This window comes from Papaver somniferum, chromosome 2 (genome assembly GCF_003573695.1).
Source record: "Papaver somniferum cultivar HN1 chromosome 2, ASM357369v1, whole genome shotgun sequence".
Lineage (NCBI taxonomy): Eukaryota > Viridiplantae > Streptophyta > Magnoliopsida > Ranunculales > Papaveraceae > Papaver > Papaver somniferum.
The window spans coordinates 32,020-104,108 of NC_039359.1; the positions used below are offsets into that span (position 1 = coordinate 32,020).

General features: G+C 36.9%; 4 protein-coding genes across 26 annotated transcripts; 2 read left to right on the forward strand and 2 right to left on the reverse strand.

The window, feature by feature from the left end:
* The first annotated feature begins 8,470 nt into the window (after nucleotides 1-8,470).
* LOC113346615 (rab escort protein 1-like) lies at nucleotides 8,471-13,031 on the forward strand. Of its 23 annotated transcripts, none has more exons than XR_003358566.1 (8): nucleotides 8,472-8,664; nucleotides 10,165-10,287; nucleotides 10,459-10,651; nucleotides 10,782-11,440; nucleotides 11,821-11,833; nucleotides 11,925-12,022; nucleotides 12,270-12,780; nucleotides 12,877-13,031. XR_003358566.1 is itself a non-coding variant. In XM_026590081.1 (7 exons), the coding sequence occupies exons 1-5, from the start codon at nucleotides 8,594-8,596 to the stop codon at nucleotides 11,004-11,006; spliced, it is 330 nt and encodes a 109-aa protein (XP_026445866.1). In that variant the 5' UTR covers nucleotides 8,473-8,593; the 3' UTR covers nucleotides 11,007-11,440; nucleotides 11,821-12,780; nucleotides 12,877-13,031. The 23 variants fall into 23 exon arrangements, 2 of the variants coding, with proteins under 2 accessions (XP_026445866.1, XP_026445865.1); XR_003358565.1 differs by having other exon boundaries at nucleotides 11,939-12,022; XR_003358555.1 differs by having other exon boundaries at nucleotides 8,473-8,664; nucleotides 11,821-12,022; nucleotides 12,270-12,345; nucleotides 12,426-12,780.
* A 3,914-nt stretch (nucleotides 13,032-16,945) lies between these two features.
* LOC113350575 (pentatricopeptide repeat-containing protein At1g62670, mitochondrial-like) lies at nucleotides 16,946-17,470 on the forward strand. The gene has a single exon (XM_026594721.1). It carries the CDS (start codon nucleotides 16,946-16,948, stop codon nucleotides 17,468-17,470), a length of 525 nt encoding a protein of 174 aa, XP_026450506.1.
* Nucleotides 17,471-24,865: 7,395 nt separating this feature from the next.
* Nucleotides 24,866-25,393, reverse strand: LOC113350576 (pentatricopeptide repeat-containing protein At1g62670, mitochondrial-like). The gene has a single exon (XM_026594722.1). It carries the CDS (start codon nucleotides 25,391-25,393, stop codon nucleotides 24,866-24,868), a length of 528 nt encoding a protein of 175 aa, XP_026450507.1.
* Nucleotides 25,394-29,415: 4,022 nt separating this feature from the next.
* Nucleotides 29,416-37,804, reverse strand: LOC113350577 (rab escort protein 1-like). The gene is made up of 6 exons (XM_026594723.1): nucleotides 37,795-37,804; nucleotides 37,648-37,670; nucleotides 30,338-30,516; nucleotides 29,868-30,017; nucleotides 29,518-29,584; nucleotides 29,416-29,421 (listed from the first exon to the last, which is right to left on the reverse strand). The coding sequence occupies exons 1-6, from the start codon at nucleotides 37,802-37,804 to the stop codon at nucleotides 29,416-29,418; spliced, it is 435 nt and encodes a 144-aa protein (XP_026450508.1).
* Nucleotides 37,805-72,089: the final 34,285 nt, after the last annotated feature.

Sequence of the window (72,089 nt, forward strand, 5' to 3'; positions counted from 1 at the left end):
TTGTCTTTCATAGAAAAATTTGATCTAGCGTGAAATACCTGCATTGGTCACAACTTTGACCCGTCTTCTTAATGGATTGGTAAGATTTATGTTGACGCACACCTTGACAGGAGTACTTCCAATTGGAATAGCATCTTTAGGCTCAATAGCAATGACTTGACCCATTAGTTCGCTAATCTTAGTTATAGTTGCTATATTCATATGCTAAGGAAATAAGTAATTGAGGTCCATCCAGAAGTGCTGAAAACCTCGGTGCTTTTCTGTATAAACCATGCTTGGAATGTAGTCAGGAACCACTAGGAGATTTTTATTGATACTCCAAGGCATTTCATGAATAACTTTGTTCAAAAGAGACCAATTGCTGAAGTTGAAAATCATTATATTTGGATCAGCTTCGACAATTCTAATATCTTCAAAGGACATGAAAGGCCATGTGAATCCAATATACTTCTCCACCGCCTCAGCTTTCATCTACCTTCAACAATAATCTTCCCAATAACGCTAGCTTCCCATTTTGTGTCTCCATCTCCTTCCTTGCATGCTTCTTGAGAAAAATCAATGATTTCAGAGGTATCACCTAGATCCAAAGCGGCTTGCTTGAATCTGTTAACTAAATCTCCCACTTGAGTTGAGCTTTCTCCTTCCATGGTTATACTTCGACAAGTCTTTGTGCTTTAGTTTGAAGGATGAAATAGAATTGATAAATAAGTATTAGGAATACAAGAATATATTTGTTGGTTATATGATAGACACATTTTTGTGTCTAAATTGTACTCAATGTCTCTATTGTTAGTGCTCGATTTTTGTACTAATTTTGATGCTTTGTGTGTTTGTAGGTGTTTTTGGAGAAATACACTTGTGTGGAAAAAGTTGCTCAAAAAGTGCTATTTGGACTCCCGAAGAAAAGTACTAAAGGCACCCTCGATTTGGATAAGGGGCATCTCAGTTGGGCACCTGCTATTCGCACCCCAAGTTTGGTTAAGGGGACACCATCTTCAACATTTCAAAAATTCGTTTTGCCGGGAAAATTTTATTCTCAACTGTGTAACTTTCGATCGATTCTTGAAGGAGTTCTGGGTAGACTAAAGGGCTGACACTTAATGGGTAGTTGTGTTATGTCCTAACAAAGCTAGTATGAGTGTTTGTTTCGATCAAATTTGTCTGGATAACTTGGTTTAATCCAAACAGGGAGTTGGAGGAGAAACATGAGCTTACACGAGTTGTGGTGAATCTAAACGTGTACTGCACGTGTTTGGAAGCCTTAATCAACACTTTGGAACGTGAAGAAGATTTATAAGGAATATCCCGAGTAAAAGAAGATTATTTGGGATAAATGGAGGAGATTCAACGCGTGTTTTTTCTTTAAATAGATTCCCTGGGAGTCCTAGAGAGGGTGGACAGTTTGGGGAAGTTTTGGAGGCTACAGAATGAAGAAATCACGAGTTGCAGAACTGCCATTTTTCTGCTGCTGCTGCTGATGAAGAACACCAAGAACATAAGACCCACATTGAGCAGTCTTATTTTGGTACAGTTTCAGCGACTGTCACCCGACAGTCTTATTTGTTAGAGTGACAGTCTTATTTGTTATTGTCGCAGGACAGTCTTATTTGCCGAGGGTCGTAGTTCTCTGGTTTGTAACAAATATAATTGTTACAAACCCGATTTTGAATTATTTCTCCCTTTTCATCATCTGTAAACACCCTTTGAGCAATAATAATGATTTTTGAGCGTATTTCCAACATGATGAGCGACTAATTCTCCCAGAACCAAGGAAATGAGGAAGCTATTTACGCATGAATAGTTGGTAACTATTTTATTTTCTCTAATATTTAATTATAATTCACTCAATCATTGCTTTTGCAGAGTTTTAAATTGTTTGCGTAATTTTCCTAATCAGTTGTGATTCAATTAGATAGGTTATGCTTTGTTTAGATAATCTATGCTTAAGGGATACAATTGATGTTTGAGAATTTGCTTGATTATTAGTGAGTTAAGATATAAAGGACTTAAAAGATAATTATAGTTTTGGATTATTTACCATCATTAATTCATGTGTAATAGTGGAATCAGTATCTTGGTTGTTTTCTCATACCTCTCGCCCACTTTGTTAATATTTTTGTATATAATTTTATTAAATCTTTAAATTTAATCTTCACAAGTCCGAGAGTTTGAACCTCATTACTACATCAGCATTCAAAAAATTAATAATCATTATAGAACCGTATATTTTGGCTATTCTCATTGAAACAAATTGGGTGAGGATCTTTCTGCATAAGGAAAGTTATGCAGCTGGCAATTGACCAGAGTAAAATTAGGTAACTGAATTTAGGAAAAAATTTCCTTTTTCTGAATTCAAAAAGTTTGAATTGAGGGAGACGCGGGACTCATTACTATTTTGAATCGCCGAGTTGATACTGATTTTGTTCTTCTTCCACTTATCTCCATTAAGTTCCACACAGATTCCCAGATTTATCAAACGAAAGACAGCAAGATCGCAAACGCAATGATCACAACCCATAAGAAGGCAAACGCCATGAGAGACAACTCAATCTGTAAACAAATATTAGAGAAAAAAGTAAATGATTACTTACACATATTATTCGAAGAAAACAAGAAAAACAGATTCAAAACTTGCAATAAGTCTTAAGAAGTAATCAAAAGGTATTATAAGTTAACATAAAAAAGAAGGAGTTAAAGGAAGAGATTAAACAGTAAACATATATAGAAAAGGAAGATGATCAAAAAACCAAGAAAAGCAACAAAAATAATCAAAAATCAAACCGAGTTAACTCAGTTTTTTGCTCGATTTACAGAGCTTTAAACTAGGAGGATTACGAAATTATGAGAATGATGTTGAATTAGATGATAGTACTGTCATACCAAATATGTCGTCAAAAGAGGCATTTCAAGCAGTAGTCATCATAAAACAGTTTTTGCTACAACACAAGCAAAATATCTTAGAAGTTATACATGTCTTACAAAAAAAAAGGATGGGAAGCATCTTAGTTTAGGAGGAAAGAAATAACAATCAACTTTAGATGCATTTTTTTTAGAATAACTTACTTCTTATAAGAACATTGTTGATTGGATGAAGTATTTTGGTTTGTTTATATATATTTGTATATGAAATTTAGTTATTATTCATTTAAATTCATGTATGGCCTTTAAAGACTAATTTATTTTTATTAGCGAGGTTATTTATTTACCCCCTTTGCCAAAGTCGGGATCGAAAAAAATTAAGTTCCATGTTTATCATTATCAGTGGTCCATTCCATGTTTCATTCAAATTCACATATGGCCTCTCGCATTTGAAATGACGAATTCTCCACACATGATGTGGCTTCGTCTTATTATCCCAAGCCATATCTAAGTTTTAGTTTCGTATTAGGTCACTTTCGTAGCCGTTTGATCTTACCGAATCTTAGGATGTAATAAAACGTGTACACTTGATTAACAGGTTTCCACTTCTTAGAACATCTCCAACAGTAGGTCAAAAAAACTGTATGTGAATTCTATTTTTAGACTTCCATTTATTGGGGTTTTCAAACATAACCCAAATAAAATCCTTTTCCTAAAATTCATCTCCAACAGTCAAGGTTATGTTATGTGTTTTTAATTTGGATAAACATAAAAGGATTTTTTCTAGCATGATTTTATATTAAAAATCATTTTTTGAAAATAAAATTGATGACATGGAATTAGTTAGGGGTCATTCTGAAGTGTAGTTAAGACTTTTTTAATACATTCATATTTAGTATTTCATCTCTCCTAATTTGTAGGACCTAACTATTGGAGATGCATTTATACTAAATGAGGGTCTAAAATCCTATGTGTCACTGAAAAATATATTTTCACCTTCTATTGGTGATGCTCTAATTATCCTATATTTCAGTCTTTGTAACTTTTTAATATGAAAAGGGTGCTGCATTTTGGATAATAAAGAAGAATAAGGAGATGAATGCAGGTATTACTATTTAAATGCAAAAGACTAGTGCTGATAATAAAGAGATTTATATATCATATATGCTACATTAGCTATATATAGATCTTACATTTGATTTACCTTCATTATAAGTTTTGATCTAAATAGGTTTCTTGAAATTTGTCATAGAGGTCTGCATATCAAAGGTCCGGCTGAAGTTCCTTCCTTTTGGGTCAAAGCAATCATGGGAGATGTCTTCATAAAGAAAATGATAAAGTTATTTCTTGTTAGAAAATCGGCTCATAAACATTCGGTTTTGCTAAATTAAATGAGGGTTTATGATAAAATATCTTAAAGATATCAATTGTTGCAAGATAGGACATGATTTCACGCTAAAATTCACTTTTGATCTATTTCAAGAATTCTACTCTTAAAAGAACATATCACATGGCCAGTGGTGCTGAGACTGAGACGACTGTTAAAGGAGTCAAATGGTAAGATTCGTATAAACTTTAATGTGTTTTTCATTTGTATTTGTATGTAACTTGCGTTAACCTAGATGTGTATCTATATATGTATATAGGTCAAAGATCAAGTGGCTTGATCCGGAGAAAATTTAACAAGAAAAGTAGTATATGGAGATATGGTAACGGTGGTTGGCTCCGTTAAGAAAATTGTTACTTGTGAAAGCTTTTTCGATATGTTACTCTAAAGTGGATTAGGATTGAATCTGAAGTTCTTAGTTTATGTTGTCCTTGACTTTATTAGTTAGAATAGTTTTATGTTGTTACTAGGTATCTTCGGGGCCCTCTCTTTTCAATTTATTTTTATACTATGTATTATCTTCAAAGAAGATAGGTGGTAAAAGGATTGATACTAACAAAATAATATGGCAACAATGCGAGCAACTAACCAGCAAAATAAATCATTAAGTAATATGATTATATATAAAAATTTGTAGAAACTCATTAACAAAATTGCAGACGAAAAAAATTAACTCTTATCAAAGAGTAAATCAAAAATTCCAAATAAAAATATAATTAAAAGACCTAGATAAATACATATTCATACCTATTGTAGTCTTCATTGGTACATATATCACGTTTAACCAAAATAAAAAAGCAGTAATATATGTTGATTAGAAAACGACATGAAAACAACCATAAAGTTTAACGTAAAACGTAGCATGACATTACCTTTTAATCCTATTTGAATCTATATGTCTTTGAATTTCGATCGAATTCCCACATTCATTCTTTAGTTTTATATACCGCAAGACCTTCTTTGGATATTTTCTTTCTTTCATGATCTCAGATTTTATCCATGTTTATACTGTATTTTTGTTAAATGTTCTTTAAATGTTCACAACATATGTTTTTTTTTCTTTTACTTTCGTTCATCTTTGTAATAATATTTGGATCCATGGTTCGGAAAAAGACCATATTATCATGCTATATATATATATTTATATATATCTGTTTTGTTACTTATTTTCCTAGGAATGAAACCACTTCTCCGTCTATTTCTTTTAGTATTTTCTTCTTCAAAACAATATCTGGAAAACAAAAATTGTCTATTTTTTTAACGCTGCAAAGATGTCTATGTAGTTCTTTTGCATCTGACCCCTCATTAGGCTATGAATCTTCTTTGAAAGTTTTCTCCGATAAATAAGCTTCAAATAGTTTTCTTTCACATGAGAGTAGATCAGTTGTAGCATTCTTCCCTGCATTGTTGATTTCGCCAGTATCACCTAATCCAAAAAATTGTCTAGATGCGATGTCATCCCAGTCTTTTGTCTAATTTTTGATATTGTTTCAACTTTTTCAGCCCGTGTTCTTGTCTTATCTCAGGTAGTGTCATATCTCATGTAGTCTTAGGTGTTAAACACAGAGTTTTTATCTGGGCATGTTCCATGAAAATTCGTTAAAATATCATTAATATGCTTCTATTATTCAGGTATGCTCATAGATACAATACGGTTTCTTTTATCCAATATATCACTAATGATGATTTTCTTATTTTTTTCCTTGGTACATTTTTTACTTTTTGATTCTTAAATAAGTAAATTGTAATAATTTATATTTGGACGTGAACATCACTCATGCAATCTGACGGCTGAAGACGGGTATGGATATTGGAAATGGGTTTGGGTGAGGGGTTTGGGCCTTGGGTATGCCAAGCCCATATCTTCTTTAAGAACAATTCCCTCCTTGTTGAGCCCATTTCTAGCCTTTTGGTCTTGCGCACAACATTCTTCACAGCTTCCTTGCGTAATTCTTCTCGGCTTCCACCACTTTTCTGCTCTTTTCGCTCCGTAATTCCATCCAAACTTTATTTAGTACCTAAAAATGCAAAATTAATTAATAAAAATATTTATTCTTGAAAACAAAGAAAATACAGAATATGGGATAAAATGTATAATTAATGCACAAAAGATGAGTTAATTGCCAAGAAAAATATATAGAAATATGCACTTTTTAGCACTCATCAACACTCGAAACTGCTCTAAGTAGAAAATTCGTGTTTATGAGGCCTAGGCTTCAAAACTTGGCTAAAATATCAAGATCATGTGGGTCTATAAACCAACATGTCCTGATAATTAGCATGTTTCCAATCAAAATAGACACCTCTTGAGATAAATTATAACGTTCGAGTCTTTTCGAGTGTGTATTTTTCGAATGTACACTCGAAACTTCTCTAAGTAGACAAATCTTGTTTATGAGGCCTAGACTTCAAAATTTAGCTAAAATATCAAGATCATCTGGGTCTATAGACCAACATGTTCTGATCATTAGCATGTTTCCAATAAAAATAGACACCGGTTGAGCTAAATTAGAGTGTTCGAGTCTTTTCGAGTGTGTATTATTTGAATGTACACTCGAAACTGCTCTAAGTAGAAAATTCGTGTTTATGAGGCCTAGCCTTCAAAACTTGGCTAACATATCAAGATCATGTGGGTCTATAGACCAACATGTCCTGATCAATAGCATGTTTTCAATCAAAATAGACACCTCTTGAGATAAATTATAGCGTTCGAGTCTTTTCGAGTGTGTATTTTTCGAATGTACACTCGAAACTGCTCTAAGTAGACAAATCTTGTTTATGAGGCCTAGATTTCAAAATTTTGCTAAAATATCAAGATCATCTGGGTCTATAGACCAACATGTCCTGATCATTAGCAGGTTTCCAATAAAAATAGAAACCTGTTGAGCTAAATTATAGCGTTCGAGTCTTTTCGAGTGTGTATTATTCGAATGTACACTCGAAACTGCCCTAAGTAGAAAATTCGTGTTTATGAGGCCTAGGCTTCAAAATTTAAGGAGTGTAGGCTTGGTTTCCTTCCATGCCACAATTCATAAGGAGTGTTAAGGGTTTTAGACCGTAAATGCACACGGTTGATCAAATAGCATGCTGTGAAAACAGCTTCTCCCCAAAATCTTAAAGGTAAGTTTTTGCTATGGAGCATTACCCTGGCCATTTCCTGAATATTCCTATTATTTCTTTCAGCAACTCTATTAGCTTGAGGAGTGATAGGTGGTGAGTATTGTTGAATGATCCCCAGTTCGTCATAGAATTCAAATACCTTGGTGTCTTTGAATTCAGTTCCACGATCGCTTCTAATTTTCTTTAGGTTGGGACCTTGTTCGTTCTGGATCCTTTTAACAATAATCTTGAATTCACCAAGAATTTCATTCTTATGAGATAAGAATGCAACCCAAGTGAATCTGGTGTAATCATCTACCATTACTAAAGCATACTTCTTACCAGCAATAGTGGGTTGTTGAATTGGTCCGAAGAGATCCATGTGAATTAAATCAAGTGGAGCTTTAGTGAGAATATCTCGAGATGATTTATGGTGAACTTTCGTTTGCTTACCCTTTTGACAGGCACCACATACACCTTCAACCTTTGCGTTGATTTTGAGAATGCCTCTAACAAGTTCTTTGTTAATGATCTTAGTTAGAAGACGATAATTGATGTGACCAAAACGCTCATGCCAAAGATGTTTAGATTCCACCTTAGTCAAATTGCAACGGTTGCTAAACAGAGTATCAAGAAGACAACACTTGTTTTTACCATGAGTTCCTTAAAAAATTACTTTCCCAGTTTTGTCCACAATGTCACATTCATTTGCATTGAAGACAACCTGATGGCCTTTGTCACAAATTTGACTAATAGAAAGAAGATTTGCAGTCATACCTTTAAAGTATACTAATACATCATGAATTTGTGGAACACCGAGAAGTTTGATCGTTCCCTTCTTGCTGACGTAGCAACAACTCTTTTATCTCATATGAAACGATACCCTCGCTTCCGGTGCCCCCATTAGCAGCGTTTGATTTCCAGACCTCCACCATGCGTGTCAGAAATCCTTTATGAGCTCCCAAAGTCAAAACAAAATTACTTGCTGCGCAGTAAACTGAAGTTTGCACCCCAAAATGTGGCATTGCATCTAATCGACTAATCCGAGCAGTCCATTTCGGGTCCACGATAGAATGCAAATGACACGCGTAACATCTCCATCGAACGATAAGTCACAAAGATAACAGGATAGAGAAGAACTGAAGGGTTTTCGACCCTACTCAAAACCACTCACAACTCAGAACTTCACAAACCATATTGAAGAGACGGAAGAATCGGCTGAGAATCAGATGGAAGAGGTGGAGAGGAATGGATTGGATCATCAACTCACTGCAAATGATAATCATACAATCAACATGCTTGGGGTTGCAGCAAATTGGGTCAGTCTTCTGAATCTTTATATCCCAATTTCAAATTTTAGGGTTTCCAAAAATTCTAATTTGCACTATTTATCTGTTTCAGTCTTGATTTTCTGTGATTTAACTAAACCTGATACTCTTATTACTACTGCTAAGACTATCATCCCTGTGTTAATTTCAATTTCGCCCAATTATTGTTTGATAACACCCCACATAGCCTGTGCTGACATTATATTGAATCTATTATTCTTGTGATTAGTGGAATTACTGATTATTTGGTTCAGTACTGTTATATACCCCTGTTAGCTGGAATGTCTTGAATTGCTTGCTTTGGGTCTCTTATTATAGAGCTAGTTCCCATTGTGTGCATAGTCTTAATAATTGCTCTAACTATAGTATTCTTCTGTTAAGAGTTGTAGATTGGTTTGGTGTTAAAATTGAGCAACATTCTGCTCATCCTCTGTGTCTTACAATGAGGATTTTGTCGTGGAACTGCCAGGGATTTGGCAACCCAAATACCAGAACTAGTCTATCAAACCTTATTAAAAGTCAAAATCCTGACATTATTTTTTTTTATGTGAAACTAAAAATGATTTCCCAAAAATGAAACAATACATGAGAAGATACAGCTACCCTAATAATTGGGTCTATCCATCAACTGGTATCTCAGGTGGAATTGCTCCCTTGGGGAAATCTGGTTTTAATTTTGAAATTCTTCAAAATACTGATAAAATGGTCAATGCTATGGTTGTCTGCTGACCCTAGTAAACCTGAGTTCTTAGTAACCTTTCTATATGGTTCCACATACCGTGATGAGAAAGGTTACAACAGTGGAACTACATTGGAGAAATTGGTAGTAGGGCTAACACCCCATGGTTGCTCAATGGGGATCTAAGTATCACTATGAATGATTATGAAACATCCACATATCCAACCCTACCACTACGGAATTTCCAGGGATACAACAATTGTCTGACTTAGGGTTTGTTGGATCTAAATATACATGGTCTAATAGGCAGTCTGGTAATGATTTGATTCAAGCCAGACTGGATAGATAGAGCTTTAGTAAATGGCTTATGGTTACAACACTATGAGCATTCTAAGCTTATCCATATAAATACTATCGGTTCAGACCATATACCTATTATCTTGCACTGATTCTAATAGTCATCAAGGTAAAAGGCCTTGCAGATATTTCAAATGCTGGTTCAGGGATCCTACCTCTCATGAGGTCATAAAGAATCCTATTAAACTAACATTAGAGGTTCACATGCTTTTCAATTCACTAATAGCTTAAGGAATGTTAAATTTGCTCTTTGTGATTGGAATGCCACTCATTTTGGTAATATTGAAATCAATTACAAATTTTGAATAGTCAATGTACTACTATTCAAAATTTGGAGTCTATCAGACAAGTTGAAAAAGATCTTGAACACTGGAAGAAATAGTTCCTTGCACGTGATTGCCTACCTTAATTTTCTTTGATTTGGAAACTAAAATTCATCATGACCACCGTTTCAGGATGATTCTATGTGCGATAGCAATGGCGGCTTATGATCAGGAGAAACCGGAGCTTTGTAAGAACCTCATCAAGACTAAAGATGGAATAGCGAGTTTAGCTCTTTTCCACTCGTTGGTTGGCAGGTCAGCTATACAGTTTCCTGATTAGATGCCCAAAATTTTTCTGCACAATACCTTTACCTTCCCACAAATGTGTTATTTTAAATTGTTCACTGGGAATTTTTTTTTTTCAAAAGCATCTATTTGGCCTTGGTGATTTATATTATCTAACCTCTTCTGTTATCCAATCTACAGCCAGGGCGAACTTCCACAAGCTTTTCACCGTTGTGCAGCAGTTAAAGGTGCTCTTTATGTAGGGTTTTCTGACCCCTTGTCTTCCAAATAGTATGCTGTGCACAAAAGAGATACCTTGTACAAGAACATGTTTATTAAGTGTTATCTTACATGTTCTTGTACCTTGTACAAACTACGATGCAGGTGAACTGAGGTTGTTGTTTGAATGCTGAGAACACCTGCCCTAGTTTCGTTGCTATTTAGAGTCTCGTTTTTAGTTCAACAAACTATAAGGGAACTTTGCCATGCTCGTGTTTATAACCGTTTACACTTTTTTTGTACAGTTCATGGAAATGGAGCTGAGGAAGCTAGAAGACGTGGTCAGATCAGTTCATGACGAAATGATTCATCTCCGTGAACGATATACAATCCATAGGATTTATTTTCCTAGGGATAGAATGAACTACTTTGTTTTGCTTTAGTTGTTTCATTACATTCTGAGACCCATTTACTTTTGCGTGTTTCAGGGAGGAAGAAATGCAAGGCATCAATCGAGCAATCAATTCTAAAATGGCGTGGTTAGGTTTCTTGTCACTGTTGGTCTGCTTATCAGTAGCAGGCTTGCAGGTATGGCATTTGAAGAACTTCTTTGAGAGGAAGAAGTTCCTGTAGTTTTGTCCCGATTTGTTAGTTTTGTCCCCGGAGAAGGGTTTTTGACAAGAGATAATAGTTTTGACTGTAGAATCCAATCGTTTTTTATAGTTCAAACGGAGGTTCCGTAGCCATCATTTTTCATGTTCTTCATAATACATTCGAGAACTTTGTAAATGGCATTACATTTAGGATGCTTCTTATCTTGGACAACAAATTCATGCACTTCACAGTCAACCTCTATGGAACTGCAACCAGGATTCCTTCGTTGCTTGACCCGGTCTCTCGCTGCCATCTTCTCATCCCACATCCCTGCGGCAGCAAAAGTATTGGATATTGTCACACCAGTAAGGTATTATTGAATTTCATTTATAATAACTAGTATAGCATGCATGCGCGATGCGCCTGCTGACTTGCCGTTTCGTTACGAAATTTATGCTCCATAGGAGTAATAAACCGACGTAGTCTAGACGCAAGTGTGATCCGCTTGCCGTTCGGTTCTCAAAAAAATTGACTTTTGGTAAAATGCTATACCACTGGTAACTGGTAAAGAATTAACATCGAGAAATTCTTTTGATGAAAAAGAATTATATTTCAGGTATAAACCAATTGAAGCAAACTGAATTGGACCTTTTAGACTCTTGTGTGCCCATGTTGCAATTTGCAGTAAGCATCAATAAATACACTGGGACGTGTCTACCGAAGGATTCACTATTTACATTGTTTCTGCAGGGAACAATCCGCCGTGAGTGATTGTATTACTTGGCAACCTGCGCTTTCTGTCAAACGAGTACAAATTGATGGGTTCTGGTGCCTTCCTGACTTTGAGAGTTCAGTTTCAATATTGCAGGCTTTATCAGGAGGAGGCATCACCTCTTGCCCCACGCCAGACGGGAATTTGGATTACAGGAATATCTTAGAATCAAGTGACAAGGTATGTTTCTTCTAGAGTCTACTCAGCCATTGAACAATGCTTCCTTGGTTTTTGTATTGTTGGTTCAACATGTACATATTGTAGAATAATTAAGCTCCCTTCTTTGACATGGAGTATTTTGATTAAGCCCTTGATCCAGTCCCTCACAGCTTTTTGTTCTTTAGATGTATGTAAGCTTTTCTCCCTCTGTATTATATTTGTTATCATGCTGAGATGAAGTTAATCATTTACGTATGTCTCTTTCCAGCTCTGTGTTCTGAACAGGTGTCTTCAATTAGAGGTCTCCAGTTAGGTAGCGGTTTATCTGTTTGCCCATCAGGCATGTAAGTTTTTACCTATCCCTCTCCATTAAGATTTTATAGTCATTGCTATGTAGTAGGGAATTTAAGCTTGAATTCCGTAGTGTTGCTACATAGGTCCGTTTTGTATCTTTCAACTTTATGCGACAATGTCATCCTAGGAAAGAAGTCACTACATGCAGCAATGAATTTTCTCGTTGCACCTCCTCTTTCTGAAAACCCTCAAGATACCTCCTCCATACAAAGTGAGAGCGTAGGAGATGCCAAGCCCACTTTATTGTGGAAGGCGACGTTCATTCAAGAGCTGGGTAAGGTAAAGATGTTGCCGCAGAGGTTTTCTTTTCTGTACTGTGTTCTGCAATTTGCATCTCAGCTTTTAAAATATGATGAGTTCTGGTGCCTTGCCGCACGCCAGACTGGAATTTGGATTACAGGAATATCTTAGAATCAAGTGAGAAGGTATATATGTTTCTTTTATAGTCTACTCAGCCATTGAACAATGCTTCCTTCCTTTTTTTGTGTTCTTAATTATGATTCTTTTCTTTGTATTTGCAGGCTTAGGGTGTGTAGAGAAGATTAGTTACAGGTTTAGAAGTATCAATTAATGGAATTTCTTTAATTTTTTTCCTGTAAAGAATGCAAATGTCTGTCTCGGATCATGATTCTTTTCAAGTTTAAAATTCAATATCATCTAAATTTCTTTCAGACTACTCAGTGAGACATAGCTGCATGTCTGGCTTAATGAAAATTTCATCCAACAGTGAAAAAAGTAACACTGAAAATTTCTCAGACAGTAATATAAGATTCAACACCAAGGCAGGTCCATACTGGAAAATAACAAATTACTTAATACTAGAGTACCCAATAACCCTAAACAGACTTTAATTACATTACGTAGCAAATTACTTAATACTAGTAATAACTAATTAACGATGATTAACATCTCTTCTTCTTCTTCTTCTTCATCAATCTTCAAAACAGATCCCAGATGTCTTCCTAATCATTTTCTCCACCTCAGTACCGGGATGGATCCTCTCCACCCGAGAGCTAGGACCATCAAACCCGGGAATCACGACATCGGGCATCCTGATGTGCCCCTGTGCGACCAACTCCTGACAACGCTCCTCGTGCTTTCTCAACCAAACCTTATGCGGATGCTCCCAGTACCCAGTTTCTGGGATCCCCATCGTCATCTCTTCACGCGCCTTTTTGATACTCTCCTCCATCTGCTGGTCAAACTCTTCCCTCCTCCTCTTCAACGCCTCTATTACCCTCTTACGCGTCTCAACCTTTCTTGCTTCAGCTTCTTTCAAACGATTCTCCCTCTGTTCCGGTGTCTCGTGCTGAAAGATAATTGCCTCCATCTGCGATCTCATCATCTTTGTGATTTCTTCAACCAAACTCTGTGAATTCCAAAACAGACAGACAGACAGACTATTAGGGTTCTTCTGAGACTATTCCCAAATTGCAGCCAGGAGAGAGAGGATTAGAATGAGATGATTTACAGTAGAAATCGAAACCCTAGATGTTGCAACAACTATTCAGTGTAAAGCGGTCTAGCATGTGGGGATATTTCACAAACAGACTAGGGACATCTGTCATCATCCTTGACCGACCGATTAGACTTCCAATATTGTATACCGACATCTATTGTATGGTTGGCCTCGGCTCTAGATCCCCGTCCCCTTCTTCTCTATCCCTCCATGTCCCCCAATGATATATCGACGCGTGTCCTCTTCCAGCTTCCCATATTCCATCCGGTTAGAGGATCCGACAATTTTGAGTAATAGTAAGGCGACAGATAATCAACAACGATCACCTTAAATAGATCCACCGGGATGAAAATCCCGTGGAATTGACCGGGGGACACAAAAAATGTGGACACATGTCCTCCAATAATATGTCGACACGTGTCCCCTGGGCCCACAGAAAATAGAAACCCCACCCCCTCACGGTGAAATTTCTCACGGTATGTCTAGCAAAGCCGAAAGATAATTGCTTTCCTTTAATGGAATTAAAGGAGGTCCAAACCTAATCTCTCCTTATTAATCAAGAACGTTCTTCCATTGAAGGGAGAACATCAACACAATTCTTAAACGATTAAGATACAAACTACATCAATAGATTAAAATCTTGATATAGCTAACAAGACTTTTTACTCTTCAGCATATATCATCGTCTTTGAATTGGGATGCAGTGTTCGTTTTTGCGCTGCAACCGGTTGCAATCACTTTGTTTTGGCCTGCAATCTTGATTGTTTACGACTTATGAGAATATGGTACTGTAACCTAGTTTGTGTCCAATTTAATTGTTTACGACTTATGAGAAAATGGTACCATAACCTTGTTTGTGTCTAACTGCTGCAGTATTTGTATTTTGGTCCATAGACTCAGTAAGTCATTGTCTTTGGGAATTTGGTTTTGCAGGGTTTGTAACCTGTACTTGATTGTTTTTTTACTTAATATAAACTCTCTTTAGGAAAAAAACAACAACAAGGTTTTAAGTTTTCAAAAGAGTAAAATGGAAGATTTAACCATTTTGTGGTGAAATGATTCGTGCACCATTTATACTGTAATGCAATGTCTGTGACGATGAATATCTATAATTTGGATTGGATGGACTTGAAGTGGTTTTGGTTGGATATTTCCATGTGGATGCATTAGAGCTCCGCCTACAATGGATAGATAGATAAGAGCTTCTCCAATGGTGGTTGTGTGTGTTTCCTAGGTGGCAACCCAAAAAAGACATTTTCATTCCGGTTTTTCCTTAAGTTTAGGAAGAAAAAATAGTTCATCTCCAACGGTGTTGTTTGTGATGTTTTATGAATTAATTTTAGATTCTATTTTAGTACTTTTTAAACTTTATTATAATTCAAAATGGTTATTTAATATATTAAAATTAATTTAGGTAAGCAAAAGCTTATTAGGATAGCTTGACATTGTCAAGGTGAATGTCTAAAACTTGACATTCACCTTGATAATGTCTCACAAAAATTAAGCCACATCATATTCACATTGATTTAAGAGGTTGGGGTTGGAGAAGAATTTTAATAAAAATGAATTTCTATCCTACATGGACTTAAACATTTATCTTCACATACATTCCATTGGCGAAGCTCTAAGCTTACAGAAAGCGCTTAATTAAAAGTATAATGTCAAGTAAGTGTTAATTCACACTAAAAGACTACAAAATCATTAAGAACTGTCAAAAGGCCATACCAGTTGTTGAGGGGAAAAAAATCAGAAAATCTACTTCATTAAAGTTGATTAGATTTCACTATCCATTTTAAGAAGAAAAAAATATATGAGAATAAATGTTGTTCCGGAATTAGGTTCGAACCTAGCTTAATTGGGAGTGCGAATTTCGTGCACACTCCTTAACGAGTGTATATTTTAAATTTCAATCTCTACCCTTGATTTAATTTAGGGAGTTAGGTGATGAGGGTCGTGATTCTAAACATGGAGGGTAATGGGACCATCAGTTAAATAATCACCCAATCAGAAAAATATACACTCGTTAGAGGAATGTAAACAAATTTGGACTCAGATTAAAGGAAAGCGATTATCTTCAGCCTATTATTACTCAAGATATCCAGATCCTCTAAACCGTATGGAAATAAGGTAATTTGGACTCAGATTACGATAGCTTGACATTGTCAAGGTGAATGTCTAAAACTTGACATTCACCTTGATAATGTCTCACAAAAATTAAGCCACATAATATTCACATTGATTTAAGAGGTTGGGGTTGGAGAAGAATTTTAAACGAGAGGGACGCTATTTATACGGAAGGAAGACAACACAATGTTGGGCCACCGAGAAAACAAATGTTGGCCCAGCAGACGGCCATTTTGCGGCTCGGCCAATACCGTAAATTTATTTTAATTTTTGAACGAAAAGAAAAAAAGAAAAGAAAAGTGCCACACACACTAGTGAGATTTGGTCAGCAACTGAGAAAAACAAAATTGGGTCCATCCAACACTAGTGCAGCTTCATACAAGACCAAAATCTTCAGTTATTATCATTCAAATTTCCGCATCATCATATAATTCTGAGAAATTATCATAGTTACATTTAATCATGTATTGGGATCATTAACGAAGATTAAATGCTCTTCAGATGTGATTAAAGGGTTGTATATCAAGGATGAAATTGAACCACCCTTTCAAATGTTTGCTAAAATGACTCACACGGGTATTCAACCTACTGCCGTTACGTGTAATACTCTTGTACAAGGTCTTTGTAGAATTGGTAAAGTGGGTCGTGCATCCCAACTGTTGTTTCATATTGTTCAATTACAGATACTCTTTGTAGAGGAGGTCTACTTGATCAAGCTTTGATTTTTCTTCTCCTAAAAGCATAGTGATTCAAATGTTGTACTCAACACAATGTAGTCGTTTACACTTCTTTGATCAATGGAAGTTGCAATTCAGGCTGGCTGAATGATGCAAAGAGAGTCTTTAACGAGATGGTTAGTAGAGGCATCTCTGCCAATGTAACTACATATAATTGTATGATTCACGGTTATTTGAACTGATGGGAGATGGGATGACAGAAGATGCTTGGGGTTATTTGAACTTTTGGAAGAGATAAATATAATACCTGATCAGATTACTTAAATCTCAATGATCAACGGTCTATGTTTGGATGGTGGGTTGAAAGAAGCTGTTAAATTGTTTGACTCCATGGTGGATAGAGGCCTTGAGCCAAATGAAATCACCTACAATGTGTTAATCGATGGGCATTGCAGGAACCGTAAGCTGGGTGAAGCTGTGCAGCTATTCAAGAAACGAAATGGATTGAAACCCGCAATAGTTGATATTCTATTAAGGGAACTATACCGGGATGGAAGAATGAAGACTGCACAGAGGTTTCGTAATGAGATGCAAACTTCTGGTCAATCTCCAGATGAAGTGACATACACTACCATGATGGACGGTTTCTGCAGGAATGGAAAAATAAAGAATCCATGGAGGTTACAGGAATCTCAGATAGTAATTACATGTACAGCTAGCATTCTTATTCATGGTTTGTGTCAAGCTGCCCAGTTGGAAGATGCGAGAAAGGTTGCCTTCTGTCGTTTGCTTTTGTGCAGGATACCTTGTATTTACAGCATGGAAAGCACTATCCGAAAGAAATACAACAAATAATAATAATAATTACAAAAAAAAATGGAAAGTCTCCTAGAAAAAAATAAAAATAATAATTCTCTCTCTCTTTTTTCTTTATTTTTTTGCTTTGTCTTTTTTCCTTCTCTTTTAACTTTAAGCTTTAATTCCAAGGTCTTTAGTATCCAGTTTCAAACCTGTAATACAAAGACACAACCAAAGAGTCGTAAAAAGAACAAATGGAATAATAAAAACCTAAAAATTCTACCTAAGCACAAATCCGCGTCGGCGGCGCCAAAATGATTTTGCCAAGATAGATTCTTATAACATTGATTGTAAGTCCTAAGCATGATGTATCAAAACAACTAAGCTAAGCATACATCATCAAATTAAATAACAACCAATTAATTCAAATCATATTTCAATTTTAGATTAATGTAAAAGTCATAAAAAAATAAAATAAATTACCCCAAGGATGAAATTCAGCCTCCTCCGTCGTCCCAGTGTTGGGTTTAGCTCATCATGATAAAAACACGCTCAAAATATTTATTTATTGCTCAAATGGTGTTTTACAATGAAGAGAAATACAAGAAAATGATATAAAACAGGATTCTGCGACTCACAGAAGGCGTCCAGAATCAACGATAGAGATGAAGTGCTTCTGTCCTTGGAAAACTACGACCCACAAACGACAGTCTTTGTCTTTGTTGGTAAACGACTGCCTTTGGTAGTTTGTTCTTCCTCTTCTTCTTCCTCCTCGAGCAGCAGCAGCAGCAGAACCAGAATCTCCGCAACTTCAATTTTCTTGCTCTGTAGTGCTCTAAACCTCCCCAAATTCTCTCGACAACCCTTCTAGGACACCCAGGGAACTTATTTATACCCAACAGCGACAAGAAATCACGCTCATTAACTCTCCATGATCCTCCATTATTCGGTGTTAAAAGAAAATATTTTCCGAATATTTTCTTCCCTGAAATGATTCTCCACGCGTAAACAACTTATGATACTCCCTTATTTAGCTTCTACACGCATCTTCAATGACTAAGTGTCATCCAAACACGAGCAGCACACATCAAACTTGCTGAAAATTCGTGAATATCATTTTCAAACCCGTGTTGCCCTAATTTCTTCCACGTGATTATCCAGCCAAATTCAGTCGAAACAATCACCCATACCAGCTCTGTTATGATATATTACATCTTTCCACAAAGTTCAGCGATTGAATCGCACAAAATCACGTCCAAATGCAATCGAGAAAATCTGCCAGTGAAGAGCAAATATTTTCCCGCCAAAATATTTTTTGAATTTGTGAAGAAGGCCACCCCTTATCCAGTGGTCGCCCCTTATCCGTTGTTGGAATCCGAATAACACATGTCCCTTGGGGTGCCTTTAGTAATTTTTCTGGGGTGTTTCCAACACTTTTTCTGGGTTCCTCCTGCATTTCTGGGGTGTCTTTAGTACTCTATCCTAGGGTGTAAAACACCACTTTTCGAGCCAATTTCGCCGCAAGAGCTTATTTTTCCAAAAACATCTACAAAAACATAAAATAACACAATAAGTATTTAACCGAGTCTAACAATACAGAACATTAAGAACAAAATAGACACATAAATGCGTCTATCACCTAGCACTATCAGTTGGTTCCAAACAAAAAGATTTATAAAATCCTATAGTTTTATTTTACATTTTCTACATTTTAAAATAAATCAATGTGTTAGCTATGTAAAATTGTGTTACTACTAAAAATGACAAAGAGTTATAAAGATAGGGTGGATTTTTGTATACATGGATTTTGGGTAGGAATATTAGAAATAGTGATTTAGTGTAAAATGTGTTAGGGATGTATAACTAATGATCTCACACTTTCAATAGTTATTTAGTTTTTATGAATTAATTCCAAATTATGGTAACTATTTCTTAATTTGCTAACCCTTTATATGAGTTACTAGATTTATAATGGATCATTTGAGTTACCAAATAAAATTTAGTTAAGAATCCTATTGTTACAAAAACCCAAATTTGGTGTAGTGTATGGCATACTGGTGTATATCTATGTCCATTGCTAAAGAAATCTACAAAGGCATACTGGTGTATATCTATGTCAATCAGGTGTACTAGTATGTACACATCATTAATTATCTATATATGACATTTTTTATTGGTTTTTTGAGAAACTTACACATGCGTTAGGACTCATAATTTCACATCTCATGTACTTTTGATGATCTGGATGACGGATGATGTCTCTGACCATTGCATTGCAACGTCGATGGACGTAGAACTGCAGTACCGATTGATCCAGATACTTGTTGAACATCAGTTCACAAAGTACTTTTCCCACAACCATAACATCTTCCCTGACTGTTGGATCTTCGAGCCTTGTTAGTTCCCAAGCTACAGAGCTGCAGAATCATAAAGGAAATGTTAACATGGTGTACATAGTGGTGCACGTAACTTTTTTTCAATAAGATTCAATCATTCATATAGTGCAAGGTATTGTTTTGTGAACTTACGTCTCGCTTGCATAGTCGAAGAATTTATGTACCTTTCATTTGTCCTGTCTTGGGTCCATGGCATGGTAAATGATGATTGACGGATATCTGGCAGTGGGTGATAAGGATGATACTCATTGTCCTTTCTCCTTTTAGGTTCAGGATAGCGTGGTGCAGCATAGCCTGATTCTTATCCCTCTTTTTGAATCCCCTTGCCTTTTTGATCCACTTTCGTCCTAACTTGTCTATTTTTACCCTCGGCAGTGAAATCAGCAGGAAGTTTTTTCTTTGCATTCTCTTTGGTGGTGTCTTGGACACCCTGCCAGCCGCTATTGTCTTCAACATCTCTGCTTCCTTCATTCCCAGCTCTTGTCTTTGCTGGTGGTGTCTTCTGCTCTTCTACTTCTTGACTGCTAAAAAATGCATCTCCATGTTGTTGGATGAACTGCACTGCTTCAGCAACAATCCTTTCTCGTACATCATCATTGGGTAATGATCTTTGCGACGACTCTTCTTTTGGATCTTCTTGGCTCAACAATTGAAAGCTTGGACATTCGTGGATCACGGTTGCCATCTTTTCCTCCACGTTAGATGCTGCCATTCTGTAACAACCTTTTTCAAGCTTTATGAAAACACTTTCAGACAAGTTGTCTAGGAGGTCATTAATTGATGCATAAGGATCATTCTGCTGATCTTCTCCCTGTGTGAGTAAAAGCAGATCTTCTTCAACCGGCAACATGCCTTTAGGGTCCAGCTGCGATTATCGTAGCCTCATCAATTTCAGCTGTTTGAGTGGCATCCTGGTCTTCTTGATATGCAGCTGTCTCTGGCAGAGAAGTGCTGAAAAAATGCATTTTTTTTAGGTGTACACCTTGGTACACATATACAGAAAATGAAAAGAAATGATATCATTTCATACATAGGCTTCTTAGCAGTTTCAGACTCAACACCTTGCCTTGTTCCATCTTTTTCATCCTTCTCTTTATTTGTATTTGACAGAGGAGTGCTAAAAGATTCAAGTTTAGAGAAAAGGTATGAGTTATAGCATACTAGTGTACAACTATCTACACACATAAAAAATAATGACTGCCACATTTAATAAGAGTGATTTTATACCTTCGCTTTTCAGATTTTCCGCCCTCGTCATCACCACCTTTGCTACCCTCTTTGTCAGTGTCATCACCACGCATATCACCACCTTTTCCACCTTGGTGATATGCATGATGATGATCAGCAAGGTGGAAAAGGTGGTGATATGCGTGGTGATGACACTGACAAAGAGGGTAGCAAAGGTGGTGATGACGAGGGCGGAAAATCTGAAAAGCGAAGGTATAAAATCACTCTTATTAAATGTGGCAGTCATTATTTTTTATGTGTGTAGATAGTTGTACACTAGTATGCTATAACTCATACCTTTTCTCTAAACTTGAATCTTTTAGCACTCCTCTGTCAAATACAAATAAAGAGAAGGATGAAAAAGATGGAACAAGGCAAGGTGTTGAGTCTGAAACTGCTAAGAAGCCTATGTATGAAATGATATCATTTCTTTTCATTTTCTGTATATGTGTACCAAGGTGTACACCTAAAAAAAATGCATTTTTTCAGCACTTCTCTGCCAGAGACAGCTGCATATCAAGAAGACCAGGATGCCACTCAAACAGCTGAAATTGATGAGGCTACGATAATCGCAGCTGGACCCTAAAGGCATGTTGCCGGTTGAAGAAGATCTGCTTTTACTCACACAGGGAGAAGATCAGCAGAATGATCCTTATGCATCAATTAATGACCTCCTAGACAACTTGTCTGAAAGTGTTTTCATAAAGCTTGAAAAAGGTTGTTACAGAATGGCAGCATCTAACGTGGAGGAAAAGATGGCAACCGTGATCCACGAATGTCCAAGCTTTCAATTGTTGAGCCAAGAAGATCCAAAAGAAGAGTCGTCGCAAAGATCATTACCCAATGATGATGTACGAGAAAGGATTGTTGCTGAAGCAGTGCAGTTCATCCAACAACATGGAGATGCATTTTTTAGCAGTCAAGAAGTAGAAGAGCAGAAGACACCACCAGCAAAGACAAGAGCTGGGAAGATGAAGGAAGCAGAGATGTTGAAGACAATAGCGGCTGGCAGGGTGTCCAAGACACCACCAAAGAGAAATGCAAAGAAAAAACTTCCTGCTGATTTCACTGCCGAGGGTAAAAATAGACAAGTTAGGACGAAAGTGGATCAAAAAGGCAAGGGGATTCAAAAAGAGGGATAAGAATCAGGCTATGCTGCACCACGCTATCCTGAACCTAAAAGGAGAAAGGACAATGAGTATCATCCTTATCACCCACTGCCATATATCCGTCAATCATCATTTACCATGCCATGGACCCAAGACAGGACAAATGAAAGGTACATAAATTCTTCGACTATGCAAGCGAGACGTAAGTTCACAAAACAATACCTTGCACTATATGAATGATTGAATCTTATTGAAAAAAAGTTACGTGCACCACTATGTACACCATGTTAACATTTCCTTTATGATTCTGCAGCTCTGTAGCTTGGGAACTAACAAGGCTCGAAGATCCAACAGTCAGGGAAGATGTTATGGTTGTGGGAAAAGTACTTTGTGAACTGATGTTCAACAAGTATCTGGATCAATCGGTACTGCAGTTCTACGTCCATCGACGTTGCAATGCAATGGTCAGAGACATCATCCGTCATCCAGATCATCAAAAGTACATGAGATGTGAAATTATGAGTCCTAACGCATGTGTAAGTTTCTCAAAAAACCAATAAAAAATGTCATATATAGATAATTAATGATGTGTACATACTAGTACACCTGATTGACATAGATATACACCAGTATGCCTTTGTAGATTTCTTTAGCAATGGACATAGATATACACCAGTATGCCATACACTACACCAAATTTGGGTTTTTGTAACAATAGGATTCTTAACTAAATTTATTTGGTAACTCAAATGATCCATTATAAATCTAGTAACTCATATAAAGGGTTAGCAAATTAAGAAATAGTTACCATAATTTGGAATTAATTCATAAAAAAAATAACTATTGAAAGTGTGAGATCATTAGTTATACATCCCTAACACATTTTACACTAAATCACTATTTCTAATATTCCTACCCAAAATCCATGTATACAAAAATCCACCCTATCTTTATAACTCTTTGTCATTTTTAGTAGTAACACAATTTTACATAGCTAACACATTGATTTATTTTAAAATGTAGAAAATGTAAAATAAAACTATAGGATTTTATAAATTTTTGTTTGGAACCAACTGATAGTGCTAGGTGATAGACGCATTTATGTGTCTATTTGTTCTTAATGTTCTGTATTGTTAGACTCGGTTAAATACTTATTGTGTTATTTTATGTTTTTGTAGATGTTTTTGGAAAAAATAAGCTCTTGCGGCGAAATTGGCTCGAAAAGTGGTGTTTTACACCCTAGGATAGAGTACTAAAGACACCCCAGAAATGCATCGGAGGAACCCAGAAAAAGTGTTGGAAACACCCCAGAAAAATTACTAAAGGCACCCCAAGGGACATGTGTTATTCGGATTCCAACAACGGATAAGGGGCGACCACTGGATAAGGGGTGGCCTTCTTCACAAATTCAAAAAATATTTTGGCGGGAAAATATTTGCTCTTCACTGGCAGATTTTCTCGATTGCATTTGGACGTGATTTTGTGCGATTCAATCGCTGAACTTTGTGGTGGAAAGATGTATATCATAACAGAGCTGGTATGGGTGATGTTTCGACTGAATTTGGCTGGATAATCACGTGGAAGAAATTAGGGCAACAGGGGGGTGAATGATTATGAAAATATATTCACGAATTTTCAGCAAGTTTGATGTGTGCTGCTCGTGTTTGGATGACACTTAGTCATTGAAGATGGCGTGTAGATATTGTTTTTAGATGTTAGAAGAAGCTAAATAGGGAGTATCATAAGTTGTTACGCGTGGGGAGAATCATTTCGGAGAGGGAAGAAAATATTCGGAAAATATTTTCTTTTAACACCGAATAATGGAGGATCATGGAGAGTTAATGAGCGTGATTTCTTGTCGCTGTTGGGTATAAATAAGTTCCCTGGGTGTCCTAGAAGGGTTGTCGAGAGAATTTGGGGAGGTTTAGAGCACTACAGAGCAAGAAAATTGAAGTTGCGGAGATTCTGGTTCTGCTGCTGCTGCTGCTCGAGGAGGAAGAAGAAGAGGAAGAACAAACTACCAAAGGCAGTCGTTTACCAACAAAGACAAAGACTGTCGTTTGTGGGTCGTAGTTTTCCAAGGACAGAAGCACTTCATCTCTATCGTTGATTCTGGACGCCTTCTGTGAGTCGCAGAATCCTGTTTTATATCATTTTCTTGTATTTCTCTTCATTGTAAAACACCATTTGAGCAATAAATAAATATTTTGAGCGTGTTTTTATCATGATGAGCTAAACCCAACACTGGGACGACGGAGGAGGCTGAATTTCATCCTTGGGGTAATTTATTTTATTTTTTTATGACTTTTACATTAATCTAAAATTGAAATATGATTTGAATTAATTGGTTGTTATTTAATTTGATGATGTATGCTTAGCTTAGTTGTTTTGATACATCATGCTTAGGACTTACAATCAATGTTATAAGAATCTATCTTGGCAAAATCATTTTGGCGCCGCCGACGCGGATTTGTGCTTAGGTAGAATTTTTAGGTTTTTATTATTCCATTTGTTCTTTTTACGACTCTTTGGTTGTGTCTTTGTATTACAGGTTTGAAACTGGATACTAAAGACCTTGGAATTAAAGCTTAAAGTTAAAAGAGAAGGAAAAAAGACAAAGCAAAAAAATAAAGAAAAAAGAGAGAAAAAAAAAGAGAGAGAGAATTATTATTTTTATTTTTTTCTAGGAGACTTTCCATTTTTTTTTGTAATTATTATTATTATTTGTTGTATTTCTTTCGGATAGTGCTTTCCATGCTGTAAATACAAGGTATCCTGCACAAAAGCAAACGACAGAAGGCAACCTTTCTCGCATCTTCCAACTGGGCAGCTTGACACAAACCATGAATAAGAATGCTAGCTGTACATGTAATTACTATCTGAGATTCCTGTAACCTCCATGGATTCTTTATTTTTCCATTCCTGCAGAAACCGTCCATCATGGTAGTGTATGTCACTTCATCTGGAGATTGACCAGAAGTTTGCATCTCATTACGAAACCTCTGTGCAGTCTTCATTCTTCCATCCCGGTATAGTTCCCTTAATAGAATATCAACTATTGCGGGTTTCAATCCATTTCGTTTCATTTTCTTGAATAGCTGCACAGCTTCACCCAGCTTACGGTTCCTGCAATGCCCATCGATTAACACATTGTAGGTGATTTCATTTGGCTCAAGGCCTCTATCCACCATGGAGTCAAACAATTTAACAGCTTCTTTCAACCCATCCAAACATAGACCGTTGATCATTGAGATTTAAGTAATCTGATCAGGTATTATATTTATCTCTTCCAAAAGTTCAAATAACCCCAAGCATCTTCTGTCATCCCATCTCCCATCAGTTCAAATAACCGTGAATCATACAATTATATGTAGTTACATTGGCAGAGATGCCTCTACTAACCATCTCGTTAAAGACTCTCTTTGCATCATTCAGCCAGCCTGAATTGCAACTTCCATTGATCAAAGAAGTGTAAACGACTACATTGTGTTGAGTACAACATTTGAATCACTATGCTTTTAGGAGAAGAAAAATCAAAGCTTGATCAAGTAGACCTCCTCTACAAAGAGTATCTGTAATTGAACAATATGAAACAACAGTTGGGATGCACGACCCACTTTACCAATTCTACAAAGACCTTGTACAAGAGTATTACACGTAACGGCAGTAGGTTGAATACCCGTGTGAGTCATTTTAGCAAACATTTGAAAGGGTGGTTCAATTTCATCCTTGATATACAACCCTTTAATCACATCTGAAGAGCATTTAATCTTCGTTAATGATCCCAATACATGATTAAATGTAACTATGATAATTTCTCAGAATTATATGATGATGCGGAAATTTGAATGATAATAACTGAAGATTTTGGTCTTGTATGAAGCTGCACTAGTGTTGGATGGACCCAATTTGTTTTTCTCAGTTGCTGACCAAATCTCACTAGTGTGTGTGGCACTTTTCTTTTTTTTTTCTTTTCGTTCAAAAATTAAAATAAATTTACGGTATTGGCCGAGCCGCAAAATGGCCGTCTGCTGGGCCAACATTTGTTTTCTCGGTGGCCCAACATTGTGTTGTCTTCCTTCCGTATAAATAGCGTCCCTCTCGTTTAAAATTCTTCTCCAACCCCAACCTCTTAAATCAATGTGAATATTATGTGGCTTAATTTTTGTGAGACATTATCAAGGTGAATGTCAAGTTTTAGACATTCACCTTGACAATGTCAAGCTATCGTAATCTGAGTCCAAATTACCTTATTTCCATACGGTTTAGAGGATCTGGATATCTTGAGTAATAATAGGCTGAAGATAATCGCTTTCCTTTAATCTGAGTCCAAATTTGTTTACATTCCTCTAACGAGTGTATTTTTCTGATTGGGTGATTATTTAACTGATGGTCCCATTACCCTCCATGTTTAGAATCACGACCCTCATCACCTAACTCCCTAAATTAAATCAAGGGTAGAGATTGAAATTTAAAATATACACTCGTTAAGGAGTGTGCACGAAATTCGCACTCCCAATTAAGCTAGGTTCGAACCTAATTCCGGAACAACATTTATTCTCATATATTTTTTTCTTCTTAAAATGGATAGTGAAATCTAATCAACTTTAATGAAGTAGATTTTCTGATTTTTTCCCCTCAATAACTGGTATGGCCTTTTGACAGTTCTTAATGATTTTGTAGTCTTTTAGTGTGAATTAACACTTACTTGACATTATACTTTTAATTAAGCGCTTTCTGTAAGCTTAGAGCTTCGCCAATGGAATGTATGTGAAGATAAATGTTTAAGTCCATGTAGGATAGAAATTCATTTTTATTAAAATTCTTCTCCAACCCCAACCTCTTAAATCAATGTGAATATGATGTGGCTTAATTTTTGTGAGACATTTGACATTCACCTTACAATGTCAATATAATAAGCTTTTGCTTACCTAAATTAATTTTAATATATTAAATAACCATTTTGAATTCTAATAAAGTTTAAAAAGTACTAAAATAGAATCTAAAATTAATTCATAAAACATCACAAACAACACCGTTGGAGATGAACTGTTTTTTCTTCCTAAACTTAAGGAAGAACGGGAATGAAAATGTCTTTTTTGGGTTGCCACCTAGGAAACACACACAACCACCATTGGAGAAGCTCTTATCTATCTATCCATTGTAGGCGGAGCTCTAATGCATCCACATGGAAATATCCAACCAAAACCACTTCAAGTCCATCCAATCCAAATTATAGATATTCATCGTCACAGACATTGCATTACAGTATAAATGGTGCACGAATCATTTCACCACAAAATGGTTAAATCTTCCATTTTACTCTTTTGAAAACTTAAAACCTTGTTGTTTTTTTTCCTAAAGAGAGTTTATATTAAGTAAAAAAACAATCAAGTACAGGTTACAAACCCTGCAAAACCAAATTCCCAAAGACAATGACTTACTGAGTCTATGGACCAAAATACAAATACTGCAGCAGTTAGACACGAACAAGGTTATGGTACCATTTTCTCATAAGTCGTAAACAATTAAATTGGACACAAACTAGGTTACAGTACCATATTCTCATAAGTCGTAAACAATCAAGATTGCAGGCCAAAACAAAGTGATTGTAACCGGTTGCAGCGCAAAAACGAACACTGCATCCCAATTCAAAGACGATGATATATGCTGAAGAGTAAAAAGTCTTGTTAGCTATATCAAGATTTTAATCTATTGATGTAGTTTGTATCTTAATCGTTTAAGAATTGTGTTGATGTTCTCCCTTCAATGGAAGAACGTTCTTGATTAATAAGGAGAGATTAGGTTTGGACCTCCTTTAATTCCATTAAAGGAAAGCAATTATCTTTCGGCTTTGCTAGACATACCGTGAGAAATTTCACCGTGAGGGGGTGGGGTTTCTATTTTCTGTGGGCCCAGGGGACACGTGTCGACATATTATTGGAGGACATGTGTCCACATTTTTTGTGTCCCCCGGTCAATTCCACGGGATTTTCATCCCGGTGGATCTATTTAAGGTGATCGTTGTTGATTATCTGTCGCCTACTATTACTCAAAATTGTCGGATCCTCTAACCGGATGGAATATGGGAAGCTGGAAGAGGACACGCGTCGATATATCATTGGGGGACATGGAGGGATAGAGAAGAAGGGGACGGGGATCTAGAGCCGAGGCCAACCATACAATAGATGTCGGTATACAATATTGGAAGTCTAATCGGTCGGTCAAGGATGATGACAGATGTCCCTAGTCTGTTTGTGAAATATCCCCACATGCTAGACCGCTTTACACTGAATAGTTGTTGCAACATCTAGGGTTTCGATTTCTACTGTAAATCATCTCATTCTAATCCTCTCTCTCCTGGCTGCAATTTGGGAATAGTCTCAGAAGAACCCTAATAGTCTGTCTGTCTGTCTGTTGGAATTCACAGAGTTTGGTTGAAGAAATCACAAAGATGATGAGATCGCAGATGGAGGCAATTATCTTTCAGCACGAGACACCGGAACAGAGGGAGAATCGTTTGAAAGAAGCTGAAGCAAGAAAGGTTGAGACGCGTAAGAGGGTAATAGAGGCGTTGAAGAGGAGGAGGGAAGAGTTTGACCAGCAGATGGAGGAGAGTATCAAAAAGGCGCGTGAAGAGATGACGATGGGGATCCCAGAAACTGGGTACTGGGAGCATCCGCATAAGGTTTGGTTGAGAAAGCACGAGGAGCGTTGTCAGGAGTTGGTCGCACAGGGGCACATCAGGATGCCCGATGTCGTGATTCCCGGGTTTGATGGTCCTAGCTCTCGGGTGGAGAGGATCCATCCCGGTACTGAGGTGGAGAAAATGATTAGGAAGACATCTGGGATCTGTTTTGAAGATTGAGAAGAAGAAGAAGAAGAAGAGATGTTAATCATCGTTAATTAGTTATTACTAGTATTAAGTAATTTGCTACGTAATGTAATTAAAGTCTGTTTAGGGTTATTGGGTACTCTAGTATTAAGTAATTTGTTATTTTCCAGTATGGACCTGCCTTGGTGTTGAATCTTATATTACTGTCTGAGAAATTTTCAGTGTTACTTTTTTCACTGTTGGATGAAATTTTCATTAAGCCAGACATGCAGCTATGTCTCACTGAGTAGTCTGAAAGAAATTTAGATGATATTGAATTTTAAACTTGAAAAGAATCATGATCCGAGACAGACATTTGCATTCTTTACAGGAAAAAAATTAAAGAAATTCCATTAATTGATACTTCTAAACCTGTAACTAATCTTCTCTACAACCCTAAGCCTGCAAATACAAAGAAAAGAATCATAATTAAGAACACAAAAAAAGGAAGGAAGCATTGTTCAATGGCTGAGTAGACTATAAAAGAAACATATATACCTTCTCACTTGATTCTAAGATATTCCTGTAATCCAAATTCCAGTCTGGCGTGTCCTCTCGATCAAGCCTGCAATATTGCAATTGAACTATCAAAGTTAGCAAGGCACCAGAACCCATCATAGGCACATAGACCATCGGCTTAAAATTTGGGTTCGATGAACATAGGTTTCGTTGACATGGTAGAAGGACGGACTATCAGACTTGAAATCCTGGGATAGAAAAGAACAATTCCCTCTTATACACCACAACTGGTATCAGACTAGAAATCTTATTTGCATCAAGTTGCACCATCAAATAGTAAACTGCAGAAACCAAAACCTTACCTTTTCCAGCTCTTGAACGAACGTCACTTGGCATCTCCTACATTTTCATTTTCCATGGAGGAGGTATCTTGAGGATTTTCAGAAAGAGGAGGTGCAACGAGAAAATTCATCGCTGCATGTAGTGACTTCCTTCCTTGGATGACATCGTCGCATAAAGTTGAGAGATACAAAACGGACCTATGTAGCAACACAAAGGAATTCAAGTTCAAATGTAGCAAAATTCCCTACTATATAGCAATGACAACAAAATCTAAATGGAGAGGGATAGGTAAACTTTCATGCCTGATGGGCAAAAAGATAAACCGCTACCTAACTGGAGAACTCTAATTGAAGACACCTGTTCAAAACACAGAGAGCTGGAATGAGACGTACGTAAATGTTAAACTTCATTTCAGCATGATAACAAAAAATAATACAAAGGGAGAAAAGCTTACATCTAGGAGGGAATATCACCAGCAAGTTTGATAAATCTGATTTTATCGAACCCCTTGTAATACCTGGCAACCTTTTCAATGACTTCGCCTTTGTCATCACTTTCAGAGCATTCTTCTGGCAAATTTGGAGCTCGAGGTAAGAATGGTGGTGATGGACCAGTAACAGAAGGATTTATAACCAGATGCTGACTGAGTACCTCCTGACCTGATGCCAATCTAACACCTTTGCAATCTCCATTTTCCTACATAGTTCAAGGGAGTTCATTTACATGCACCTAGATGATGTCCATTAATATTAGACAATAACAAAGTAAAGGAACACGAATTGAAGTTATAGAATCATGTATTCCTCCACACGATATCGAAAGAGTATAGGTAAATTCAAACTATCTGGCAGAAAAGAAATTAAATCTTTAATATTTGTCTCACCTTGGACAAAAGCACAGCTATTACAGTACACTAATAACTTTACGACGATCTCATGATCAATATTCTTGTTTATTATGCTCGGTTCAACTACCAGTATACTAATTAATTTTTTATTTTGGTCACGCTACCAATAATTCATCAGACGAGTAACACTTGCTCAGATGAGCAATATTTGCTCAAACCAAAGAATATTGGTTCAACTATCAATATTCAACAATTCATCAGATGAGCAATACTTGCTCACCTCAACGTGAGAATTATACCTCTGTCTCAACAGGCACGTTCAATTCATGAGTCTCAGAATATTTTACAGAATCATGTTCAACTCAGCAAATACATGGACTCATTGTCCCATAAAGTCATGAAGTCAACAACTGACTAATTAACCACGAGATGTCAATCATGTCACATGGGGGATATTAACTAGGGTTTTGGTCTGGCGGTCTACGTCACGTGTGTTCATACATACAATGGAATGTGAGCAAGTCGTGCAATCAGTTGAAGGAGTTAACAAAGTAGTGGATGGAAAATCGACCAAGTCTCTGCACGAGCACGAGCAACTGGTTTCAAACACGATTTCCACCTTCCCACTCTTTGATTCCATCAACTGTCACACTTCATGGGATCATGGTCTACAATTCCAGCAATATAAATAAGTCTCAAAAATCATGATTGAATATACAAGAACAAGAATCTCACGTCTCACAGACAACACGAGATCAACACCTCATCAATTGAGCAATTACTCTCTACTGAGCAACTTCAATCATTCAGAACTTATCTTATTCAAAATTCACAACACACTCACAATCTTTGATTACCATTGATTCCACACATTTCTCAGCTTCCCTCCTACAGATCAACCCATCCTCTCTTGTGATCGAATTTACTCTAGAACGGCCATTGTCTTGGTTTAGTCCGGAGTACTACAGATTGATCTCTCGATTTCAAAGCACTCCCTTCTTGCAGTGCATCTGTGTGAGGTTGAACATTTCGCTCGGTTCAAGGAGTCTCCTCCGTACGGTCGTCTCCTCAATCCCGTGAAAACCAGCAAATCGTTTTGCCCCATCTACACCTCTAAGGACAAATCATCTTATATGTGCATCATGAGTTTGTCTTGATGTCTAGGAAACTTCTTATGAGAATTTATTCTTGTGTTTTAATAAGGATAACTAGGGTTTGGAATAGCAATTATTGTGAGTACATATAGCTATTGCCAACAATTTTCATCTTCCAATGTTTTTAGATTTATTTATTTAAATTCTAAAGTTTATTTGGAAGATGATTTTGCAATATTAATCTTTATGGTTTTATATTGCAACTTGTTATGGTATATGTGTGTTTGCGTCCGTGAACTATGATTATCCCATATATGTCAAAAGAAAATTCTATTATGTTATTATGCAAATATTAATGAATATAAGATGAACTTTCAATTGCAAAGATTAAGTCTATTATATGTCTTTACGCAAATATTGATGAAAAATAGAATGAATCTTTGAATATTCCCCAGTATTGGTCTTTCCCTGATCTACTTCTATGTGATAATATTGTGCGGCTCCATAAGTCCTCTTATGTTGAGCATTTCTGATTAAATTAATCATGCGTTCTCTCGTGGTTAATTTAATTGAGTATTTTTGATACAAATTCATATTTCCTGTGATTTGTTAATGCCCACAAAAATTCTTTTTTTCTTGTAAAAGTAAGATCGCTCTTGTTGTTCTTTCGGGAATGACATTTTATGGGGAGAGTTTTTAATTGAACTTGTCCTTAATTGCCAAATATTTGTGGGGGGAGTGTGGCTGTGGAATATTGTAGGAGTTTTCTTGTATCTTTATAAACTCTTTTATGAAATACACTAGTTTCGGCTATGTGAAATCATCGAAACAAAGTTGATATGTTCTCTTTTAGTCATGAAGTATCTCTATGAGAATTTCATTATGATCCCACTAGTTTTCGTACCTTTAACAATTTATATTGACAAAAAGGAGGAGAATTAATGTGTAGTTCACACTACAAATACATATGGTTTACGGATCATTATGTAAGGGGGGCTGATTTTCATGTGAGATGAAGTATTGATTAAGGGGGAGTGATACATATCACCAAAGTATTGTTGTTAAAGTTGTGATACAATTGGACTTTGATGATGTGTAATAATACTATGACATTGTATAACAATGATTGAGATCTACTGTTTTCTCATTGTTATAGCTAAGGATCTTCAACAACTATGATGCTGAGCTGAACACATTCAGAATCACTGGAGTACTTGGAAGTGACGAAGATTTCGAGTGAGTAATGTTGAAGAACCAAGGATATCTAGCATTTGTATGAGAAGCTACAAAGTTTGTTTATTTTGTATTCCATTGTATTGAAAGTTTTGTCACTAAAATTGACAAAGAGGGAGATTGTTAGAGAATTGTTCGGTCGAACTCTCAAGTGTTGCTATCTCAAGCTTGTTGTCAAGTTTAGTTTCCAAAACTATAAGTTTTGATTTCTAGTATACTTATAGCTAAGTCTCGGATCAGGATAGAAAGTGTAGTTGAGCATTAGACTCACGACATTTATCGATTAAAGACGAAGAACTACTAAGGGGAGCTTGTGGAACTTCATCAACAAAAGGTATCTGGAGACTTGAGACACTCATCTATCACTCAAAAGTCTATCTACTCTATCTCATATTTGAGACAAAAGTCGTATAGCTATATAGACTTCAATTATACACATTTGATATTTTGAGCTGAGTTTAACTCGCTTACATATTTCTCGAAATATGTGTTGGTAAGATTTCGCTTTAACCAAGTTCATCTTATATTCTTGACATAAGTCAAAAGATGATCATGTGAAAATCGCCTTGTAATATCTTCCATGATTTGTGTGAGACAGTCATTTGATGTAGACTCAGAATGTTTCGTCTTGATCATTCAATCACTTGAATTTTTTTTAATGCTAATAGTTTGTGTGAGACAGCTATTGTCGTCTTCTAAGAATGTTTAAATGATTGAAATGGGAGTTTAGAACACTTAACCATAATTGGATTATGTGCACACTATGCGTACTTTCATATGTGTGATCCAAGATCGGAATGTAGTATGCATACCCGTATGTGTACTGCCGAGGTCAGGTAAAGTCCGGGAGCTAGAGTATGTGTACCAGTACGCGTACTGGATTCAACTAAAACTTGGAAATGTACAACAGTATGTGTACCCGTTTGCATACTGGCGAACACAGTCCAAGTCCGGCTACTTAAGTATGCGTGCCCCTTTGCCTACTTGAGCGGTTTATGTTCTAAAATCAGTTTTTTCATGAACTAATACACTTATATATTAAGGAATGCAATATTTTGCAAACCGTGGCTATAATGTTCATGAATTGATTCGAGTGAATCAAAATCGATTTTGCTCCAATTGTGTCTTTTATACTTCTATTAGAATATAAACAATTGAACAACTCTAGAACTAGTTTCATTTGAGTCATTTGAACTAGTTATTGTTAAGATGAGTAAGATTTATATGAAAGTGTTCATATAGCTAACTTCGGTTAACTATTGTTGAGCCAACAAGGTGTACACGTTTAGGTAAGGTTACTCATATTTAAATGAAGTCACTTTTGTTTTATGTGTAACAAGCTAAGTTCTATCTAACGGTTGAAATATTAGCTTGAGTCTAATCAGGTGAATATTGCAGCTAACGTTGAATATTGAATACTTTGTTACCAAGGTAACATTGATTGCAAACCCTGATTTGAAGACTATATAAAGGAAACTCTAGCAACTGGGAAACCTAATACCCACACCTCCTGTGTGATATTATTTGCGACTAGAGTCGATTCTCCTTTAACCTTAGGTTTTTCTAAAACCCTGTAGGTTAACGACTTGAAGACTTCATTGGGATTGTGAAGCCAGACCCAACTATTTTCTTTGTAGTTGCGTGTTCTGATTTTGCTGTTTTCTATCGTGATGGAGTACTATCTTCTCTAAGATATGCTCGAGATTTAATCTCTGATAGGCAAGATAAAAAGTAGTCACAAACATCTTCGTCTCATCGTTTGTGGTTCCACAATATCTTTTTCGCTACCATACGATTAAGATTATTGTAACATGATTTATATTTCTAGGTTGTTCTTCAGGAATATAAGTCCGGTATCAATTGGTTCCTGTTCACCTTGATATAAAGACGAAAAAAAACTCATAGGTATATATGTGGGAGACAGACTTATCTATTCAATAGATTTTTTTGTGTGAGACAAATTGGTTAATCAATTCTTCGACTTTGGTTCGTAGAAACTCTTAGTTGTGGGCGAGATCATCTAAGGGATCAAGTGCGAAGAATCCGGCGTGGTTTAGAGGCGTAAGGAACACGATTGTACCTTGATCAGTGTGAGATTGGTTAGGGCTCAACTATATTCCAGTCCGAAGTTAACCTGGAGTAGGATAGTGTTTGTAGCGGCTGAATACAATGTGATGTTCAAATCTGGACTAAGTCCGAGGTTTTTGCATTTGCAGTTTCCTCGTTAACAAACTTTTGGTGTCTGTGTTATTTCTTTTCCGCATTATATATGTTTATATACTTGAAATATCACAGGTTGTGCGTATGTTCAATAATTGTGAATCCAACTTTTGGTTGTTGATTAAATTGATTGACACTTGGATATTTGTTTTTGATACCGTCCAAGTTATTTCTTATATTCAATCGGGATCGCAAATTCCTATTTGTTTGAGTGCAGATTGAATTGAGAAATAGAGATAAAACTCTTTATATACTTTCTTAAGATTGAGTTTGACTTTCTAGTTGATTATCTTGAAAGTATATTGGAGTTAGTCCATACAGATTGCTAAGCGAAATATTGGGTGTGATTGTTAGACCCCGGTTTTTTCAATTTTAGTTTTTCAATTTATTTCTTGGTTAGGTATGGTATAACTCCATTTTATATTTACACACCATATATGGTTTCTTGGGTTTTTGACACTTAGCATCATCCGCATAAGTACATTATAATTTGACTGCCATTACCTTGCATGAGTGATGTTCACGTCCAAATATAAATTATTACAATTTACTTATTTAAGAATCAAAAAGTAAAAAATGTACCAAGAAAAAAAATAAGAAAATCATCATTAGTGATATATTGGATAAAAGAAACCGTATTGTATCTATGAGCATACCTGAATAATAGAAGCATATTAATGATATTTTAACGAATTTTCATGGAACATGCCCAGATAAAAACTCTGTGTTTAACACCTAAGACTACATGAGATATGACACTACCTGAGATAAGACAAGAACACGGGCTGAAAAGTTGAAACAATATAAAAATTAGACAAAAGACTGGGATGACATCGCATCTAGAAAATTTTTTGGATTAGGTGATACTGGCGAAATCAACAATGCAGGGAAGAATGCTACAACTGATCTACTCTCATGTGAAAGAAAACTATTTGAAGCTTATTTATCGGAGAAAACTTTCAAAGAAGATTCATAGCCTAATGAGGGGTCAGATGCAAAAGAACTACATAGACATCTTTGCAGCGTTAAAAAAATAGACAATTTTTGTTTTCCAGATATTGTTTTGAAGAAGAAAATACTAAAAGAAATAGACGGAGAAGTGGTTTCATTCCTAGGAAAATAAGTAACAAAACAGATATATATATATATATATATAGCATGATAATATGGTCTTTTTCCGAACCATGGATCCAAATATTATTACAAAGATGAACGAAAGTAAAAGAAAAAAAAACATATGTTGTGAACATTTAAAGAACATTTAACAAAATACAGTATAAATGGATAAAATCTGAGATCATGAAAGAAAGAAAATATCCAAAGAAGGTCTTGCGGTATATAAAACTAAAGAATGAATGTGGGAATTCGATCGAATTCAAAGACATATATTCAAATAGGATTAAAAGGTAATGTCATGCTACGTTTTACGTTAAACTTTATGGTTTTTTCATGTCGTTTTCTAATCAACATATTTACTGCTTTTTATTTTGGTTAAACGTGATATATGTACCAATGAAGACTACAATAGGTATGAATATGTATTTATCTAGGTCTTTTAATTATATTTTATTTGGAATTTTTGATTTACTCTTTGATAAGAGTTAATTTTTTCGTCTGCAATTTTGTTAATGAGTTTCTACAAATTTTATATATAATCATATTACTTAATGATTTATTTTGCTGGTTAGTTGCTCGCATTGTTGCCATATTATTTTGTTAGTATCAATCCTTTACCACCTATCTTCTTTGAAGATATACATAGTATAAAAATAAATTAAAAAGAGAGGGCCCCGAAGATACCTAGTACAACATAAAACTATTCTAACTAATAAGTCAAGGACAACATAAACTAAGAATTCAAGAGCCCAAACAACAAAGGAAAGAACCACCCCAGATTCAATCCTAATCCACTTTAGAGTAACATATCGAAAAAGCTTTCACAAGTAACAATTTTCTTAACGGAGCCAACCACCGTTACCATATCTCCATATACTACTTTTCTTGTTAAATTTTCTCCGGATCAAGCCACTTGATCTTTGACCTATATACATATATAGATACACATCTAGGTTAACGCAAGTTACATACAAATACAAATGAAAAACACATTAAAGTTTATACGAATCTTACCATTTGACTCCTTTAACAGTCGTCTCAGTCTCAGCACCACTGGCCATGTGATATGTTCTTTTAAGAGTAGAATTCTTGAAATAGATCAAAAGTGAATTTTAGCGTGAAATCATGTCCTATCTTGCAACAATTGATATCTTTAAGATATTTTATCATAAACCCTCATTTAATTTAGCAAAACCGAATGTTTATGAGCCGATTTTCTAACAAGAAATAACTTTATCATTTTCTTTATGAAGACATCTCCCATGATTGCTTTGACCCAAAAGGAAGGAACTTCAGCCGGACCTTTGATATGCAGACCTCTATGACAAATTTCAAGAAACCTATTTAGATCAAAACTTATAATGAAGGTAAATCAAATGTAAGATCTATATATAGCTAATGTAGCATATATGATATAAATCTCTTTATTATCAGCACTAGTCTTTTGCATTTAAATAGTAATACCTGCATTCATCTCCTTATTCTTCTTTATTATCCAAAATGCAGCACCCTTTTCATATTAAAAAGTTACAAAGACTGAAATATAGGATAATTAGAGCATCACCAATAGAGGTGAAAATATATTTTTCAGTGACACATAGGATTTTAACCCTCATTTAGTATAAATGCATCTCCAATAGTTAGGTCCTACAAATTAGGAGAGATGAAATACTAAATATGAATGTATTAAAAAAGTCTTAACTACACTTCAGAATGACCCCTAACTAATTCCATGTCATCAATTTTATTTTCAAAAAATGATTTTTAATATAAAATCATGCTAGAAAAAATCCTTTTATGTTTATCCAAATTAAAAACACATAACATAACCTTGACTGTTGGAGATGAATTTTAGGAAAAGGATTTTATTTGGGTTATGTTTGAAAACCCCAATAAATGGAAGTCTAAAAATAGAATTCACATACAGTTTTTTTGACCTACTGTTGGAGATGTTCTAAGAAGTGGAAACCTGTTAATCAAGTGTACACGTTTTATTACATCCTAAGATTCGGTAAGATCAAACGGCTACGAAAGTGACCTAATACGAAACTAAAACTTAGATATGGCTTGGGATAATAAGACGAAGCCACATCATGTGTGGAGAATTCGTCATTTCAAACGCGAGAGGCCATATGTGAATTTGAATGAAACATGGAATGGACCACTGATAATGATAAACATGGAACTTAATTTTTTTCGATCCCGACTTTGGCAAAGGGGGTAAATAAATAACCTCGCTAATAAAAATAAATTAGTCTTTAAAGGCCATACATGAATTTAAATGAATAATAACTAAATTTCATATACAAATATATAAAACAAACCAAAATACTTCATCCAATCAACAATGTTCTTATAAGAAGTAAGTTATTCTAAAAAAAATGCATCTAAAGTTGATTGTTATTTCTTTCCTCCTAAACTAAGATGCTTCCCATCCTTTTTTTTTGTAAGACATGTATAACTTCTAAGATATTTTGCTTGTGTTGTAGCAAAAACTGTTTTATGATGACTACTGCTTGAAATGCCTCTTTTGACGACATATTTGGTATGACAGTACTATCATCTAATTCAACATCATTCTCATAATTTCGTAATCCTCCTAGTTTAAAGCTCTGTAAATCGAGCAAAAAACTGAGTTAACTCGGTTTGATTTTTGATTATTTTTGTTGCTTTTCTTGGTTTTTTGATCATCTTCCTTTTCTATATATGTTTACTGTTTAATCTCTTCCTTTAACTCCTTTTTTTATGTTAACTTATAATACCTTTTGATTACTTCTTAAGACTTATTGCAAGTTTTGAATCTGTTTTTCTTGTTTTCTTCGAATAATATGTGTAAGTAATCATTTACTTTTTCTCTAATATTTGTTTACAGATTGAGTTGTCTCTCATGGCGTTTGCCTTCTTATGGGTTGTGATCATTGCGTTTGCGATCTTGCTGTCTTTCGTTTGATAAATCTGGGAATCTGTGTGGAACTTAATGGAGATAAGTGGAAGAAGAACAAAATCAGTATCAACTCGGCGATTCAAAATAGTAATGAGTCCCGCGTCTCCCTCAATTCAAACTTTTTGAATTCAGAAAAAGGAAATTTTTTCCTAAATTCAGTTACCTAATTTTACTCTGGTCAATTGCCAGCTGCATAACTTTCCTTATGCAGAAAGATCCTCACCAATTTGTTTCAATGAGAATAGCCAAAATATACGGTTCTATAATGATTATTAATTTTTGAATGCTGATGTAGTAATGAGGTTCAAACTCTCGGACTTGTGAATATTAAATTTAAAGATTTAATAAAATTATATACAAAAATTAACAAAGTGGGCGAGAGGTATGAGAAAACAACCAAGATACTGATTCCACTATTACACATGAATTAATGATGGTAAATAATCCAAAACTATAATTATCTTTTAAGTCCTTTATATCTTAACTCACTAATAATCAAGCAAATTCTCAAACATCAATTGTATCCCTTAAGCATAGATTATCTAAACAAAGCATAACCTATCTAATTGAATCACAACTGATTAGGAAAATTACGCAAACAATTTAAAACTCTGCAAAAGCAATGATTGAGTGAATTATAATTAAATATTAGAGAAAATAAAATAGTTACCAACTATTCATGCGTAAATAGCTTCCTCATTTCCTTGGTTCTGGGAGAATTAGTCGCTCATCATGTTGGAAATACGCTCAAAAATCATTATTATTGCTCAAAGGGTGTTTACAGATGATGAAAAGGGAGAAATAATTCAAAATCGGGTTTGTAACAATTATATTTGTTACAAACCAGAGAACTACGACCCTCGACAAATAAGACTGTCCTGCGACAATAACAATAAGACTGTCACTCTAACAAATAAGACTGTCGGGTGACAGTCGCTGAAACTGTACCAAAATAAGACTGCTCAATGTGGGTCTTATGTTCTTGGTGTTCTTCATCAGCAGCAGCAGCAGAAAAATGGCAGTTCTGCAACTCGTGATTTCTTCATTCTGTAGCCTCCAAAACTTCCCCAAACTGTCCACCCTCTCTAGGACTCCCAGGGAATCTATTTAAAGAAAAAACACGCGTTGAATCTCCTCCATTTATCCCAAATAATCTTCTTTTACTCGGGATATTCCTTATAAATCTTCTTCACTTCGTTCCAAAGTGTTGATTAAGGCTTCCAAACACGTGCAGTACACGCTCATGTTTCTCCTCCACTTAAGCTCATGTTTCTCCTCCTCCTGTTTGGATTAAACCAAGTTATCCAGACAAATTTGATCGAAACAAACACTCATACTAGCTTTGTTAGGACATAACACAACTACCCATTAAGTGTCAGCCCTTTAGTCTACCCAGAACTCCTTCAAGAATCGATCGAAAGTTACACAGTTGAGAATAAAATTTTCCCGGCAAAACGAATTTTTGAAATGTTGAAGATGGTGTCCCCTTAACCAAACTTGGGGTGCGAATAGCAGGTGCCCAACTGAGATGCCCCTTATCCAAATCGAGGGTGCCTTTAGTACTTTTCTTCGGGAGTCCAAATAGCACTTTTTGAGCAACTTTTCCACACAAGTGTATTTCTCCAAAAACACCTACAAACACACAAAGCATCAAAATTAGTACAAAAATCGAGCACTAACAATAGAGACATTGAGTACAATTTAGACACAAAAATGTGTCTATCATATAACCAACAAATATTCTTGTATTCCTAATACTTATTTATCAATTCTATTTCATCCTTCAAACTAAAGCACAAAGACTTGTCGAAGTATAACCATGGAAGGAGAAAGCTCAACTCAAGTGGGAGATTTAGTTAACAGATTCAAGCAAGCCGCTTTGGATCTAGGTGATACCTCTGAAATCATTGATTTTTCTCAAGAAGCATGCAAGGAAGGAGATGGAGACACAAAATGGGAAGCTAGCGTATTGGGAAGATTATTGTTGAAGGTAGATGAAAGCTGAGGCGGTGGAGAAGTATATTGGATTCACATGGCCTTTCATGTCCTTTGAAGATATTAGAATTGTCGAAGCTGATCCAAATATAATGATTTTCAACTTCAGCAATTGGTCTCTTTTGAACAAAGTTATTCATGAAATGCCTTGGAGTATCAATAAAAATCTCCTAGTGGTTCCTGACTACATTCCAAGCATGGTTTATACAGAAAAGCACCGAGGTTTTCAGCACTTCTGGATGGACCTCAATTACTTATTTCCTTAGCATATGAATATAGCAACTATAACTAAGATTAGCGAACTAATGGGTCAAGTCATTGCTATTGAGCCTAAAGATGCTATTCCAATTGGAAGTACTCCTGTCAAGGTGTGCGTCAACATAAATCTTACCAATCCATTAAGAGACGGGTCAAAGTTGTGACCAATGCAGGTATTTCACGCTAGATCAAATTTTTCTATGAAAGACAACCAAGTGGTATATGTAAGGATTGTTATGTTATCAAACATTGCAAAGATGCGTGTAAGGATGCTAAAGCTTTCATGGAAAAAGCTCATGAGAAACCTTATTTTTTTTGGAGCTTGACCAATGTTAGAAAGAATATCACCATTACTTCTACAAGCAAAGTTCCTATGTCTAAGAAGGGAAACAAAGCCATGGTGAAAAAATTGATTTTTGTTCCTCATAAAGATGGTGTAGTAGTTAATTTGGACTTCTTACTAAGAAAATCAGCAGATGGAGAAAATGAGGAAGCTAATAGACTTGGAAAGAGGCAAAGAGCAGCTGAGAACTCTGACTCCACTACTGCCATTATTTTTCCTAACACAGATTCCTCAGCAGCTCACAGGGTCACCACTAGAGATAATCATGAAGTAAATGCAGAAAAAGGAAATCAGGTAATCTCTATTTACATATTAAATTTCCTCGTGAAAAGCTTTTTCTTTAAGTTTGCACATTTTAGTTTCTATTTTACTATCATTTCATTTTTATAGTCTTGTCAGTATTCTCAATTTTTTGAAAATTCATATGCATATATTTATATTGCTCTAATCTTCTCTACTGAGAACATGGAGATCATTCATGGAAGGTGCAAGGTTTTAAAAAAACTGCTATCATAGAAGATAACGGTTTTGTGGGTAAATATTACCACTTGGAGTAATAACAATATGGGCACTGGTATTATAAGGTATAGAATAGATATGGCTTTAATAAATGGTAGTTGGAACCAATTTTTTCCCAACTCTAAATTATGCACCTTATTCAACTAGGTAATGATCACGTCCTGTTATGCTAGACACTGATATTACTATCCCCAGTGCTTGAAGCCCTTTAAGTTTTTCTTAACTTGTTTAAATAATGAAACTGCTCAGTTGTAATCACTATTGCTTGTAATACTAGTGTTACTGTTTCACCTGCTTATCAGTTGGTTAAAAACTGCACATTACAAGAAGGGAGCTTTCTTTGTGGCACAAAGAACATTTTGGCAACATTAATCAGAAAGTAGACAGCTTAGGAAAGAACTTAATCATCTCCAAGAACTTCCTCAAGACTAATACAGACAGTGTCATCATTAATATCAAAATGAACTTAATAAATGGCACAAGATCAAGTCTGAATTCTACCAACAAAAGTCAAGGGATCATTTCATTAAGGATATGGATGCAAACAGCAAAATACTTCCATACTAAAGTCAACAAAAGGAAAACAAGGATAATATAGATTCAATTCATTATCATAACAACATATGACTTCAATCCAGGGATCAAATATCTCAGCACCTAACACAGAATTTCAAGACCATCGTACCATTAGCTATCCAGTGATAGATGAAAGTCTATATTGGATTCTTCCTTCAATTGTTACAGCAGAGGACAATATGGCACTTACCAGTATCCCAACTAGTGAAGAAATTTTTTGTACTCTAAAAAGTATGGAAAATTGGAGTGCTCCAGGTCCTGAGGGTTTTCAAGCTGGCATTTACAAAAGTGGGGTACAATTGGAGAAGATATTTGTAGCATGGTCAAAAAATTCTTTGAAACCAGCATATTCTTAAACAAATAAACAAGACCTACATATCTTTGATTCCAAAGAAGAAAAATAGTACCTGTGTAGCAGATTATAGGCAAATTGGCTTGTGCAACACATGTTATAAAATTATCTCAAAGGTGTTAGTAAACAGGACGAAGCCTTTTATGGAGAAAATTATTTCACCCTACCAGGCAGCATATGTTTCAGGGAGATTGATCAATCTAGATGGATTGCTCTAATATATTAAAGGCTTTTGACAGGTTAGAATGGTCCTTCTTGATTAAGTTCTTTCTTATTTTGGTTTCAATAATGATTTCTGTGATCTAATTATGAATATATTAGCACTACTCAATTATCAGTCATGCTTAATGGGTCTCCATGTGAAGAATTCATTCCAACAAGAGGCATCGGACAAGGTGATCCCTATCACCTTATCTATTTATTCTGGATATTGAATTTCTCTCAAGGCAGCTCATAACAGCTCAGCAGGAAAAAAAATCAAGGGTATTAAAGTGGCTGCTTTATTACCAGCCATTAATCATTTTCTTTTTGCAGATGACTGCTTGGTCTTTACTCAAGCAAATCTTTCTTCAGTCAACAATTTATTGGAGTTACTTCAAAATTTCAGTTCACAATCAGGACAAGTTATAAATTTTGAGAAAAGTGATGTAAATTTAGCCAAAAAAACCAAGCTAGAAGTAGCAGAGACACTCAAAAAAATTCTTGGAGTTAAAAGCATGAACTCTAAAGAAAAATATCTAGGTTCTTCTCTTATTCTGGGTCATTCTAAGTAAGATTCTTTCAAGAGCATTATGGAAAATTTTGAAAACAAATTTAATACATGGTCTTCTATCTCACTCTCTCAACATGCAGAGGCACAATGATCAAACATGTTCTTAATGCAGTACCTATTTATCAGATGGGAACGTTCAAGTTGTCAGATATTTTTTTTCAGCAACTTACAAGTATTCAAAGAGAGTTATTTTGGGGCTACAATGGCAGTAGAGGACACAATCCTACAGCTTGGTCAACTGTATGCAAGCCTACTGAAATTGGTGGTTTGGCATTTAGAGATCTGGAGAAGTTTAACCTAGCCCTCCTCACAAAATTGTCTTGGAGAATATGCAGTGAACCCAATACTTTAATATCTCAAACTCTTGCAAGCAAGTACTTCAAAACAGGTGATTTAATTCATCAGCCAATTAAAATCAAGAATTGCTTTTATACTTGGAATGATCTCAAAGGGTTTACAGATAGTACAACAAAATTACTTCATGGAAATCAAAAATTGAAGAAAAACAAAAATATGGAAAGATAGATGGATCCCTGGTATGTCTAGTCCCCCTAAACCTATTAATGAGTTATTTAGGTTTTATGAACATGTTGAAGAAAAAATGCTGCATGATACTTCTCAATGGAACATCCATCTCATAAACTCTTTATTTGATGCCAATACTTCACTCAAAATACAAGCTCTTTATGTTGACAACAATAAAGAAGATTTAATGTTATGGATGCTTGCAAAAGATATGGTCTTTTTTCTGTTAAAAGCACATATAAGATGCTGACTTACAATGACAGAGATGTACAAGTTGATGGTGTTAGAGCCCTGCACGGTCGAACTCGCATGCGTTGCTATCTCAAGCATGTTTGTCAATGTTAGTGATCAATACTATAAGTCTTGATTTCTAACCTATTTATAGATGTCTCGGACTAGGACATAGATTGTGTAGTTGAGCTTAGTTTTCATGGCGTTCATCATTTGAAGACGAAGAACTACTAAGGGGAGCTTGTGGAACTTCATCGACAAAAGGTATGTGGAGACTTAAACTCATCTATCACTTGGAAAATCTATTTCTACTTATCTCCTATATTGAGACATAAGTCGTATTACGATATAGTTTTCTATATACACATTTGAGATTTCGAGCTGAGTTTATCTCGCTTATTTATCGAAATATGTGTTGGAAATCTTTCGCTTCAACCAAGTTCATCTTATATCATGTGAAAATTGCCGAGTAACATCTTACATGGTTTGTGTGATACAATCATTTGGTGTTTCCTTGGAATGTTTCTTAATTATTATTTCAATAACTTGAAAATTGTTTTGATGTTAATAGTGTGTGAAAACGGCTATTGTCATCCTCTAAGAAAGTTTCAATGATTGAAATAAGAGTTTAGAACACTTAACCATTATTGGATATGTCATGTTGTGCACTCTTGTACATATGTAATCCATGTCCGGGGACCATAGTATGCGCACCCGTTTGCATACCTGTTAGTTTGAGAAATCCGGGAACCTAAGTATGTGTACCCGTTTTCGTACTGGCGTACAGGTTCATGTCCGAGAATTTTTGTCAGGACTTGAAGTTCGCGTACCCGTTTGCGTACTGGAGGAACTCAATCTTAGTCCGGGTATTTCAAGTATGCGTACCCGTTTGCATACATAAAGGTTAAAGTTTTAAAATCGGTTTTAAACATGAACATAAACATTCATATAATAAGGAATGCAATCTTTGCAAATCGTGCCTATAATGTTCATGATTGATTCGATGAATCAAAACGATTTTGCTTCAATTGTGTTCTTGTATAATTCTATGAGAATAGCAATTGAACAACTCTTTAACTAGTTTCATTTGAGTCATTTGAACTAGTTATGGTTAAGATGAATAAGGTTGATATGAGATTAATCATATGGCTAGCCTTGGTTAACTATTGGTGAACCAACATGGTGTACACGTTTGAGTATGGTTACATAAACCTAAATGTTAGAGCACTGCTCGGTCAAACTCGCATGCGTTGCTATCTCAAGCATGTTTGTCAATGTTAGTGATCAAAACTATAAGTCTTGATTTCTAGTCTACTATAGCTAAGTCTTGGACTAGGATATTAAGCGTAGTTGAACTCAAGCACTCCATGGCGATTCATCATACAAGACGAAGCTCTACTCAAGGAACTGGTGGAACTTCTCGACAAAAAGGTATGTGGAGACTTGAACTTATCTGTCACTCAAAAGTATATCTATCCTATCTCCTACTCTTTGAGACAAAAGTCGTATGCTATATATATAGACTATGATTATATACATTTGGTATTTCGAGCCGAGTATACCTCGCCTGTTTATATCTCGAAATATGTGTTTGTAATCTTTTCGCTTCGACCAAGTTTATCTTTACCTAGTGACGAAAGTCATGATATGTTTCAATCACTTTGAAATTTGCTTTGACGAAAAATGGTGTAACAATTATATAACGTCCTCTAAGAATGTTTCAATGATTGGAATGAGAGTTTAGAATACATAACCAATGGATTCCTTGAACCGAAGTTTTCGAACTTTGTTGATCAAGAGAACCGGAAGTATGGCAGGTGCCAAGTCCGCGAACTCAGTCCGCGAACTGTCGAAGTTCTCAAACCCGAGAGTTTCAGCTGGAGTTGACAAACTACTTGCGTGATCTAAGTCCGCGAACCGGCGAAGTTCTCATCCCGAGAGTTTCTGCTGGAGTTGTGTAAACTCTATCCGGTGTCTTAAGTCCACGAACCTAGTCTGCGAACTTGAGAAGGTTATATTCTAAAGATGATTTCTGAACTTAATCTTAAAAGACTAAGGAATGCATTTGCAAACCGTGGATATTAAAGTTCATGAACCAATTCGAGCGAATCAAATCATCTTTGCTTTAATTGTGTCTTGTGTAGTTACATAAGATTTCCTTGCAATTGAACAACTCTCTAACTAGTTCATTTGAGTCATTTGAACTAGTTATGGTGAAGAAGAACATGGTTGGTATGAAATGCTCATATAGTTAACCTTTCAGTTAAACTATTGTTGAATCAACAATGCACACGTTTGGGTACGGTTAACAAACCTAGAAGCGTTCAGTTCATTTGTGTGTAACAAGCTAAGTTTTCGATCTAACGGTTGAGAAATATTAGCTTGAATCTAAATCAGGTTTTCATCTAACAGTGAATATTGATTGCTTTGTTACCATGGCAAAACCCTGATTTGAAAGACTAAATAAGGGGACATCTAGCAACTCTGCAAACTAATCCCCACACCTTACGTGTGATACTAGTTTGCGTGCTAGAGTCGGTTATCCTTTAACCTTTGATTTTCTTCTTCTAAAACCCGGTTAACGACTTAAAGACTTCATTGGGATTGTGAAGCCAGATCGATACTACTTTTATCGTAGTTGTGTGATCTGATCTTGCATATTCTATCGTAACAGTACAATCATATTGATTGGCTTGAGATTGTTTGATTTCTCCAATAGGAAAGATATAAAAAGTAATCACAAACATCTTTGTCTCATTGTTTGTGATTCCGCAACATCTTGTTTCACTACCATACGATTAAGATTGTTGTGAGGTGGTTGATTAATCTGGGTTGTTCTTCGGGAATATAATACCGGATTATCAATTGGTTCATGTTCGCCTTGATTATTATCAAAAGACAGAACAAAAAATTTAGGGTTTTTCTGTGGGAGACAGATTGATCCTTTGATAGACTTGTCTGTGTGAGACAGATTTGTTTATCGTTAAAGCCTGCGATTTTGGGTCGTAGCAACTCTTAGTTGTGGGTGAGATCAACTAAGGGAATCAAGTGCGCAGTATCCTGCTAGGATCAGAGGCGTAGGAGTACAACTGTACCTTGGATAAGTGGGAGACTGATTGGGGTTCAATTATAGTCCAGTCCGAAGTTAGCTTGGAGTAAGCTAGTGTCTGTAGTGGCTTAATACAGTGTGTATTCAATCTGGACTAGGTCTCGGGATTTTTCTGCTTCCGCTGTTTACTCGTTAACAAAATTTCTGGTGTCTGTGTTATTTCAGTTTCCGCATTATATTGTTTATCTTTATAATTGAAATAATACAGGTTGTGCGTTTAGATCATCAATTAGATTAATCCAACCTTTGGTTGTTGATTATGATTGATTGATCCTTGGACATTGGTCTTTGGTACCGTCCAAGTTATTCCTTGTGATTGAGTAGGACTCGCTGATTTCTATTAGCTTGAGTAATTAAAACAAGAGAGAGATATTAACTCCTTGAGATACTTTTACCTAGATTGAGTCTAACTGTCTAGTTGATTCTCTAGAAAGCGTTTCGGAGTTAGTCCATGCAGATTGCTAAGCGAAGTATTGGGTGGTGTTGTTAGACCCCCGCTTTTTCACTAAATGATGGTACATTTCATTTGTGTGTAACAAGCTAAGTTCGATCTAACGGTTGAAAGATATTAGCTTGGTGAATCAGGTTTTTCATCTAACGGTGAATATTGAACGCTTTGTTACCAAGGTAACTTGGATTGCAAACCCTGATTTGAAAACAATATAAAGGAGAACTCTAGTTGTAGTTGCAGGAAATCCTACACTACACCTCTCAAAGATTTAATTAACATTCAACTCATTTTTGGATTAACAATTAATTTTATTGATGAATCTTTGAACAATCTTACAAGAAAAGATAAAGGAATCAAGAATAACCACTGCTCTAGATTTTCTCTCTCTATTTACTTTCTTCTCTCACTCAAAAAAGATCATCTCCTTTCCTTTAAACTGAACGACTATTTATAGGGAATTACATAGTGGGTGACAGCTAATCTGTCCTTTATTTTCGGATATGGCTTGCGACATTCTCGCAACCTTACAAATGTTAATCTCGCAAACTCCCTAATTTTCGCAGGACCATCACATTTTTCTCATGATTTAGCTGACGTCGTTTATTATTTCGTTTCTGAAGTTGTTCTGCGAAACTGTTGTGTTGTGTTGTTAATAATTTCGCTGAGGCATTATTGCTACGAGATTCTGATCCTACATCTTGCCTCTTCTCATATCTTCTCTGTGAAGTAGAGAACGATGTGAGAAATGCCAGCTGTCCATCTCTTCATATTCTGCATTTATCACACGTATCCTTTCTTCCATCTATTTCTTGACACGTCTTCTGTAACCGCTGCTTTTCAACCGCTGACGTTTTTCGCATTAATGGTGTTTATTTCTTCGAGTAAAAAAAATCTTCTTTATATATCTTCTTACTTTTCTTTCTTTTCTTTTTACTTTCTCTTTTTTCTCTCTCATCTCTGCAACTCTATTGTTCTTCCGTAAGTTCTGCTACTGTAATTCTTCCCTCTTCAATCTTCTTACTTTTCATTCATTCCCATACTCTATATTCAGATATGCCTCCAAGCGGTCAAAAACATGAGAAAACTTTTAGGAAACCCAAAAAGATCTCGCGAGAGAGGTTTTACACTTTCTACCATTCCTGGTGAAAGTGCCAAATCAATTCTTTCTATTAAACTTTTTCTGATCAACATTGTGATGATCAATAATCATAGTTTCGCGGGTCAAATTCTCGCAGGTCTCCCCATTCCTCTTTATGACCCTGACATTCCTTTATTTATGAATTCTCGCTCATCCATTCTCGCGAGCTATCTTCAATTGAGTGGGGATTGCATCCGTCTGATGCTGGAGTTCGCTAACGTGGTGCTGGTAAAGGATCTCTTTACTCTAAAGAACTTAGGGATCCTAAATTCGCAGACTTGGAGATAATCGCTGAAAAATACACAGTAGCGAGTTTCTTTGAGAATTATGAATTGATCTCCATGAAGAAAGAGAATACTCGCTGGGGTATTCGCTTGAAAAGGAAAGATAATATTAATGAAGGTAAAATACTCATGCAAGACATTATTGGCACTCTGGTAAGAACACAACACCTCACCAATCCAAAGATGATAAATGGTGTGTTTTCCCTTGATGCTGAAAGGACCTTACATTGCTGGGTCAAATGTTCTTCCTAGAATCTCGCTACTTATCAACCTTGGGTATTCTCTTGGCCCGAGAAGAAGAAAGAGGTATGTCTTCCAGTTTCGCCCACTTTACTTTCTTTATTTATCTTTATTCTTTTGTTCGCTGACTCTTGCGACATTCTACAGATCCAGAAATGAAAGATAGCTACCACAGGACTGATAGGGCTAGTACCTTGTTAGGTCTTCGCTCATACACAGATGAGGTAAGAAATATTCTATTATGACTTTAAACATTATTGTTGCCTCTTTCTTATTTCTATCTGTGTGTGAAGGTTATTGCTGAAATAGAAGAGCCTGCCAATGTTGCGAAGACTGGTGATAAAGGCAAAGGTGCTCTTCGCAGGGAAAAACCAACTCCTCCTTCAAAGAAGAGAAAAATGTTCTTCCTCTCCTTCAAATACCTTCTCATGAAAACTCCGAGAGTGATGAGGATGATGAGGATAATGATGACCTTGCTGCAAATGAAGATTCTCCATCTGAATCTTCTATGGCTAAGCTCTCTGGCCTCTTTTCTGATTCTTGGCAAGGAATGGGAGATAGTCAATTCGCTAATACCTGCAAAGCTCTCGCTACGATTTGCGATGTTCCTTTATTGGATGGTGATAATTCTCTTCGCGGAGTTTCTAGATCGGTGACTCCCAACTTCCTGCATTCTCTTAATAGTCTGGTATGCTTTCGTTTTTACTTCTTCATTATTGTAACTCAAAATCTCTTTCTATTTTAATACTTTTTACATTTTCTCGCAGGCTGGAAAAGCTTCTTTCGCTGTTGCCTCAGATCTGGAGAGGAGACGCGAAATTCTTGAAAAGAAGAATCTTCAATTTCGTACAAAGAATGAGGAACTGGAAGCTGAAGTCAAATGTCTTCGCGAGAAGAAAAACAACTAGAAATTGATTCTTCTTCGACAAGAATAAAATCTCTAGTCTTCAGCAAGCTAATAATCAACTCTATGGTATGTTACTTTTCTCCTTTCCCTTCATTCATTCATCCTGTTTTTTATCTTATTTGATTGATCCTTTTTGCAGACATTTATGGTCTTTCTGATGAAGCTACCATTCTTCGTTCATTTCCTAATGCCTTGGATAATGAACCCTTCTTGAGCGTCTTAATAAATCTTTAAATAGTTTCTCAAATGATAAAATTTCATCTCTTTCTCTGAATGAACTGAGATCCAAATTTCGCCTCTTAAGATTGACCATAGATCTAGTTTAGGCTTAGCCAACCGATTTAAGCGTTCTTTCTTAATTCTAAAGAGAAAATCAATGAGCTAAGAACCAAAATTAGCGGTCTCATAGATGATAAGGATCGCATCTCTCAAGGTGCTAAGGCTTTGGCGAAATTCCAAGAGACCCTTCTTGAAGTTCAACTTGAACGAGATGAAGCTAACCGCAAAATCGAGCTCGAAGAGAAAACCAAATTCGTTCTCGTCTCCTTATAAATAATGAGGATGAATTCGCTTGGGCTGCGAAAATCTTAGACGATGCCAGAAAAGATTTAGGTGTAAATGTTAGTCTCCAAGTTGAGCATACAGCCTTGATTAGAGATATGATTTCTGACAGAGAAGGTTATTAACTGTTCTTCTTCACTAATCTTTTGTTTCTTATGAATTTTCATCAAGTTATTAATTGATTGCCTTTTGCTCGCAGATTCTGAAAGTAGATATCGCGAAAGAATTGAGGAACTTGAAGCTGAAAAAGAGGAACTCGCAAAGAATCTTTCTTCTCGCAACGACAAGTATTCTAGATTAAAGAATCAAATCAAGATCACTGTTGCGAACTTTAAGAACGATGCTCTGCATTTTCGCAATCAAACTATTCAAATGGTTTGTGATGACCATAGTATTCCTCATTCTGATTATCCTTGTCTCTTGGAGGAGATCCCAAAGAACATTCCTAGTCTGTTTCTGATAGCGAAGCTGATGATGAAGTCTGATGGTGATGAAGGTTCTGATGGAGAAAAGTTCTGATGCAGACGAAGAAGGGAACAAGTCTGATGAAGATGATGAAGGATCAACTAAGAAGTAGTCTTTGTTTTCTTTGATCTTCTGTAATACTTGTACATTTATTCCTTCTTTCTGTATATTTGCGAATTCTTTTGGTTCCATATTCCTTAATATATGAGTTTCTTTCATTTTGACCTGCATTCATTAAAACAATTCTTCCTTGCAATACGGTTAATCAAATAATCATTAATTTTTAATTTTTGCGTAAATCTATCATGGAGACAAATAACATTTTCTAATTTCATTCATTCCCATACTTGCCTCTGTTATTTGTATCTAAATGAGAGATTTTGCAGATTTTCTTATTTTGTGCCTCAACTTCGCAGTTGTTTATGTATAATTTCGCAATCATATGCGAAGTGAATTTTGATTCTTTTCAAAATCTCATTCCTGTGTGGTCTTATTTTGCCTTCCTAGTTAAAGGTCTTATTATGCCACCTCTTGTCATTCATTGCGACAAAATCGCAGGACGTCCTTGAACTTTCATGCAAAAACCCATTGATCTTACCTTAACTTTTTCTTTTGTACTATGGCCTCTTCAGGAATGTTGCGACAATATGACAGGCCTAAATATTCTTGCGAAAAAAATCCCATTACCATTGCCGTCTTGCGACGAAATCGCAGGACGTCTTCGCACTTTCATGCGAAAACCCATTGATCTCGTCTTATCTTTTTCTTTTGTATTATTACCTCTTTAGGATTGTCGCACAAATATGACAAGCCTTAATACCCTTGCGAGTAAAAAGCCTCATGACATTTGTGTCTTAAGACACTTATCATCTCCCTAGTGGAGGGTGCCGCCCTTATCTTCCCCCTGGTTGCCCCTTCAAGGAGGCGTACCTCTACAATACAAGGTTGGCTCCTCCCATCCGGTCTTAACAACAACCCGTTGTTTTCGCAGCCTCTTATCCCTTTTACCTATAGGTCTTATGGTTACGAGACTGCATCCTAAGTGGGGTTTTCTTCGGGCCGAGTACAGTATAAGCCAATACTTGTAAAGAATGACAAGGTACGCTCCAGACGCCCCTGGCACTCTTGACTCAACCGTGTACCTCGGCGTCTTGGTCAGATTCTGAATTCCTTGGGAGAGTCCTTATTACCTTATTCGCCCAACCTAAGTCATATGCTTAAGCTGAGAATCCAAGGTGCCTCTCCCGGATGGGATTTATTGACCCCAAATCTCCATGACTCAGGTTCCGGTGGCGGTGTAGCCTTTCCCTGAGCCATGCAATAGGTACCCCCTTATATGACGTACTTTAGATCTTACATTTACCTCTTGCGAAATTGTATTCGCGAACTAGGGTGTACGCCATAAAGGTTCGCCCCTTTCTCTTTTGTCATTGTTCTATGATTGTCTTTTGTAGAATTCATTATTTCTGCGAGATTCTCGCACATCATCATATCGTATTTGCATTTCGCAATCTCAATTTTATCATTCAATAAAATGTATTTTTGAGAATTTTATTTGTTGCGAGAGTGTCGCAACAAATCAATCATTCATACATTTCTTATTTTTATTACCTTTGCCATTCTCTGCTTCTTTGTTATTTTCTTCTACTGCTTCCTTGGTAGTGGTATGTTCACCATTTCTTATTCTGAGCTAGCATTAGTTTCACAACATCTATTCTTCTTTTCGTTCGATTGCATCCACCATCAATCTCTCACTTATTTGTCTTTCTTTGATTTTGTGTCGCCAACTTTCCTTCTTGTTTGCTCTTCCTTCGCAGGATTCTACCTTAGTTTCGTAACACCTCTTTCCTTCAACCCAATCTCCTTTTATGATTCCTACATCGCTGGGGTGAGGTAATTTGATGCACTGGTGGAAAGTTGAAGCTACACCTAGAATCCCATGTAGCCAAGGTCGAACAATTAATGTATTGTAGGGTGATTCTACGTCAACGACACAGAACATGATTTCAGAAGATATTCCCTTCAATGGAATTCGCATAGTAACTTCCCCTTTAGGCTTGTTGGCAGTACCATTAAAACCATATATCTTATATGTTGATGGTATAAAATCATCATCTCTTCCTCTCATAGTTTTATAAGTATGATAAAATAACATGTTTACAGAGCTTCCAGTATCGATTAGAATCCTATTAATTGCCCATGAATCTTCAGCTTCATCATCCTCATCTTCTTTCGGTTTTGGATTAATTTCTAATTTTACCACAAATGGATTGTCATGTACCTCTCCACCTTCGGGGACTTCTTTTGCGGTAAAAGAAATAGTCTGTTTCTGCCATTCCTCTAGTAGCGAGATTTTCGCAATATTTATAATTTCTCTTCCATCATTGTCTCTTGCGAACACTCTACTCAAAACATTGTCATGAAAATCTTCAATTGTCTTGTATGAATGTACGATAGAATGACAGAATAGATTCTTTGTTTTTGCACCAACTTCTATGAAGAATGTTTCCTTCTTTTTCATCGTGTTTACTCTGTGATGCTCTGGTGGTGGTGGTGGAAATGGTTGAGATTGTGGGTGCCTTACCAAAAAGTGGTTTAGTTTTCCTTGATCTATCATTCTCAGAATAATTCTTTTTATATTTTTGCAATAATTTGTAGTATGTCCATGAAAATGATGATAAGAACAGAACTCATGACTTCTGTGGTTTAGAGGTGGTTCCGTTCCCATGTTCCATGGTGTTGGTATATTATCCATTAAAATTATAGCTTCCCATATTTTCTCCACACTTGCATTTAGAGGTGGCATCTTGATATCTTCCCATACTACCTTGTGACCTCCTTGTCCTCTATTATAGTTTTGTCTTTGACCTCCATAAGTTTCTTGCGACTGATCGAGTCTTTGAATCTTGTTATTTACACCACGATTGTAGAAATTTCTTTCTCTTTCATACTCCTCTTGATCTCGGCTTTCCATAGCCACCAGTTTTTGTTGATTGTTGCCCGTCACCTTTTCTTGTTATACTTGCGAAGTGCTCGCCACTGTGTTTATTAGTTTGGGTAATAAGCTTGCATTCGCTATTTGTGAACTGGTGTTCGCAACCGGGTATGATTCCATTTCATTTTTCCTTTCCTCTAGAGCAATATATTCTTCCTGAAGTTCTCGCAATTCAGTCATTGTGATCGTATTCTTGACTCTGAAAATTTGGATATACAATAGATTGGTTGCAAACATAGCATTGATAAATGATAAGATAAGATATCTCTCATCCACACGGCCAGCCATTTCGCTACACATAGTCCTCCATCTTTTAGTTAGGTTCTTCAAACTTTCGCCAATCTTTTGTTTTAATCCAAACACGTCTTCAATACCAGGTCGCGAAGAATTGTTACGTATATATGCCCCCAGGAATGTAGTCTGCAAATGATTGAAGGATGTTATTGTATTCTTTGGTAGACCTTCGAACCATTTTAACGCCTCCCCTGTTATCTGGATGCAAAATACTTGCATAATATGGCATCATGATTTTCCCATTGCAACATGCACCTCACGTAGGCTTTAATGTGTTGAATTGCACAAGATGTTCCATCAAAAATGCTGGTTAATGCGGGCAAATTGCATTTCAGAGGCATTCCTCCTAGTTTTACTTCCCTTGTAAATGGAGTTTTCGCAGCTTCTTCTATAGCTTCATATAATTGTCTTCTGCCTACTTCTCCTCTATTATTTAGCATTCCTCTCATTTCTTCCAATTATTTTAAGATTTGTTTATTTACACCTGAATTTTGATCCATTGGTCTTTTTAATTTCGCCTCCCTTCTTCTGCGTTCATGTCTTTCTTCTCTCGCGAAATTTTGCATTTCTTTTTCATCATCCTCATCTCGTCTTCTTCTGCGATTCTCTTCCTCATCTCTATCTTGAATTCGCATATGATGATGTCTCTCATTTTCCCCTCCATGATTTTTTCATTTCTTATCAATTCCATTCGCTGTCTTTCAGCCATCCTCTGTACTCTATCATACTCTTCATTGATATTACCGTTATTCCGGTTTTGTGTACTCCTTCTTTCTCGATTGTCGTGATTGTTCTGGAGAATTGTCTCGTGAATCTCTTGTTCTTCCATTTCCGCTCTCAATATTTCACCTTCGCAAATTAAACGTGCTTGTTCAGCATAATGTCTTTCAATTTCTTCTGCAATCGTTTGTTAATTTCTTTGAGCTTCTCTCTCATGTAAAATTATCCTTCCTCCTCTCGATTCTCTTCGCCATCTTGATTATTTCGTCCCTGACGTTGTCCATTCTCTTGATTTCATTTTTCCTATCATCAAAAGTTTCATTTTGTGGAACGTAACGATCATCAGTCCTTTCTCTATCTTCGCGATGTTCTTCATTAGGATTTGATATTTCTTCTCGAATATTATTTCCAGCATTAATTGTGGGTGAGTTTCGCCTCATGTCTCTTCTAGTCGGTCTTGAATATGGTTTTGTAGTACTTCTCGATCTTCTACTCTGTAGTCTCATATTTTCCATCCTCAATTCGTGATTTTGCCTTGTTAAATTTGCACGTTCTTCTGCCTCAGCTCTCCTTTCTTCATGTATTCTTCGTATCAACCTTTCTAACGCCCCAATTTCCTCATCTCCATGAATTATTCCTTCATATGCTTCTTGATTTCTCTCTACCTGTCTATGGTTCCTGGTTTGCTGCTCTTCTTCTACTTCTTTTGCTGAATTTGATTGCCAAGTGTGTATACTCACCCCATCATAATCTATATTCCTTCCTTGTACTAGTGTTTGTTGAATTGGTGGTTGAATTTGATTTTCTCCATTATTTCTCATTCTAGTAGATTCTCCCATTTCATTTCTTTCCCTTCCAGCAAGTCTCATGCTTCTTCTAACAATAGATGGTTGTTCTGATGTATTTCTTCTTCTACCCATTTCTTCAATATTAATGAATTGCAAGAGATTATGTAAAATTCTTAACCAATTACTCCAAATCTTCACAAATCTCAATATTAATCTTCAATTTTTTTCCTAGAATAATCTTCAATCCTTCCCTGTTTCTAGCGCCATTATGTAGTTGCAGGAAATCCTACACTACACCCCTCACAAGATTTAATTAACATTCAACTCATTTTTGGATTAACAATCTTAATTTTATTGATGAATCTTTGAAAAATCTTACAAGAAAAGATAAAGGAATCAAGAATAACCACTGCTCTAGATTTTCTCTCTCCTATTTACTTGCTTCTCACTCAAAAAAGATATCTCTCCTTTCCTTTACAACTGAACGACTATTTATAGGGAATTACATAGTGGGTGACAGCTAATCTGTCCTTTATTTTTGGATATGGCTTGCGACATTCTCGCAACCTTACAAATGTTAATCTCGCAAACTCCCTAATTTTCGCAGGACCATCACATTTTTCTCATGATTTAGCTGACGTCGTTTATTATTTCGTTTCTGAAGTTGTTCTGCGACACTGTTGTGTTGTGTTGTTAATAATTTCGCTGAGGCATTATTGCTGCAAAATTCTGATCCTACATTACCAACTGGAAACCTAATCCCCAGACCTCTTGTGTGTTACTAGATGCATAACCAGAGTCGATTCTCCTTTAACCTTATGTTTCTTCAAGACCCTGTAGGTTAACGACTTCAAAGACTACATTGGGATTGTGAAGCCAGACCCAACTATTTTCTTTGTAGTTGCTTATTCTGATCTTGCCCGATTCTATCATATTGAGTACAATTGAAATAATTGACTCGAGATTAATTTCTTCGATAGGCAAGATAAAAGTAACCACAAACATCTTTGTCTCATCGTTTGTGATTCCACAGTATCTTGTTTTGCTAGTCGGTTAAGATTATTGTGTGGTGATTGATAATACTAGGCTGTTCTTCAGGAATATAAGTCCGCTTTACCAATTGGTTCTTGTTCACCTTATTATCAAAAGACGGAACAAAAACTCTTGGCTATTTCTGTGGGAGACATATTTATTCAATCTATAGAATTTTCTGTGTGAGACAGATTTGTTTATCAAGTCTTCGACTTTGGGTCGTAGGAACTCTTGGTTGTGGGTGAGATCAACTAAGGGAATCATGTGCATAGTATCCTACTAGGATTAGAGACGTAAGGAACGCAATTGTACCTTGAATCAGTGTGAGATTGATGAGGGTTCAACTACAGTCCAGTCCGAAGTTTATTAGTAGTAGGCTAGAGTCTGTAGCGGCTTAATACAGTGTGGTGTTCAATCTGGACTAGGTCCCGGGGTTTTTCTGCATTTACGGCTTCCTCGTTAACAAAATTCTGGTGTCTGTGTTATTTCTTTTCCGCATTATATTTCGTTATATAATTTAAATATCACAAGTTGTGCGTTAAGATCAATCAATTAGAATATCCAACCTTTGGTCGTTGATTTACATTCATTGACACTTGAACATTGGTCTTTGGTACCGTTCAAGTAACTCCTCTTATTCAATCGGGCTCGCAGATTTCTATTTGCTGTTTGCATATTGAATTAAGAGTTAGAGATATTAAACTCTTTGTTACACTTTACACTAGATTGAGTCTGGATGTCTAGTTGATTCTCTAGAAAGTGTATTGGAGTAAGTCCTTTCAGATTGTCAAATGAATTGTTGGGTGTGGTTGTTAGACCCCCGCATTTTCAATTGGTATAAGAGCAGGCAAACACATTAAAGAACTCATAAGTCTGTGTTTGTAGCGAACTGAGGATGGACGATGTTGTCTCTGATAAACGCATCGCCAGAAATAAAAGCCTTGTTTCTTTAAAGTTTATTAAAGAGAAAGACTTGTCAATCTCGAATATAGAAGAACCTTGTGTTCCAAAGAAACAGACGTACATTGACAAGTGTTTTCCTGACTACCTAACTGACGAGTCTGACTCTGAAGTTGAAAAGAATGCTGCCAAAGAGAGAGGGGTGATTCTGAAATTTGTTAGAATCCATGATGATGATGTCAACCGATTGAAACACAAATTCAATTTCCTTGTTGATGTGGTAAATGAGCATGACTCTCGTCTAAAGGGTCTTCAAGAAGCAAATTTCTCAGTCTATTCTTCACGAACTCTACTTGAGGAAAAACTCAAAAAGGATGCTTTGGAAATTGAACACCTTTTAAGTAAACTCTCATTTCAAGAGTGTTCCAAGGAGTCCACCATACCAATTACTTTTGATTTAACTGTAATAGATTCAGTTTCAGAAGTAAAACCAAAATCCCTTCCTGTCAAAAAGGATGTGCCTGTGTCTTTCTCTAATCAAGTAATATCCACATCACACGGAAGGAAGTCTCCCAACGATGGTGTTAAGACTGTTCTGTCTAATCACTCATGTGATCAGAAAGTGTGTCTCTTTTGTAATTCAAAGGGGCTTGTTGAACAAAAGAGGAATTCGAGGTTGAATGATAATTCTATTATTCGTCTCCAACACACCTTAGATTTAATTCTGAAAGGTGTAACTAACATTCGTATGTTTAAACCTATCGGTTTTAGTAATCACCCTGTGTACCCCACCAGGGAAGTCAATTCGATGTGTTTCTCAAGTTCAGGGTTCAGGGTTCAAGTGAGAAACAGTCTTTCTAAACCATTCCGTTCAAGAAGACCTCATGGTTTTTCTTCTATCAAGAAGGGAGATTATGTTGTTAATGATGTGAAAAGGTGGTGGGCCCTGGAAAGCGTATAAAATAGAAGCGAAATGAAACGGGCCTACAGTAATACCGCAAGTGCACGGTCGTCAGTTGTAGCTCGTGCAAGTACGGGTCGATCCACAGAGACTGGGTGTGTTTGGAGTTCTCTAGCTATTTTGGGCTCTAATTTGTTGTTGGTTAACTATGAAGCCTTTTGGGCTTTGGGCTTAGGGTACCTTTGGATTATAGGCTTGTTTGATAATGAAGTGAACTGAGCTTGGGCTCAGTTGGTCTTGAAGTGCACTAGGCTTGGCCCTTGAAGTGCACTGGGCTTTTAATTGAGTTTGGGTTTTGACCTTATTCCCTAAGAATGAACTGGGCTTTTAGCCTTTCCCATGGGCTTTGGTTAAGTCCACAGTAGACTGGGCTTAGGGTATGGTTTGAACCTGGGCTGTATTGAACTGGGTTTGGAGCAGTAGCAGCAAACAAGGCTGGGCCTGGCAGGAGCACAGCAAGGCTGGAGAAGTGAAGGCAACAGGAGCTGCGAGCAGCAACAGGAGAAGAAGTAGCAGCAGCAGTACCAAGAGGAAGGAAAGCAGCAGCATCAGCAGGGTTGCAGGGCAGTGGCCAAGGCAGCTGAGTAGCAAGGCAAGGAGAAAAGAAGAGATGGCAGTGAAGTAATGGTGGCACTAATCCAAGAACAGTGAAAATTGATATAGGAAAAATGGACAGTGGAAAATGAAGAAAAACAATGGCCAATGGCCAAAGGCAGTGATGGTGTGGCAGTGACAGTGACAAAAGAAAGGCAATTGCCAAGGGCCAAAGGCAAAGGAAGAACAGGGCACAAAACAGTTATGAAAGGCCAAGAGTGAAGAAAGAACAAGATACAAAAAATGAAAGGCAAAGTTGGGAGCCTAGGCATACAACTAGAGTGGGAAGAGAACCAGTTTGCTCACAGTCACTAGTGAGCACTAGTTTCTCCCCACTGCTCAATCAATCCAATGCTTCAAAGGCTTTAGCCTAACATTCACACAAAACAGTAAACATCACAGAGATAACATAGTAACATACACAAATCAGGAGCATTTACAGTGAAATTAAACAGTGCAACATTCTAATTAAACTATCCTAACATAGATTAAACAATGAAACATTAACAAAATTTACAAAATAAAATTAACAGTAACACAGACAATTAACAGCAAACACTAAGAATAAAATTGAAAATTGAAATTAACTGAATTTGAAATTAAAACTAACCTAAACATGGAATTAAACAATAAAGTATGGAATTGAAATTTGGACAGTGGCAGCTAATGAAGAACCCTAAATTAACAGAACCCTAACTGTTTATGAAATTGAAATTAGAATTTTACAAACTAAAATTAAACCTAATTGGTAACTTGGCTAGTCCAAGAACAGTTTTCTACAACACCCCAGCTCTCAATTTATAGTTCTATACATTTTCCCCAAATTCCCCCCCCCCCCCAAAACAGTTGAGGCTAGGGTTAGGGATTACTCACCCAATTTGACACAACCACTCCAGTTTGATGTCGACCCATGCTTATATTTGTCCTCCTCTACCTCTCCATGCCTTCAATTTCTCTCTAGCACACGTTAATCCATCAACCCATAACCTAGGGTTTAGGTTAGGTAATAAGTTGATGGGATAAAGGGCTAGAAGGATTGGGGAAGCTATCAATCGCGTGTAGGATGATAGGGTGGCAGTGTGTGAGCTCGAGGTGGTTGTGGCAGGGCGTTTGGTGGCGCGGCAGGGAGAAGGTGGTGTTGCAGGTCTGGTTTGGTCGGGGGAGAGGAAGAAGAAGGTGGAGGTCGATATGGGTTAGGGTAGGGAGCTGTTTGGCTAGGTCATAGGGTTCGAGTATTAGTGTGTTAGGCGGGTGTATCAAGATGGGTTTACCGCGAGCTGAAGCCGCTGGATATGGAGATGGTAGGTGGATCGGACGGCTATGGAAGAAGTGGTGTGAAAATGGGGAGCACACAAAACACTTGCAAGTATACAAGGCCAAGATTTATAGTATAGGGATGAGTAGGGGTTTGTCCAAAGGGAGTGGGAGCATACAAGAAGTCTTCCTAGCTAAAGTTTACAGTGAGCTAAGGGCAGTGACTATGGTGACAGTGACAAGTTTCTAGAGTGGTAGTGAAACAAAGGCAGCAGCCTAAGGCAAGGGTATTGAGCAATAGTGACAGACAAAGAGAAAGATGCAGAATTGTGTGAAGTTACTAAGGCAATTGAATCCACCTTGTGCCCTAATCAAGCAATGCAATCTAGTTTGGGTTGGAAATCCTATGCATACATCTAGAATGAGATGCAAATCAGCTTGCTCACTGATATGCCCCTAGCATTGACTGTCTTTTGACAGCACAATCAATCACAGGCATGCCAGAGCACTGAGTACTTCCCATTGCTCAAGCAAACAGGCATTAAGAAGACTACCATAACCATGCATCATCTAACAGTGCACTAGGCTTCATCAGAGCCTTAGTTGCAGTGAATTAGCTCATGCTAGACATGAGTATAACAACAGCATTCATCCAACAAACTAAATTAAAATCCAACATGCATACAGGTTACACACAATCAACTGTTGTTAAAATAGAAATTGGAAAATTGAAAATTGATTCAAAATAATTGTTCACTGGCTAGCCAGAGAGCTTTTCTACCACACCCATAACATCAATTTATAGTTTGTTACAACACCCTAAATTTCTACAAACCCTAAATTGAAAATCCCCAAATTTGCAAACCCTAATTTTTAAATTCCAAATTAAACTCACTGATTTCTGAATTTGTCTCCCCTGTGCTCGACCCATGCCCTGTTGATGTTCCCTCTGCTCTTCCTCAGCTCGGACTGCTCCCAATTGCGTCTACTGATGCCCTAGCTTTTCTCTTTCTTATCTGTAGCACCTAGGGTTGATGCTAAGAACAAGAAAGGGAAATACTAGGGAGCTGGATGATGGTGAAGGCTCTGATTTGGTCGAGAGAATGGAGATGGTGAAGCTCGAGGTGGTGATGGAAGAGATGGTGGTAGAAGAGGTTTTGGGGAAAGAAAATGATTTGGGAAGAAGAGGGTGTTTGGCTTGAGGTCGATGGGTTCGATGGCTAAGGTGTTGAGCGGGTTCATCAAACTTTGATGTCTAGCGAGGAACGCGTTGGATGTGAAGATGGTTGGTAGATCTAACGGTGGTATGAGAGATGAATCACTTCGACCGTTGGATTGTGAAATACAACAAAGTTAACGGCGAAGATCGAGGTTAGGTGCTGTAGTGTTAAGCGGAAGTATCGAGATTTGATGAGCAGGCAAAGAAGCGACCGTAGGATCTAAATGTGATCTAATCTGAAGGCTTGGAATTTAGGTACTATGGTGTTTTGCAGGGACTTCAGATTTTGATGAACGATGAAGAAGCGACCATTGGATGATGAGATGGATCCGATCTAACGGCTGAGAATGGAGGCGGGTATGGATATAAAATGGGTTTGGGTAAGGGTTTTGGGCCTTGGGTATGCCAAGCCCATATCTTCTTTAAGAACAATTCTTCCTTCTTGAGCCCATTCCTAGCTTTTTGGACGTGCGCTCCATTCTTTGCGGCTTCCTTGCGTAATTTCTTCCGGCTTTCACTACTCTTCAGCTCTTTTCCGCTCCGCAAGTCATCCAGACTTTATTTATTACCTAAAAATGCAAAATTAAGTAAGAAAAATATTTATTCTTGAAAACAATGAAAATACAGAATATGGGATAAAATGTAGAATTAATGCACAAAAGATGAGTTAAATGCCAACAAAAAGGGATAAATATATAATATTTGGCACTCATCAAATACCCCCAAACCTGAATTTTACTTGTCCTCAAGTAAAACAAAACTAAGGAAATCCTAACTATACCACTGTCGCTGGTCTCTCGAATGCATTTAGCGTATGCACTAAGCCTTTTAAACCACTATGTGTCCCTAGTGGACGAGTTGAAGTCTCGTGAAGGTTTGCTTAGAACGTACCTACAAAGTTCTAGGTCAAAATATAAGCTCAGATTCCATCAAATGTGACATGTGCAAAACAGTTTAAGCTCACAGCAAAATGGAGATGTCAATCTAGCTATCGAAGGCACAATCCTAGCACTGATAACAAAAAAAGACATGTGATAAGAGTGTAAAGTGTATCTACACATGTGTAAAGAAAGATCTGAAGTTATGACTACTAATCACCAAGAGATAGTTTCTCAGGCTAAGAACTGAGGTCGAAATCTAGCTAGCTGTCCGGACTTTACGAGAATTGTGAATGAGTTGGAGGTATTTCACAATTACTCGCGTTGTACATCAATGGCATACACCCTCCTTGCTTATTACAAAAACAACAAAATGACTATTTACATGACTCTTATTTACATTGACTATCTCTTTTATTTTTGGAACAAGAGATGATGGAATTGATAAATACTTGATTTTTTGTATTTTTCTGATATTTTTTTTTTTTTTTTTTTTTTTTTTTTGAAAAGGAAACACTTTTGATACATATACAAAAGGAAACAAAAATTACATGACACTTTGCAAGAGGTAGCCCTTTTTGATGCACCCAGTTAAATTCGATGGTTGTCTTTCTTAATGTAACCTCCACCTTCTATCCCAACCAACCAAAGAACAAGCTAGTCAAGTTTCGTTCAGTATTCTAAAGTGATTGGCAATCGTAACTTCCTATCAAACACCTTGAAGATCGAGGCCATACATGTATTGGTAGATCGTGCGCGTGCAAATTTCTTATCACTATGTGAATTGTGCTAGAATCAGGGTGCCTAAATATCTAGACTAAGACTCCTAATAATACATATTTGCACAAGAGTCAACATTTCAAGGTAAATGAGCTCCATTTTTATGATTTTTCATTTTTTAATTTTTTTTTATTTTGATTTTTTTAATTTTTTTGGAATTTTTCAATTTTTTCAAAAAGATGGAGTTTTGTTTTCAATTATGGCATATTATCATGGTATCTACTCTATACCCCCAAACCTAAACTAAACATTGTCCTCAATGTTTCAAAATATGGAAAGAATTATAAAACAATATATGAAGAGGAACATGCTGAGTAGAGTAAAAGGAGAGAGAATACCCGATTGTACGGCGAAAGCTCGATTAAAACTCCGTTATTCAAGGCAAAAATCCATCATATTAGGAGTCACAATGGATGAGCACAAAATATATACAAAAGGAAATTTAACTAACACATTATCTACAAGAAAATTTGGTTTTTAATGGGATTGGACTTTTTGGAAAAATTTGGTTTTGTCGGGAGACATTTGGTTTTGATGGGAAAAAGAAAAATTTTGGTTTTTAGGGAAACATTTGGAAAACTTTTTGGTTATTTAGGGAAAGAGTGGACCAGTTTAGTCCACATAGACCGGGTCCTCCAGGTTGGTTGTTTCAATGTCGGGTGGAATGGTTCAAGGAATGGCTTTAATCTCTGCCCGTTGACTTTGAAAACGTTCTTGTTGGAGACATCCTAGCTCTACAGCTCCATGAGGAAAAACTGTGCGTACTAGGTACGGACCCTTCCATCTGGAACGCAGTTTTCCGGAAAAAGATGTAATCGGGAGTCATACAGCAAACTTTCTGACCAGGAGTGAAGGATTTGCGCAGAATACGCTTATCATGAAACATCTTCATCTTCTGCTTATATAACTTGGCACTATCATAAGCCTCATTTCTCAATTCTTCCAACTCGTTGAGTTGAAGTTTCCTTTGAATTCCAGCTTCGTCCAGAGAGAAGTTCAGCTCTTTGATTGCCCAGTAGGCACGATGTTCTAATTCCACAGGTAGATGGCACGGCTTTCCATACACTAGACGATAGGGGGACATGCCAATTGGTGTCTTATAAGCTGTTCTATAGGCCCACAAAGCATCATTCAATCTCAATGACCAATCTTTCCTGGACGGGTTGACCGTCTTCTCCAGAATGTGCTTAATTTCCCTATTAGAAACTTCTACTTGTCCACTAGTCTGAGGGTGGTACGGAGTAGCAACCTTGTGAGTTATGCCATACTTGCGTACTAAAGACTCAAAGTACTTGTTACGAAAATGTGAACCGCCGTCACTGATGATAGCTCTAGGGGTACCAAAACGTGCAAATATGTTTTCCTTTAGAAATGAAAGTACCACCTTGTGGTCATTTGTTCTGGTTGCTATGGCTTCTACCCACTTAGAAACGTAATCAACTGCGACTAGGATGTACAATCTACCGTCAGAAATAGGGAATGGACCCATGAAGTCGATCCCCCAAACATCAAAAATCTCCACAATCAAAATGGGGTTCAATGGCATCATGTTTCTCCTCGAAATGCTTCCTAGCTTTTGACAGCGTTCACAAGCAACACAATAATCATGGCAATCCTTGAACAATGATGGCCAATAGAATCCACACTGCAAGATCTTTGCAGCGGTTTTCTTGGCACTGAAATGGCCTCCACATGCTTGGTCATGACAAAAGATATCACATCTTTCTGTTGTGTTGGGGACACATCTCCTAATGATTTGGTCCGGCAGTACTTAAAAAATATGGGTCATCCCAAAGGAAATGTTTAACTTCAGCCAAAACTTATAGCGGTCTTGTCTCGACCAATGTGAGGGCATCCTACCTGCAGCAAGGTAGTTAACGATCAGCAAACCAAGGAAGGTTGAGATAGACATCAGCTCATCTGGGAATGATTCTCTTAGCATGGACTCATCAATAGACTCAAGTTAATCTAGACAAATGATCAGCAACCACATTCTCACAACCTTTCTTATCACGGATTTCGAGATCGAATTCCTGTAATAAGAGTATCCATCGAATAAGGCGAGCTTTAGCATCCTTCTTGGAAAGAAGATACTTCAAAGCCGCATGGTCTGTGTATATGATGATCTTAGACCCTATCAGATAAGATCTAAACTTGTCTAATGCGAAAACGACGGCAAGCAATTCCTTCTCGGTAGTTGTAATTGAGTGTGGGCATCATTAAGGGTTTTGCTAGCATAGTATATCACATATGGTAGTCTATCAACACGCTGTCCTAAAACAGCACCAACAGCATAATCAGAGGCATCACACATAAGTTCGAACGGAAGCTTCCCAATGGGTGGTCGGACTATAGGAGCGGCGGTGAGAAGGTTTTTAATTCCTCCCAGCTTCACACAAGCATCATCGAAATTGAAGGCAACATCTTTGGAGAGAAGACTGCACAGAGGTCTGAGATTTTGCTAAATCTTTGATGAATCGCCGGTAAAAACCAGCATGACCTAAAATGATCGATTTCTCCTTCACAGAGCGGGTTGTGGTAATGTGATGAGGTCAACTTTAGCTTTATCACTTCAATCCTTTTTCGAGATGATGTGTCCTAGAACTATTCCTGAATTCACCATAAAATGGCTTTTCCCAATTTAGAACAAGGTTCTTTTCTTACATCTGGACATCACAAGGGCAAGATGCTTAAACATTCGTCAAACGAGAACCAAAAACAGAGAAATCATCCATAAAGATCTCGAGAAAACTATCTATCATGTCAGAAAAAATGCTCATCATGCACGCTGAAAAGTAGCAGGTGCATTACACAACCCGAAGGGCATGCGTCTATAAGCAAAGTCCCAAATGGACACGTGAATGTAGTTTTTTCCTGATCTTCTGGTGCAATGTGAATTTGGTTATAACCGGAAAAGCCATCTAGAAAACAGTAGTGACTGTGTCCAGACACACGTTCTAGCATTTGGTCAATGAAAGGGAGCGGGAAGTGATCCTTCCTGTTACTGTGTTCAACTTCTGTAGTCGATGCATACTCGCCATCCTGTGGTTGTACGAGGGGACTAATTCATTCTTGTCGTTCTGAACTACAGTAATGCCTGACTTCTTAGGCACAACTTGAATGGGACTAACCCATTTGCTATCGGGAATTGGGTATATGATACCCGCATCAAGTAGTTTCAGGATCTCTCCTTTGACTACATCTCTCATGTTAGGATTAAGTCTCCTTTGCATTTCCCTAGATGGTTTGGCATTCTCTTCGAGGTTAATGTGGTGCATGCAAATGGTGGGGACTAATTCCTTTGAGATCTGAGATGGTCCATCCTAAGGCCTCTTTGTGTTCCTTAAGTACTTCTAAAGCTTACTTTCCTGTTCCGTGTCTAAACATGATGAAATAATGACAGGTAAGTATCAGAAGAACCTAGGAATGCGTACTTCAACGTACTAGGCAATGTTTTCAATTCAAGCTTGGGTGGCTCAACAATGGATGGAATGAGCTTGGAATCAGAGAGTAAGGGTGGTTCCACTTCATATCTTCCTTTCAGTGACGTCCATTTGAGGTACAGATTCGAGCAGAGATAGGACGTCACTACAGTATGCATCATCATAGGAATCTGAGTTAAAGTTCTCCATACATGCTTGAAAGGGGTCGACGGATAGAATGTTAGTCAACGAATCTTGCATTAATCCTTCAATCATATTAACTTCATGCACATCATCATCATCAAGATTCACAGGTTGTTGACTAATATCGAACACATTCAATTCTACCGTCATGTTGCCAAAAGACAGTTTCAACACTCCATTACGACAATTAATGATGCGTTGGACGTAGCCAAGAAAGGACGTCCTAAGATGACAGGAATGTGACAGTCTGGGTTTTGTACAGGTTGAGTGTCTAAGACAATGAAGTCTACGGGAAAATAGAATTTGTCAACCTTGATCAAAACGTCTTCGACCACTCCACGAGGAATCTTGACAGATCGGTCTGCCAGTTGTAGAGTGATAGATGTTGGCTTCAACTCCCCAAGACCTAACTGCTCATAAACAGAATATGGCAGTAGGTTAACACTTGCACCTAGGTCTAATAACGCTTTATTGACCGTGTGTTCTCCTATAGTGCAAGAAATTGTTGGACATCCTGGATCCCTAAACTTGGGTGGAGTTTTGTTCAGAATGATGGAACTCACCTGCTCAGCTAAGAAAGCACGTTTTGCACATTGAGCTTGCGCTTTTGAGTACACAAGTCTTTGAGGAATTTAGCATAAGCAGGGATTTGCCTAATTGCTTCAAGAAAAGGAATGTTGATGTTGACTCTCTTGAACAGATCTAACATCTCATTATAATGGGTACTTTTCTGTTGATAGATCAATCTTTGAGGAAATGGGGCAACAGGAGAATGAGTTGGCAAAGGGACATTCACAGCAGTAGAATTGTCAGGCTTTCCAACTTGCTCAGATTCTTTGGTTTTCTGGGGTTGTGGAGACAGCGTGGAATTTGTATCAGATTCATTAGGTTCGCCCACGTTGTTCTCGATGATTTTACCACTTCGGAGGGTGGTAATGGCATGGACTTGATCGGGTGAGGTTTCAGTGCAGGATGTTGTGCCTGTTTGAAATATCCTCTTTGGATTTTGTTGGGGTTGGCTAGGAAGTTACCCTTTTCTCTCTCATATGGAATCACAATTTGACCATCTTTTGATCTAGATTTTTCTGACTTTGCATAGACTCTGGAACATCTCCTCTAGGGTGGATAATCTCTTGTCGGTATTGTGTTGAGGATATGATTGTTGAGAGTTGATTGTTGTTGAGGGTTCCTAGGTGTTGATAACCTTGATTGTTCTGATATCCCTGATTGTTTTGATAGCTCTGATTGGGTTGAGATGGTCCTCCCTGAGTGGGTCCTTTGGACCATGAAAAGTTAGGGTGGTTTCTCCATCCTGGATTGTAGGTCTGTGAATAGGGGTTATGCTCTTGTTTTTGAAACATGGCATGTGCCTGTTCAAGCCTAGATTCCTGGACTGCAAGCAAATCGGGGCAATTTTGGAATTGATGGTTGGGATCGTTACAAGCGGCACATACAGACGAAGCGACATGTTCTCGGAGAGTAGTTGTGGAAGGTTTTGAATTTTTATGTAGTTCTAACTCTTCTAATCTCCTAACTATTGATGCCATGTTTGCTCTTCCCTCGAAATCTGCTTCAATCCTAAAAGCCTTAGCTTCGGAAGTAGTCTTTCTGGGTTCACGGATGGATTCCCACTGTTGCGTATTTTCAGCTACTTCAATCAAGAAGTCCCAAGACGCATCAGCAGTTTTGTCTACGAATAGACCATTACACATTGACTCAACCGTTGTTCGGGTGGACACATCTAGACCTTCATACAAAATTTACAAGTCTCCATTTTTCAAAACCATGATGGGGACATTGGAGCAATAATTCATTGAATCTCTCCAGGTATCTAGCTAAGGTCTCACCCTCTAATTGCACAAAGCTATTCAGACTTTGACGAATTGTCGCAGTCTTGTGATTCGGGAAAAACTTTTTGAAAAACTCCTTTATGAGGTCATCCCATGTCATGATGGATTGAGGCTGTAAGCATACAGCCAGCCTTTGCCTTATCTTTCAGGGAGAAAGGAAAGCCTTAACTTTAGGGTTTCGTCGGACATTTGAGTGAAACGCAGAGTTCCACAAATTTCCTCGAATTCTCTCACGTGGTGGTAAGGGTTTTCATTCTCAACCTCTAAAAATAGGGAGCATCTGTATTGTGCTTGATTTCAGCTCATAATGGCCATTAGCCTCGGGTAGCACAATACAAGAAGGTTGACTGGCTCTAGTTGGGTACATATAATCTTTGAGGGTACGGGATTCTCCCCATTGTTTCAGATTGGTCCGGTGTGTTTTCCTCAGAAGTTGTGGGTTTGTCAATTGGGTCTATTTGATTTACTCTAACTAGTCTATTTGATTGGTCTCTAAAGGTTACAATCATATCCCACTCATGAAATAACAAGCCCACATATAAGGGAGAAAACAGGGCCCATAAGGATTTGGTTTTGAAAGGGTTAAGTGGAATTTGGTTTTAAGGAGTGGAATTTTGGTTTTAATAAGGGATTTTGTTTTTGGTTTAAAATTGGGCTTTGGAAAAGTTTTTGAACTAAACCTAGCAAATTAGCACAACCCATAAAAGAAAATAAAAACAATAATAATAATTACAAGCCCATAAAAAAAATAAAAGAAAATAAAAGAAAAAGAAAATAAAAATAAAAATAAAATAATTATTACAAGCCCAAATTAAAAATAAATTAATTATTACATACCCAAATTGAATATTTAATGAGGCCCAAGTGGGTTACTCATGGTTTTAGGCTTACTTGGTTAAGGAGGGAAGCCCAGTTAGGCTTTTGTTCCCTTTTAGTTGCACACCCAGTTGGGCTTTAGGATCGTCCTAAGCAGCTCTCGCTCAAGCCCAGCAACAACAGGTGGAACAGAGCCCAGCAGCAGCAGCAACGAAGCCCAGCTCACAGAAGACCACGAGCCCAGCAACAAAAGGAGGCAGAGCCCAGCAGCACTTGGCAAGCCCAGTTCAGTTGAAGTTGGTGAAGCCCAATTCAGAGAAGTAAAAGCCCACCAGTAGAAGGCAGAGCCCAGCAGCTTCAGTTGGCAGCCCAGCAGCTTCACTTGGCAGCAGCAGTTGCTTCGGTTCACCAGCAGCAGCAGCAGCAACTCAGTGGCACCAGTTCAGGAACTTCAGCATCACTGCAGTTCCAACAGCAACAGCAGCTTTGGCAGCAGCTTGGCAGCAGCAACAGGTGAGTGAACAAGATAGCAATTAGCTCAAACAACTCTGCAAGCACAGCAAGGCCACAACAGCTATGAAAACTTCAAAAAAATATGGCAGCCAGCTCCCCGGCAGCGGCGCCAAAAACTTGGTGTGAAAATGGGGAGCACACAAAACACTTGCAAGTATACAAGGCCAAGATTTATAGTATAGGGATGAGTAGGGGTTTGTCCACAGGGAGTGGGAGCATACAAGAAGTCTTCCTAGCTAAAGTTTACAGTGAGCTAAGGGCAGTGACTATGGTGACAGTGACAAGTTTCTAGAGTGGTAGTGAAACAAAGGCAGCAGCCTAAGGCAAGGGTATTGAGCAATAGTGACAGACAAAGAGAAAGATGCAGAATTGTGTGAAGTTACTAAGGAAATTGAATCCACCTTGTGCCCTAATCAAGCAATGTAATCTATTTTGGGTTGGAAATCCTATGCATACATCTAGAATGAGATGAAAATCAGCTTGCTCACTGATATGCCCCTAGCATTGACTGTCTTTTGACAGCACAATCAATCACAGGCATGCCAGAGCACTGAGTACTTCCCATTGCTCAAGCAAACATGCATTAAGAAGACTACCCTAACCATGCATCATCTAACAGTGCACTAGGCTTCATCAGAGCCTTAGTTGCAGTGAATTAGCTCATGCTAGACATGAGTATAACAACAACATTCATCCAACAAACTAAATTAAAATGCAACATGCATACAGGTTACACACAATCAACTGTTGTTAAAATAGAAATTGGAAAATTGAAAATTGATTCAAAATAATTGTTCACTGGCTCGCCAGAGAGCTTTTCTACCACACCCATAACATCAATTTATAGTTTGTTACAACACCCTAAATTT

What these genes read in the sequence shown, in the direction of transcription:
- LOC113350575 (XM_026594721.1), top strand. Translation starts at nt 16,946, where the DNA reads ATGATCAACGGTCTATGTTTGGATGGTGGGTTGAAAGAAGCTGTTAAA.
- LOC113346615 (XM_026590080.1), top strand. Translation starts at nt 8,594, where the DNA reads ATGGATTGGATCATCAACTCACTGCAAATGATAATCATACAATCAACA. An exon ending in TTCCACTCGTTGGTTGGCAG is followed by an intron (nt 10,288 to 10,458) that starts GTCAGCTATACA and finishes TCCAATCTACAG; the next exon opens with CCAGGGCGAACTTCCACAAG. An exon ending in TGAGGAAGCTAGAAGACGTG is followed by an intron (nt 10,818 to 10,964) that starts GTCAGATCAGTT and finishes TGCGTGTTTCAG; the next exon opens with GGAGGAAGAAATGCAAGGCA.
- LOC113350576 (XM_026594722.1), bottom strand. Translation starts at nt 25,393, where the DNA reads ATGATCAACGGTCTATGTTTGGATGGGTTGAAAGAAGCTGTTAAATTG.
- LOC113350577 (XM_026594723.1), bottom strand. An exon ending in TCTTGAAATTTGTCATAGAG is followed by an intron (nt 30,517 to 37,647) that starts GTCTGCATATCA and finishes TGAACTATGTAG; the next exon opens with GAAAATGGAGATTGCAAAGG. An exon ending in GTCATTGAAAAGGTTGCCAG is followed by an intron (nt 30,018 to 30,337) that starts GTATTACAAGGG and finishes GTTGCTACATAG; the next exon opens with GTCCGTTTTGTATCTCTCAA.